Below are 57,603 nucleotides of genomic sequence, written 5' to 3' on the forward strand. Positions count from 1 at the left end.
CTCTCTCTCTCTCTCTCTCTCTTCTCTTCTCTCTCCTCTCTCTCTCTCTCTCTCTCTCTCTCTCTCTCTCTCTCTCTCTCTCTCTCTCTCCTCTCTCTTCTCTCTCTCTCTCTCTCTCTCTCTCTCCTCTCTCTCTCTCTCTCTCTCTCTCTCTCTCTCTCTCTCTCTCTCTTCTCTCTCTTCTCTCTCTCTCTCTCTCTCTCTCTCTCTCTCTCTCTCTCTCTCTCTCTCGCTCTATCTCTCTCTCTCTCTCTCTCTCTCTCTCTCTCTCTCTTCTCTCTCTCTCTCTCTCTCTCTCTCCTCTCTCTCTCTCTCTCTCTCTCTCTCTCTCTTCCTATCTCTCTCTCTCTCTCTCTCTCTCTCTCTCTCTCTCTCTCTCTTCTCTCTCTCTCTCTTCTCTCTCTCTCTCTCTCTCTCTCTCTCTTCTCTCTCTCTCGCCCCGTCAGCGGTGGCGGCCCGGTAGCGGTTGCGCTTTAGAATTTTTCGCTTCCGCAACTCGCAACTCCGCAACTTTTTTGGGCTCGGTAGCCGATCCGTAACTCCGCTACCAAGAGGAAAGTCCGCAAGTTGCGGAGTTGCGGAGTTGCGGACTTAAGTTGCGCAATGCCCAGCTCTGGAAATAACTCTAGTCTCTATTCATTTGTCATGGGTAGAAATAACTGGAGGACAAATGTCAAAACTTTGCCCCTCGTAGCAGACATGTGCATGGATCCGAGTGATGGATCTATGATCTCAGTGGATCTCGAAGCAAAGTACAGGTTCGGATCTATGATCCCACCGGATCCGGCGTGAAAAAATACATCTTGGATCTATGATCTCATATGATCTGACGATAAATTAAGAACATGGATCTATGATCTGAGTGGATCCCACCATGCACCACATTTGAGACCAAGTTTTAAAGGGTTTCTATGCCATTTAGCGACACAAAACTATGGATTATGACGTGCGATCACATAAAATCACTAAAACAGAACGTTTGTGAGTTGAAACAAGTGCTTTTTTGGGATATATGTGTTGACAAAAAATAAGTGAGGATCTATGATCTCACTGGATCTCAAGCAAAAAATGAGACTCGGATCTGTGATCCCTACGGATCTCTCGATAAATTAGAGAGCTGGATCTATGATCCCGTCGGATCCGAGATCAGGATCCGTGGGATCAGATCCCAGATCCATTTTATCGGATCCATGCACATGTCTGCCTCGTAGTTTCATTCAAAATTAATAAAACGTTAATTTCATTAGAAAATGGTAACTTTTACTTCTGTTTACAAAGTTGTATAACATGTAGTATTTGGGCTAAAAACGAATTCTGACATTATAGCGCCATTCTTGGGGGTGTTGAGCGGTTCCAAGAGCAATTTTATCTAATTCCGTAAAGCCGTGATGACTTTATAGACATAAATTTTCAGAATGGCAATATGGGGTAATTTGGCCGGGACTAGCGGGGCAACTTGGCCGGTGCGCTCATGGTCACTATGCTGGGACGGCCGAGTTTTCATGGTCAATTGTACCATAAATGACATGATTCATGACCAACTTTGACTACTTTGATGCCTTACTTCCGATTGGTCAACTGTAAGAGCATGTGACGTCATCAAATGTTACCAAACGTTTTTTTTGCTAATAAATCCTTACATAAAAATGGTACAGCCGCACAAGTGGTCTCATTCTGTTCAGCTCGCCAAGGCGCATCGAATGATATGCATGATGACCTTGAAATCACGTGACCTTGAGGTTAAAGGTAGTGTGCCACCTTTGAAAGATTTCCCATTTTATTTTTCCTAGGATAAGAAGCTTCTGTTTTTACCTAATATCGCAAAAAAAAAATCAAAAATGGGCCTGGAATAGTGCCTTTTTCGCCTAAAAGTTTTTCGGTTTTTAGATATGTATAACAACTGTAGTGGGCTCACCTGCAAACAGGCGTCGGGCAACAATCGCGAATGCGGCGCACTTGTGACAATAAGCAAAGGTCATTATAGTGTTACGACCATACGACGTACGGGAATGAGTTATCAGCTGTCTAATCGTAGACAACACAATGTCGAGCCTTAAACTGTAAGCCCGTATTGGTATTGTTTCTTTTATTTGGCTGTCGGACATTATTTATGGTTTGAAATATGATTTTATGTAAAATAATTGATATGAAAAAGCCGTCTTATAAGTTATGACCCCATTTCACCACACGCAAGTGGCAGAAATGACAATGATCAGCTGACGCATTTTTCTTGGCCGAAGTCAGAGCGCGCGGCCCGACGCACCACGCGTATTTGGAAATTCCGACCCCGACGAGCATCAGAAGCCACCTAACAGGCGTGTTCGAAACCGCAGGAGATGATGATGAACGGGTTTTTCGAAACTTGATTGGATGAGCATATCGGTAATAGCGATTTCAGTGTGTGCATTTATTGTTCATAGTGGTGTGAAATGTGGTTGGGGTACGACCGACAACCCGTCGGGGCGAATTTCGCACTGGGGTACTCAAAATTTGAAGAATTTAAGACGTTTCCATGAGTTTTGAAGGTATGGATAAGTTCTAAAAATCCGGTTCTCCTTATCTGGGCCATTAACTCCATACGGTCCAAGAAAGTTGGCACACTACCTTTAAGCGACCTGATGCAACGTGACCTGAGGTCAACCTTTGACCTTGACTTCTCAAGGTCAACACATATATGTTTCGATGCGGACTGACGAGAGAATTACGATGGTACTCAAAGTTTTGGCCCAGCTTGATTACTTCAAAAGTTATTCGTAAAAAACTGTGATCGCATCTAGAGCCGCTAATTTGGCTATTTTGACCCCTGTGACCCCTGAGCCAACCTCCAAAATGCGGCAAATGCGTCATAGGACACACGTCATTGCTGAATCTGAAGCTGACTCGCAATATAACAGAAAATCCCGACCGCAAACTAACACCGGCCAAATTGCCCCACGGCCCACACCCCCGGCCAAATAACCCTGCTAGTGGGGCAATTTGGCCGCCTTGCAGACCTTTGTAATACGTCACAATTTCAATATAAGTAATTACTCTATCATTTCAAGTTCACTGTCCAGTAAAGTAAAATGAATGCGACAGCTGCCAGCGTTGAGAAAATGCAGAAATGTGTCGTCAATTTTAAGTTATATCGTTTTCTAAAAAAAGCGGCCAAGTTACCCCACTCTCCCCTAAACATTTGCAAATTATGCTTGTTATTAGTTATCAGCTATGAATGAATAACATTCCCTGGCTGTGATTCTTCATAAATTTTTGAAATGAAAAATAAATTGGTTTATTATCATGCATAATAGGCTTTAAATCAAATATTCATTATACTTGTTAACCCTCGCCCTGGTGGGTGGGGGGGGGGGGGGGTCGATGCGACCCCGCCTAAGGTTTTTCGAAAATAGCGTAAAAACGGTGGCGCCCAATTCGGCACAGCCTATGGGGCAACCTTTTTACATATGACCTGAAAATTTCAGGTCCGGGTGACCTTGGGTCAGGTCACCAGGTCAGAAAAAACCGGTACAAGGTCATGGTCAAATTTCAATTTTCTTTTTGCACCTGTCCAACTCACAGTTTTGAACCGATTTCCTTCAAACTTTCAGGATGTGCTAAGTTCATCGAGTTGTATAACATATAGTTCGGGTTTTTTATGTCACTGACCTGAGGTCAGTTAGAGGTCATTACGTCGTAATGTTAACCCTCGCCCGTATTGGGGTTTTTCCAGCGGCGAACGTATAAGGGGGGTCCGTTGGACACCCCGCCTTGCCGTTTCGCCCCTGATCGAGCTAGAGCTTTGCGGAAAGAACGAGCGTGCTGCCCGTGACGAGAGGAAGCCGATGATACCCAATTTTAAGGTCCTAGGTCATTGGTTGACCTTCCAGGTCAGGTCAATGACCCAGAAGTCGGGAAAATCGGGACCTGTTAGAACGTCGTAAAGCGTGGCTGCTATGGGGTTTTCGGGGTGCTGATCACGAATATCATGTTAGTTTTGATCACAGATGATGTCTTCATGCATTTAGCTCAGGTCGGGTCAGGTCAGGTCAGGTCGGTCAACCAGTAGAGCCTGCCGGGTATTCGTAGTAGGTGTCAACCGCCTCTGACAGCTTCGTAACATGTTACGAAGGCACCAAAACTACTTCGTTACTGTTCGTTTGGTTGCTAAATTCGAATTCAGCTCCAAAAACTGGCCTAGAAACATGTAAAACTCGAAAAAGTGAACCGAGGTCATCAAAGGTCAGTGACCTGACCTGACCTTCAGCCTTCAGGTGACCTTGAACCCACGAAAAGACTGCAAACGCGCGGCTAATGCGAGCCGACTTACGCCGAATCGCGATTCCGGCCAAACATGGTCTCGAAAAGTAGGTCACAGGTCAAAGGTCATCTGGGTCAGGGTCATGAAATTTTCAGGTTAGGTGTAAAATTGAGTAATGCGAGGGTGCTGAAAGTTTCGTCGCGATCGGCCGCTTTTTACGCGAGTTATTCGCGAAAAACCGAGGGGGTCCTTTTGACCCGCCCCCCCCCCCCTATACGGGCGAGGGTTAAGCCTATGGGAAAATACTATATTCGGAAAATACTGGAGATATCCTCTATCATTCGACGTGCCTTGACGTGGATTTCACTGGTGCTTTTTTTTTGCTCTATCTTAATTAGATCAAAAGTTATAAGCGAAAAACTTTTGACCTGTTTTAGCGAAATTTTTACATTTATATATACCCCCAAACCCGCCCCTAAATATTGACCTAGAGCAACCAAATTTGCACAGAAGGGAGAACTCCAGGAGCCAGGAGGCCCACCTACCTACCAAATTTGGTGTTTCTAGGTGCCATAGGAGCCAATCGCGAGAGGGTCGCATCGACCCCCCCCCCCCCCCCCTGCCAGGCCGTATAATGAAAAATGCCCTGCCAGGGCGAGGGTTAAAATTTGCCTAATATTTGATAATATCTAGAATCCAGAATCAACAAACTGATGGGATCAGACTCAGAGAGTATATGTCAAAACAATATCATGTTGATAATTTATGTTAAGATTAGTGGTGTCAATCGGAACTTGAATCTTCGGAATTCCGATTTTGTCCAATGTCCGATTCGGAATTCGGTTGGACAATGACAGCAGGCTTTGGACAACTTTGGACAATCGCTTGCTACACCTTAACATTTTTATAAAGTAATCGTATATAACATTGATTGACTATAAGAAAGCTCAGCATTCGATGATTACCCATTTTGAGCTGGTAAAGATACATTAAAAGCAAATTAAATAACGGTGTTGAATGTAAACTATTGCGTAGATGTCGGACATCCTTGGATAAATGGCTGGCTTGGACATTTTTGGACGGACAGTCGACGAAAGTATTGGACATTGGACGGACATTGGACATACAGGGTGTCCCAAAAGTAAGGTCATCATTTGTTTTGGCCACACCGCCAAAAATACGCGATGGATAGAAATAAATAGGACATCATATGAAAGAGCATTTTATAAAATTTTATTCTGATATACATATGAGTCAATACATTGGCTCGTAGCCCCACATTTGCTGCCTTTCTGCATGGCTACCATTTCGGGCCGCGGGCACGAATAGACTGCGTTTTACTTCCTCCACTATTCTGGAGCGATTCTCTGGTGAGATGCCGCTTATGTTTGCTCGGAGGGATCATCCTTTAGTTCTTCCCGGCTCGTTGGGTTGTCCTAAAAGACAACCTTTCCGTTGTGTACCCAGAGAATAAAAATATGAAGGTGTAACGTCAGGTGACCGCGGAGGCCATTCAATGGCGTTGCCCTGACTGAAAATTACGCGATCTCACATCCACTCTCGGAGACAATGCATGATCTTCAGGACGGTGCAAGCATAGTCTCCATCCTGCTGAAACCACTACTGGTTGATGGTGTCGGCACAGCTGCGTTGCGACGAGCGGAAGAACCACTGGGAGGACTCTCGGCCACCTCTCTTGATTTATTTTCACCCGATTCCCGCTGTCGTCCTCAGGACCTCGAAGCACAGGTGGCTAAGTATACATGCCCTGTGCGTACATTATACCTTTTTTTCTGACGTTTTACCGGTTGAGGCGAAACTATGCATAAGTTCAGAGATAGGGCGAGCTGATAGGGTCTGCTTAGGGCCGAAAACTGGGCGGTATTTACCCTTTGTTTTAATGACGGACCCTCTCTAAGAGTTGAATTTCGACCTTCTCAGTTTTATGCCTACTGCTCGGTGTAGTTATGATCAAAAATGGTTTAAGCATGCAAGAAAATAATTTTATGGATGTACCTTGCACGTGTTAAAATTGGAAGTGATTCGGACTCTTACTTCTCGAGATATTTAAGTTTTAAATCATGACCTTACTTTTGGGACACCCTGTATGTTTCTGAAATTGACATTACTAGTTAAGATGTGACTATGAAAGGCAAAATGGTAAAATGTCATTTTTGCCTCGGTAGATGGCCTCATGACAGACTCCTCTGACAGGACAATTATATCATGAATTGCAGTTTAGACGCCTACTCACTGACACAACTGGAGCTTTTCTGTAAGGCCAAGAGCTGGCCTCTGCCCACAGGCTGCAGGCCTCTTCACCTTCAGTTTTCATGAGTGCTCTCTTTTCCTCTTAATGTTGTGTTCAGGGGAGAAACTACATATTGTGTGCAGGTTTATCCTTCCACTGAGCATCTGCTGTATGTAATGTGTTCATGAATCCATCCATGCAGTGTCTTTGTAAAGGCCCAGGCAGTAAACTTTAAGCTAAATGTATTCATTAACCCCCGCCGGCCGAGGGGGGGGGGGAGGGTGCCGCCCCCCATAGTTTTTTTTTCGCGATAGCTCCGAACACGCTGGCGATAGAGAGCTGAAACTTGGCATACCTGACCTTTGATCCAAGCCGGATCTTTTGACACCAGCCGCATTTTTGGGTCAGGTCAGGTCACTGACCTATGACGTCATAAGTGAACCTCTGCACGGTCTTCAGATGTCGCAACTTCGCAACGCCCTCACTGCCAGAGGAGATGTCACAGGGAAATGAAACTTGCAGGATCTAGTATCCATTATGAGTCTCACAACTTGTATATCTCGGATTTTTCCTAAAGGTCATATGAGGTCAGGTCATTTTCGTGACCTCACCAGTCACCATTATAAGTCAATGGGGAAAAATGAAAACTGCTATTCTGGCGCCGGGAACGATCTCCAACTATCTCAAGCACACAGAATCGTGATTTGATGCACTCCTTGCAAGGTTAGATGCGTCACTTTTGCAATGTTGACCTTGCGTGACGTCATTTATGACGTCACCAAAATCATATTAGTTTTTCGTCAATAACTCTTGATCAAATTGAGCTAGCGACTCGGGAAAGCCACCAATGGACTCAGGAAGACCTGCCGAATCGAATTATATGCGACATGACCTCTTTCGACCAACTTCGTGACCTGGGGGTGCTGACCTGACCTTGACCTGAGGTCAACACCCCAAGTTGACCTGACCCGAACAAAAAGTATATCATTCGACGCGCCTGAGCGAGGCGAACACGATGCTGCCAAAATCGCGGCTCTGCGGCCGTTTTTTGCGAAGTTATTTACCAAAAACTGAGCCGTACCTTGGGGCACTTGACCTGACCTCAGAGGTCACCGGTTGACCTAGGACCTTAAAATCGGGTACCAATCTCTGCGTCTCGTAACGGCGCACACGCTCGTTTTTTCCGCGACGCGCTAGCCCCACCAGGAGCGAAACGGCGAGGGGGGGTCGTACCCCCCTCGGCCGGCGCGTATGTAGAAAACCAATAGGTCCGGCGAGGGTTAAGACTTAAGTGTTACAGTTACCCAAAAGGGCAAGACTGAATGCCCTGGCCAAGCTTCTTGGCCTTTTTCTACACTCGATATTATCTTTATTGGATAGACCTAAACAGTTACTTTGTTACCATACCCCAGGTGGCATGCAAATGAAGTTTTGAGCTAAATGAGATGTGGTCAACGAGGGAACTGTTTTGCTTCAGTCATACTTCTAAAATACCTAACTTACTCTCAAGTGCTAATACTGGTTGGCTGTTCAACTTATGGTAGCTTTTTTATCTGCTCTAGAGGGGCCGTAAAAATTGTCCCTCGAAAAACGGCAGAGAGTGGGGGGGGGGGGGCTTGTAGACCCTCTCCCCTCTTAAGGAGAGAGGGCTCCCTGTTTTGGTTGGGGCTTACTTTGAAACAGATAGGGCCGACGAGGGTTAATGTGCAGGTGCATTTCGTCAATACTTTTAGCATTGATGGATATATTTTTGGCAGAACGTATTTGAGTGGTACAGTGGTATATCAATGCTAATAGTCATCAAGCTATTATTACTGCTGTCGGCTGGGTGTGATGTTAACGGCGACTGTCCCCCCCCCCCCTTCCTTCCAGGAGTGGTGAGTGCGCGGCCGCACCATGGCCGCCGCGCTGGAAACGCTGCGCGACTGCTGCCGCACGGTGGCCGGGGATCGCCTGCGCGACCGGCGCGAGAGTGCTGACCAGTTACGTCAGCTCATCGCCGACAACGCGGCGCTCTGCGCCGAACTGGACGACGCCGGCCGGGACCGTGACCGACTCAACTGGACCTACGTCTGGGAGCATGTCGTCATCCACTTCCAGAAGGAGATGGACAAAGCCGAGGAGGACGCCCGCCGTGGGAAGAACGTGACACAGCGCGAGCTGGTACCGCGGCAGGCAGTGTCGCTGCTGCGGGCTGTGGCACACCGCGCCAACCGCGGGCGGGCTCGTCTGGAGGCGACTCAGCTGGCCGGCACGCTGCTGGCCGCCCTGCGCCACCCGTTCCGGCGCACAGCCGCCGGCCCAGAGCTGTGTGCAATGCTGAGCGCCGCGCTGCTGGAGCCGGCGCTGGTGCGCGCTGAACTGTCGCTGGTCGGCTGGCGTGACCTGCTCTCCGGCGTCATCTCGCTACTGGCCGAGCCGCCGCACCGGCTGCAGACACACACGCTGCGCTCGCTGCTGTCGCTGACTGCCGAGCTGGGCTGTCAGCAGACGGCGCTGCTGGCGCGGGTGCGCGGTCTACTGCCGCTGCTGGACGCTGACGGACTGCTGCGCGATTCGCCGCCGATCACACTGCGGCTGGTGAACGTGGTGCTGCGGCTGACGGCGGCCTCCGGACGGCGAGCCGTCTGCCGTGTCGGCGAGCGCCTGTTCACCTCCGTCTGCCAGCTGGCTGACGCGCGCCATCAGTGCCAGGAGCAGGTGCTGGCCTTCCTGCGGCTGCAGGTGTGCGCCCGCGCGCCGCTCTGCCTGCGAATGGCGCCCGCAGAGGAGACGTGGGCCCGCCAGCTCAGAAAGATGTACCAGGTGGTGGTGGACGAGGTGGAGTCCCGCTGCCTCCGGAGCCGGATGGTCGGCCGCGCCGCTCCGCTGACCACCCCGCTGTCCGACGACTGGGTGCGGCTCTTCGCCGACGTGGCGTATCTGTTGTTTGAAAGGGACGAGGACACGGTGCTGGATGTCACCCTGCTGCCCAGTCTGTCCACCGACGGCCGGCCGGCCAAAAGGCGGCGACTGGAAGTGGGCGTGCGGGCCGTGTGTGAGCGAATCTACGAGACGCGCGCCTCGACCGAGTGCGTGCCGTGGCTGCAGCTGCTGACGGCGCTGATTGGCGCCCACCCGGACGCGCTGAGTGCGGCGCAGCTGCCGCCCTGTCTCAGCCTGCTGGTCAGCCTGCTGGCCGCCGGTAGCCGCCTGCCTGAGGTGGTGTGTCACCAGCTGCGGCTGGCCGCGGCGCTGCTCGACTGTGCGGCGGCGCAGCGCGTGCCGGACCGACAGGCGGACGATGTGACGGCCGCCTGGGCCAGGATCTGGGAGCTGGCCGTGCAGGCCTCCTCTCTGGTGCAGCGCCAGGACGCCAGTCACGCGCTGCTGCAGGCCCTGCTGCGTCGGCGCGCGGCGCGGCCGGGCCGCTCCTTCCTGGCGCTGTACCTGCAGCGGGAGGCGGTGCCGGCGGCTGTGACGCCCCCGCTGGTCGTCACACTCCTGGAGTACCTGCGCCGGTTCGCTGTGCCGCAGCCGCCCGGCCCGGCCGCCGACCCCACGGAGACCCGCTGCCGACTGGCCCAGTGGCTGCTGGAGAGCGGCTGCGAGCCGCGAGCCTCCGCAGAGGCGCTCATCCGACTCGCGCTCCGAGACAACGCGGCCGACCTCGGCAGTTTGGTGGAGTGGTGCAGCAATGAAACTGCTGCTGGCACCGATTGGTACACAGACCTGGGCGAGCTCTATGTGTGCAGTGAGCTGGAGGAGCCTCTACGTGTCGCTGATTCGCCACCGACGCCGCCGGCAGCGCCGCCAACAGACGTGGGCGAGGCGAGTGTGGCGCCGCTGAAGACTAAGATTTTGTCAGAGCTGACTGCGCTGGTGACGGCTGCGGAGAGGCGAAACGACGACCCCTCGGCCGGCGATGCCGCGGTACCTCGCTGGTGTCGTGCCGCGTGCGACACGGCGGTGCTGGCGGCCAGTACTCTGCGATTCGCCGGCGACTGTGGCCTGCTGTCGGCTGACGAGCTGCGCCACTCGCCGCTGGTGGCTAGTCTGCGTTCGCTGTTGACTACCCTGCTCCGGACGGCAGCAGGGGAGCTGTCTGCGCCTCCCACTGCCGACTTAAATGCCCATCTGACTCTGCTGTCCCTGCTGACCGGACTACGCGCGCTGTTTGAAACGGCTGAGGCGCCGCCGGTCGGGTCCCCTCACCAAGCCGCCGCCGGGCGCCGCGCGCTGGGCAGTCTTCTGAGGTCTGCCACGCCGCGAGTGTTCACTCAAGAGGCGCTGCGGCTGCTCAGAGACGAGGCCTCCCGATTGCTGCCGCAGTCGAGGCGCGCCAGCCACTCAGATCCTCTTTCCGACTCGTCGGGGGAGAGTCCACTGGATTCGGAGTTTTCTGAAGCCGAGTGCAGCAGCGCACAGGAGCCGGGCCGTGACAGTGTGCTGGATATTGCACTACATGAGCTAGAGGAAGTGCGCCTTGAAGCTTGTCGCCTGCTGGTCTCGTTCGCAAATGTCGACGCCGGAGAAGACGTTATCGCCGGATCGGAGACATCAGAAGAGCTTCTGTCTGACGTCTTCATGGCGTTGTTGGAGAATCGGTTGGATGTGCGTTACCCGGGTGATATGCGCATAGCGCTGGAGCTCTTGCGTAAGCTGCCGTCGTCCTCCGCGCTGTGCACAACTCACGTGGTCTCCCTCAGCGAGCTGCTGCAGGCGGTTTGCCGCGCCTGGCCCCGCGATGTGGCTGTGAATCTAGCCGTGCTGGACGCGATGGCCGGCGGGTACGTGCAGGCAGTGGCGCGGCGCGGCTGTGACAAGGACCGCGCCGACGCCATGAAGTTCGTCACGGTGATGGTGAGGAAGGCGGAGACAGCGCGGTTCGGCGAGCGATGCCTGCTGTCGCTGCTGCGGCTGCTGGCCGCGCTGGCTGAACAGGACCCGTGCGGCCGCTGGGCGGTGGTGGACGGACGCTGGGCGGCGCGGCCACTGCTCACTCACCTCAGCGCGCCTGCAGAGCCCAACGAGCGCGGCGCCGGCGCCTGGAGCACCCACCGCTCGCGGCTGCTGGCCACCCGGCTCCTGGAGTCGGTGTTTGCCGCCCGCGAGCGACAGCCCGCTGTCGAGGGCGCTGCGCCGTCTGTTCAGGAGATGTTTGAGCTCATCTATCCGTCTGTCATCGAGAGCATGGCGCAGACTACCGAGCAGGCGGCCGAGTGGACAAGACCGGACGACGCGCCGAACCGTGCCGCCACCCTGTGCCTGGCGCTGTGTCGTGTGGCGCTGGGCAGCAGCCAGTGCCGACCACAGGCGCTGTTGGCACTCTGTCAAGCCTCCCGGCTACGTGACGTGTCACCGGAGCTGGTACTGCGCGCGCTGCGCCACCTGGCGACCGCGCTCGGTCTGGCCAGTCCACGACGTCTACTGGAGGCTCATCTGGACTTCATCGTGTCCCAGTGGCTGGCCGAGCGACTCACTGTTCTCGAGTTCCCGCACCAGCTCCTCGAGTTCGCCTCAGCCAAGGAGTTTGTTCGTGAAGAGCTGGGCTGTGTGGTGCCCCATCTGCTAGGGCGTCACCAGGACCAGTTGGCTGCCGTCGCTCAGTTGCTGGAGCAGCAGCCAGCCGAGCTGGTGCTCTCCTGCGTCCCGCAGATCGTGGCCCAGGTGGTGCCCGGTTTGGCAGGCAGTGACGGCGCGGCGCTGGCCACCGCTCAGCGACTGTACAGCCGGGCGCGCCAGCTGGTCGGCGGCTCGGAGACGTTCGACCGCGCGCTGGCCGCCCAGACAGTGGAGGTGCTAGCGGCGCTGTTCCGCGCCCACGGGGCGAAACCCGAGTGTATCGTGCCGGCTCTGCAGTTCGCTGCTGACAAGATGTACGGCAGTAGTCTGGTGGTGAGCCTCCGTAGGCCGGCAGAGGACGGCCTTCAGCGCCTGCTGCTGCTGCTGGCTACAGATGTGTCCGCTGCTGCCGGCAGCGCCGACCGCTTGGCGGCCACGCGGCGCTACTGCGCACTGCTGGACCTGCTGGCCGACGACTTCACCCATCTGGAGGAGCTGCGGCCGTTTGTGATGCTGGACGTGCCGTCGTTTGTGTCACACCAGCTGGCCGCGCTGTGTCTGCCGGCTGAGGCGGCCGCCGCCGAACGGTGGGCGGCCGCGCTGGGTCGGCTGGGACGCGTCTGTGCCGAGCAGGCGCCGGACGCCCTGGCGCCGGCACTGGAGCTGCTCTGTTCCGCACTAGTCGGTCTTCACGAGGCCTGCACGGGCGACGAGTGTGCTCCGGCTCGTGACTCGGCCGCCGGCACACTGCGGCTTCTGCTCGGGCCGCTGTCGGACGGGTACCGCGCGGCGGCCGAGGCGCTGACCTGCCTACCGGTGGACGGGCCGCTGGGAGGTTTGACGCTGGCGCCCGCCGGCGGCGTACTGAGGACACTCTCTGTCGGCGGCGCGCTGAACGTTCACGCGCTGCGCGCGGCGCTGGAGCAGGTGGAGACGCCCGGCAGCGCGGCCGCCGCCGACTGTTCGGACGCCCTGCTGGCCCGCCTGCTGCGACTGGCGGCCGGAGAGGGCGGGGAGCTGCGCCGCGCCGCCGCCCGCCTGCTCGGCGCCGTCGGGCCGCGCCGACTGGAGGGCGCCACGCTGCGTGTGTCGCCGCCGGCGTGGCAGCGCACCGACGCTGTCGGCGAGGAGGAGCTGCGGGACGTCCACCTGCTGGAGAGACTGCACCAGCTGCTGACAGACCGGGACGTGAGCGTGGTGAGCGCTGCCGGCACCGCGCTCCGGGCCGTGCTGGCCTCGCCCGCAGCCACCCGCTGGCAGGAACTGCTGGCTGTCGAGCGGCCCAGCTTCGCCAGCGAGCTGCTCCCGTTCTACATGACGCGCCAGCCGCTGACGCCCGAGAGACTGCTGACCGCGAGCGAGGCACTGCGCCGACTGGACTCTGCGACTCTCTGGGTGCCCGAGCACGGCCAGTACGAACTCTGGCTGACGGACGTGACCCTGGCACTTCTGGAGGCGGGCGCTCGCTCCACCCCCTCTCTGGCCGCCCTCGCACCACTCTGCTCGGTGAAGGGCGCCGAGTTTTGTCGCGATGTGCTGCCCTACGCGACCTACGCGGCTTTGCTGTCGGACACCCACGTGCGGGGCGTGCTGAGCCGCTGGTTCAACCGGCTGCTGCAGGAGCACCGGAGCATGCAGCGGCGGGAGAGCAGCGCTGTGGCGTCCACACCGACGCCGAGCGCCGCGCCCGGCCGGGCGCCTCTGGCCGCTCAGCCCCTCTGTCTGCAGGCGCTGCTGGATGTAGTGATGTACCTACGCCGGCAACCGCTGCCGGCCGGCGGCCGGGGCGACTCGCCCTGGGAGCGTAACTTCTGGCTGCAGCTGCAGCTGCCGGCGGCGGCGGGCGCAGCGCTCCGTTGCGGCCGCTACTGCGAGGCTCTCCTGCTGGCCGAGGTTTGCTGCTACGCACAGCACCAGGATGACGCGCCGCTGCTCGCCCGGTCCGCCGACGGTGACGAGCTGCGCTCGCTGCTCTGCGAGGCGCACGTGCAGCTGGGAGACACGGACGGCGTGGCTGCGCTGCGCACCGGCGGAGGCGACTCGCTCACTCAGGCCGTCTATCTGGAGCAGGAAGGTGAGTGGCTGCGCGCGCTCACCGCCTACGACGCGCTGGCGACCGAGCGAACGACGGTGGCGCGGCGTGGCCTGTTGCGCTGTCTGGCCGAGCTGCAGCTGCTGGGCAGCTCTCAGACGCTGCTGCGCGGCCTGACTGCCGAGCTTGGAGCGACGGACGCGGTGCCCTCCTACCTACTCGAGGCCAGTTGCGAAGCGGCCTGGCGGCTGGCGGACTGGTCGGCGCCCTGCCCGCCGCCGACCGCTGCCGCCACTCCGGGCCTCCAACAGGCGCTCTTCTCCTGCCTGTCTGCCTACCGTGACGGTGACGTGGCGGCGGCCGCGGAGGCTGTGGAGCGGGGCCGCACCGCGGCTCTCTCGGTGCTCGCCGGGTCGGCGACACCCAGCACACACGTGGCCGGCCTGTGTCTGAGCCGGCTGCGGCTGCTCTGGCGCGCCGACCAGCTGTGTCAGGCGGCCGGCGGCTCTCCGGCCGAACTGAGCGCACTCTGCGACCGCTGGCGACACGCGCCGGCGCCGCGCCTGCCCTTCCGACTGGAGGAGCCGCAGCTGTCGTTCTCGGCGTCTCTGCTGGCGGTGCTGGCCGAGCGGCAGCCGACGCTGCAGGACGCCGTACTGCTGCGCCAGGAGACACTGCTGCGTCTCAGCGAGGGGGCGCGTGCCGCCGGCCGGCTGGCGGCTGCCGAGCGGGCCGCCGCCGCGCTGCCGGCCGACAGCGTGCCGTCCATCCGCTGCCGCGCAGAGAACAGCTGGGCACGCAGCGACGCCGAGTCGGCGCTGTGGCTGTGCCGCGGCCTGCTGGACGAGGGGACCAGGGAGCAGCAGCCGGCCGGCCGCCGCCTCCAGCTGGCCCAGCTGAAGGTGCTGTATGCCGGCTGGCTGTCGGAGGTGCACCGCGAGGGACCGCAGGAGATCCTGGAGCAGCACCTTGAGCCGGCCATCGTCCAACTGGAGCAGATGACAGACGGTGAGTAACGGCTGCTGTGTGCCGTTCACATTACTGCCAGCTGATCGCATATACCTGAGACATCACGCTCTATCGCTACTTTCGCTTACTCTTATGTCCGTCTTCTGCAAACTTAGCGATTTATTTCACTTTTTACTGCAACATACATTTTGCTGCATGTCCTATGGTAACAATTGACTTGATGTGTTGGATGGATTAGATTCCCGCACCAAAACTGAGCTAGTCGCCTCTGTTGTGTGATGCTGTGAGCTAACAGCGTGCTCTGCTCGGACAGGCCCGGACTCGGAGCGTGCCCTGCTCGAGGCCCACTACCTGGCCGGCCAGTACGCCGACGCACAATTCCAGCGAATCGACGAATGGGTCACTTCTGCCGACTTCGCCGCTAAGCGCGCCGAGGCGATTCGCATGCGACAGGAGGCCGACCAGTTCCGAAAGCGGGCGGCCGCCGCCAAAACCGACACGGACACCAAGGACTTCCACCGGCAGCACTTTAACCTGACGCGCTCGGCGGAGCTGGACGAGGCGGAGCTGCGCCAGGCGGAGGACGACCGGACCGCCTTCCAGCGCCGCGCCGTGGCCAGCTATCTGCGCTGCCTGCAGCTGGGCCGGCACCGCGACCTGCTCGTGTACCGGCTGGTGGCGCTGTGGCTGGCGGACACGTCTGGCCAGGTGTGCGAGCTGCTGCGGCCGGCCGCGCCGCGGCTGCCCGCCTTCAAGCTGGTGCCGCTGCTGTATCAGCTGGCGGCGCGCCTGGGCCGGCCCGGCTGGCTGCCGGAGTCCGCCCAACTGCTGGAGGAGCTGCTGGAACGCTGCGCAGCTGAGCACCCCCACCACACGCTCCCCGTGCTGCTGGCGCTCAAGAACGCGCACGCGGACGCGGCCGGTGGCGCTGCCCCGGCGACTGATGCAGGCGGGGAGGCGCGGACGGCGGCCGCTACCCGTCTGGTAAAGCGGCTAGCCAGCAAACCAGCGCTGGCCGAGCCTGTGCGGCAGCTGGAGGCGGCCAGCGCGGCGCTGGTCGAGCTGGCCTACCACACCCACGTCGGCACGGCTAGCTCAGGCCGCGTGCCGTCCGGGTGTCGGCTGCTAAAGCTGGGTGAGCTGTCGGCCGTGGCTGTGCAGACGGTCCCCCTGCCGGTGCGCGCCGACGCAGACTACACGGCCGTGCCCACCGTTATCAAATGGGACAACAAGTATGATATGGTTGGCGGCGTCAACGCTCCCAAGAAGCTGCGCTGCCTGGGAAGTGACGGCCGGTGGCGGCCGCAGCTGCTCAAGGGTCGTGACGACCTGCGGCAGGATGCCGTGATGCAGCAGGTGTTCTCCGTGCTGAACTTGCTTCTGGCGGAGAGCGCCGCGCCAGACCAACCGCCGCTCACAATCCGCACCTACAAGGTGGTGCCACTGTCGCAGCGCTCGGGCCTCATCGAGTGGTGCGTGGACACTCAGCCACTGGCGGACTACCTGGCCGACAAGCGCGGCGGCGCCCACGTGCGCTACCGACCCGACGACATGACACCCGCCGAGGCCCGACGCGCCATGCAGACTGTCGCCAAGAAGTCGGCCGACCAGAAACGGCGCGCGTTTGCCGAGGTGTGCCGTCGTCTAAAGCCGGTGATGCGGCACTTCTTCTTTGAGCGGTTCCCAGAACCGTGCGCGTGGTACGAGCGACGTGTCGCCTACACCAACAGTGTGGCCGCCTCCTCGATCTCCGGCTACGTCCTCGGCCTGGGGGATCGCCACGTGAGCAACATTCTCATCGACAAGGCTTCGGCAGAGGTGGTCCACATCGACCTCGGCGTGGCGTTCGAGACGGGTCGCCTCCTGCCGACCCCCGAGACGGTACCGTTCCGTCTGACGCGCGATATCGTCGACGGTATGGGCGTGGCCGGCGTGGAGGGTCGCTTCCGACGCTCCTGCGAGCGCACGCTCTCCGTGCTTCGCGAGAGCGTGCAGGTGGTGCTGACGATCGTGCGCGTGCTGCTCGATGACCCGCTGTACGCGTGGACGCTGACGCCGGACAAGGTGAACCGTCTGCAGCAGCGGGACGCCCACAGGTCAGCCGTGGCCGCTGGGGACAACCGTCAGGCGGAGAGGGCGCTGGCCCGGCTCGCCGAGAAGCTGCGGGGACAGGAGGCGGGTCAGGTGATGACCTGTGCCGCTCAGGTGAGCCACCTGATACAGCAGGCGCGCGACCCGGAGAACTTGTGCCGGCTGTTCAACGGCTGGCAGGCGTATCTGTGAGGATGTGAGAGCGAGCCGGGCCGAAACAGCCAAGGCTGTTTCAGCTGCTGCGATACAGTTACGTTGCTTTTTGTAGCGAGCTAGCCGAAACGACGAAGGCTCTTTCAGGTGCTGTGATACAGATCGGTTACTTTTGTACTTGTGCAATGTAGTGGCATTCCAGAATAGACGTCATTGACTATATTTGTACCCCTATCTCTTTTACATGCGTCCACTGGACGGAGCACCAGGGAAGTGAGAAGTCTGACGGATATTTGCCGTACTGTTTTCGTGTAAGATACGAATCTCAATCCCTGTCATTTCCAACTCAATATTGCTCGATACAAGCTGAGGTGCGGTAACTGTCACTTGGATCAATTTGGGTATGACAAGGTCATGTAACTCGGTGAAGTAAAAATCACCTTTAAATGACAGCATTGTAGGGCGAAGTTTAAAGCTCAGTTGGACATAATATCTATGTGGTCACATATTCGCAGCAATTCAGAGTATCAGTAAAAACATTATCAAGGGCTGATGTGAAATAGTATTGACAATGATGCGCTGTCCGTTTCGGTCTGAGGCCGTCGGTATATCCACCGATAATATGCAACGAAGGGTGAGCTCATCGCTGAGTCCGAACAAAGCTTTAGTTAGGGTTGATGCGGCCTTGGGTTGAAGTGCTGGAAAGTTTCTACTTTCTAGCTCAGCCGGACCTCAGTCACCGCGTGCCCTCTGAGCCCCGGTGCGCTATCGGGGCGGTCCGAGCGGCGGTCACCTGACGGCTGATACGGTGCGGCGATCAGTGGGTGTCAGTTCGCCCGCCGCCGCCGCCCCGCCATGTCGCTCCGTCCGCTGCTGCTCTGCGCCGCCCTGGCGGTGGCCGGCGCCGCCAACCCGCGGCAGCTGGACGCCGTCAGACACTTCCTGGAGGAACGCCACCTGTCGGCCGGCGCCGCGCCGTCGCCCCGAGTTGTGCGCGTCTTCACCGAGCCGAAACAGCCGGAGCAGCCGGCCCCGCAGGCGCCGACACCGACGCCGTCGCCTTGGTTCGACTGCCCGACCACCTTCGGCCTGTACCCAGACCCGTACGACTGTAACAAGTACTTCCAGTGCAGCTACGGAGTGGCCTTCGAGGAACAGTGCCAGCCGGGACTCGAGTTCAACCCGAGGTCCAACTCTTGCGACTTCCCGAGTAACATCGTCCCGCCGTGCCAGGCGATCCCGTACCCGACGGACGAGGCTCCGGCGGCGCGGCCGGAGGAGGCCGCCCACTCCGCCGCCCAGCGGCCCAGCGTGCACGTGCAGGCCGCGCCAGAGGTGCACATCAACGTGCCGAAGGTGCCGCAGGTCCACGTCCAGAAGCCGGCCCTGCAGCAGCCGCACGCTGAGCTGCCACAAGTCCATGTCGAAAAGCCGAAGGTTCCGCAGGTGCACGTCCAGAAGTCGGTGCTGCCGCGTCTGCTTCACTAGGCGTCGGCTGCAGCTTCGTCGGACACTGTTCGATTAGATCGGCCGCAACTCCAGGCCTGGGAGTAACAAGGCTGCTGTGACACGGTACTGCCGTGCAAGATGTGTGAGTGGTAATGGAAAATAAAGTAATGAGGTGCTTCTGAGCTGAGCCTCGCGTTTCTAGCTGCTGGTCAAATTACCGATGGGCGGTGCGGCACCCTAACTTGACAGGGCCACCGCTGCTGCCAATCCAATAGTTTGAATAGTTCCGATAGTTTCCAATAGTGTAGTTCCCAAATCGAGACAATGCGCTATGCTAGTGACGTTTGGTCATGTCAACAATCAAGGGCGATCCTGGGCGATAAACACTCTTCCAGGTATCGTAAAGCAAAACATTTTGTCCAACAAACCACTTTATTGAAGTCGTACATGTTTTTTCCATAATCATGGGAATGTAAGCTGGACTTTTGGCACCAACTCCAATGGTCGAACACAAGGAAAAACCAAATTTGTCCCTCATGCTGGTGTATTAGCCCATAATTTATCAGACCCACACTGTGCCATCACAACAGCCTAACAGATAAAGTCGGGCGTTCGTAACACCTCGACAGCCCGCGACAGCAGATCCAAGGTCGTGGGAGGATGGAGATCTGGGGTGCAGTCAATCCAACCCGGGGTGTTGGAACAGCGACAAGGGTGCAGCACTTACAGAGAGGCCGGGGTGCAACGACAGCGGGCCCGGGTGCAGTTACAATGACGGACGGCACTGCGGCAGCAGCCAGGCGAGCCGCGACTCTCACAAACAGTACAAACGGTGCCGAGAAGAGACCCTGAAAGCCCCGGGTGTTCGCAACACGAGGAAACGTCAGCTAAACTGTACCCGTGGTTATCTTCGCCTCGCTGGGCCAGCAATGGGCTGAGACAAGTGAACACAGCACATACACTGTACAGTGTATGTAGATACACGACCTCCACTGTGACGCACAGTGACATATTCGAGGGGAACGCCGTCACGCAGGGCGTGTTGCAGCCCTTGGACGGAATACAATTCAGGTCTGGACGGATATTGGACATATATCACAGCGAAAAAGACATGACTAGTCATGATGAAATCCATAATTACGGCAGTGTGATAAAAACCGACTTGTTAAATAAGCTGGCGCCTGGCGCTATCTGTCCAAGACAAGCAGGCACGAAACAAAGAATGCTTCGAGAGGTAAGCCAACAGAAAAAAAAAAACACTATCGTGTGACGCTGTTACGTGACATATCGGGCTCTTGTGAGTCGTGACGTCATCGCGAGACCGAAGTGAAGTGGCTCTGTCTGAGACACACTGTAAGCTGCGAGTGTCTCGCATGAGAGTCAAGGCCATGCTTCTATCGCCACCCGGCAGGATTACCAAGAAGGAGCTGCCAGAAATGTCAAATATCATGCCTCCCATGCATCTTACCAATGTTGACGTCACACCAAAACGCACCGCCCTGACTAGAAAATGAGATCATACGAGAAACAGATCGCCTGATATCGCCATCGTCTGGGCTGAGTGATCAATCAAGAATTAGCAGCACGAAAACACCCCATTCCGATGCATAGGCACGCCACCTGACACCCCTCCGATCGCCAGACACGGTCAACTCACGCAGCCGACCGCTCACTTTGCTTTGACGTCCTTCAGCTGCTGCGTGAGCCACGCGATGCCGTCGCTGAGACCCTCGCCAGTGATGGCGTTGCTGGCGCAGATGTGGAACTGCTTGTTTTCCATCTTCTCCAAGCCGAGCATCATGGTCACCTTGACGGAGCTCATGGCCTCCTTAAGGTCCATCTTGTTGGCGAAGAAGAGTAGGGGGATGCGCCGCGGTCGGATGTCCGGATGCTGCAGCAGGGCGTCCAGCTCGTCCTTGGCCACCACCATGCGCAGCTTGTCGCTGCTGTCCACCACGTAGATGATAGCGTCACAGTCGCGGTAGTAGTGCTCCCAGAGATTGCGGTAGCGGCCCTGGCCGGACATGTCGAACGCCGTGAACGCCAAACTCTGAGCTGCGGGCACAAAGCAGGCGGTCAAACGGTCGGTCAGGCAAGGGGCCGGTGTCGGGCAGAGAGTAGTAGGCAGGGAACAATCAGCCAAGAGACGGTCAAACAACTCCGATACAAGAACTACCTAGGCAGGCAGAGCCAAAACGGTCAGACGTGGGGAGATGTGGTGTGAGACGTTTGGCACCAGACGAGCAGAGAGGAACATTTTTGGTGGGTGCATCATTGGACTAGGCAGACGGTCACCTAATGGTACCAGGACGATCCCATTGAGCGACCAAAAGCGCGTAAACAGGAGCGAATGGAGAAGGATCGAACGGCGGGTGGGAAAAAGGAAACAGCGAGACTTTTATCGTTTAGGGGCAGCCAGATTAAAGAAATAATGCTAGGGAATGAGAAGTTAAGTGACAATTCATAAAAAACGTGTTGATGATTTGGTACCACTATTAAGCTCAAGCACAATGTTCTGCTTACACAGCGAAACAGCAAACAATGGCATCAAATAAACACGATATTCAAGATTTTCAGTGTCAAAATTCGACATTATTAGGTACGTGACGCAGCCGTAACAAGCCTATGAGGATACTCTGCCACCACCAACGCCCACCATTCAGTGGCTTCATCCAGAAGCGCACCTTTGAACCGCTCCACGTTGAAGCCGACGGTGGGCACGATGTCGGCAGCACGCTCCAGGTCCGGCTTCAGGTGGTTCAGGATCGTCGACTTGCCGCTGTTATCCAGTCCCACCACAATGACATTGACCTCTCGCTTTCGCAGGCCGAGCGCCGTGGCCAGCGTATTAAACAGCCCCATGATGCCACCAGGCCGGGCTGGTGTTGGAGCAGTTCCAGAGCTGTGCACCAGCGGCCAATAAAGGCTGGTGTCGCTGCAGTCAAGAGCAGCACCAGCAGTGACCAGTGTGTCTTCAATCGATAGTGATCAAGCAGAGCGATCTGAAATGGACAAAAGGAATACTAAAACAATAATGCATCAATCTATATGTGATGTGAACAATTGACAAACTGAGAAGAAGAAAAAAGTTCAACAGAGAGAGCTGTGCCCTACTGCATATATAATGCTGTCCTGTATTTGTTCAAGAGCCTTGGTATGTAAAAAAGGTGGCTGATCCCAGGTAGGGTCAAATGACTCCTGTGGAGCTGAACATTTATTTGGTGATGCAGCACCTGGTCTTCTCAGACATTGCATTCAGTGACATCTTAGTGGTAATGCTAATGGGCAAATATAAGTGGGGCCCTTCAGCCAAAGGGGACCACAAATCAGAGCCTAAGCAGTGAGCAGGACTCTGACCAAGGTAGGCATGGGCTGAAAAAATCCATTACACAGCAGGAACCTGGGACAATAAGACACGACACATGCAAGATCTGGTATGAACTATTCTGGACAGCTTGAGAGCAGCCCTTGCAGCTGCCTTGGACTCTACAGAAGCTGGACCTCGGCAGCATTTGAGGCACAGACTGTAAAGCATGGCAATTTTGACTAAATCCCCTTGGTGTATTGGCACTCAGGCAGAATGCCATGCAGAATCAGTGAAAAGTGATGTGGGCCCCTACTCAGCATTGTGCCTTTGTGCTGGCATAACAATGTCCTAGGAAATGATGCATGATACTAAACAGGCTGGTCAACAAGCAATGTTTTTTAATTGCAGGTTATATAATCAGAAAAAAAGATTTATCAGTTATATGGTGAAATTCAAGGGACTATTTTCAGTGTAGAATGCCCGCAACAGGGTGGCACAGATTTTCAGCATGATTGGTGTAGGCTGATGCCTGGTGCAGACTTGTCTGCATTAGTAGAGTAGACGTCACACGAAGGTTTTCAAACTGAGGAGAGGCGCTGTAGGTTTGTACATTGTAGGGTAGGTTTGTACTTTGTAGGTTTGTAGGTTGAAGGTTTTTAGGTTGTAGGTTGTAGGTTAGGTTAGGTCAGGTCAGGTTAGGTTTGTTTAGGTTTTGTTAGAAAGAAGCACCTCCGTGTATAGCGCCTCTCCTTGTTGGAAAACCTTCGTGTGACGTCTGCTCTACTAAGACAGACTTGTCACTATGGTCTTCAGCATCAAACAATATTTTTTTTTAGAATGCATTTTCTTTTAACACGAAAATATAGGTAATATTGTTTTTACGAAGGGGTTTTTTTCCTTTGCTGATCATTTTGAACATAACAGATCATAAATGGGTATGTAGGTTAGGTTAGGTTAGGTTAGGTTAGGGTAGGTTTGTAGGTTGTAGGTTGGTAGGTTATAGGTAAGTAGGTAAGGTTAGGTCAGGTTTGATTATGTTTTTTTCTTTTATTTGCGAGACATATGAGTATCATTTTTGGATTCAGGATGTCAAATAATGTAAAAATATGAAAAAAATTTTCAATGAAATCTTCTTAGGACTTAAACTTGACATTTACTCATAAATGTAGGTGACACAAAAAAACTAATTTCAGGAAAACGAACAATTCCCTTTGAATGCAATACTAGCATAAAAAACATACAAATTGCATTACACCCAGCTTTCTGATATACAGGGTGTAAAATCTACATAAAATAGGCAAATATTTCAATCATTAAAATCTTTTAAAAGTACATAAAATTTTAAAGTACATAATACTGAAGAAATGATGCCTAAACTGCTGCGTCGGTTCTGCCGCATTTGTCTCTCCTTAGAACTTGTTTATCAAAAGTTATGCATCCAACCTTTCTATGACGTCACAAGCTAAAGACTTTTTGGCTATGCACTGTTCATCCAGAGGCCTGTTTCACTAAAAACTTGTATTTACAAGTGTTTGTAGTTTACAATTCATAAGTATTTTTACCAACTACGTAAAAACCGATTTCACTAAGCTTCATCGCCAGTGGCACCTTCGATAAAAAATGTTTGCAAATAAACTTGTAAACAGTAAAAATGTTTTTAATCAAGAACTATAGCATGTTAAAGATATTGCTTCTTTGTATCAAATATTGTCTAGTATTCATGTCAAAAACTGTCTAATTAAATTATAAATAATGATGCTGTTGGAATAAAATATAAATGATAGTTAACATTGTTCTATTATTGAAAGAAAATAATACGCAAAACATTTGACAGCAGAAGACTGTTGAATGCAATTATGGCGCGCGAATGACAAAACATGACGATATTTTAAAGGGACCCTCCCACCTTAACATTAGTTTTGAGTTGAGATAGCCAAGTTTGCGGCCAGGCTCAGAAACCACCATTTATCCTGGTCGCAACCCCCGCAGCTTTATGGTGTTCAAGAAATTTCTTCCCTTTTACTGTATGCCTGGCCTATTCAAATACATTAGCCAGAGGGGTGTGGTAATATATAATACTGAACGAGGCCGGTGTAAATAAATTTTCAAGACCGAGGTCCTTACTGGATTTTTGAACGAGGCCGAAGGCCGAGTTCAAAAATCAGTAAGGACTGAGGTCTTGAAAATTTATCACCGGCCGAGTTTGGTATGTATTTTACTGTATGCCAACGATAAATTTATTTTCTGGACCGAAGCTCTTAGCCGACTTAGGAACGAGACCATCCCAAAATGTTGGCTGAAGTGCATTCTGGTAATGCATTTTTGACCGTGGTCAACTTGCTTACACCAGTTATTACCACACCCCTCTGGCTAATGTATTTGAATAGGCCAGGCATACAGTAATAACTGGTGTAAACAAATTGACCACGGTCAAAAATGCATTACCAGAATGCACTTAAGCCAACATTTTGGGATGGTCTCGTTCCTAAGCCGGCTAAGAGCTTCGGTCCAGAAAATAAATTTATCGTTGGCATACAGTAAAATACATACCAAACTCGGCCGGTGATAAATTTTCAAGACCTCAGTCCTTACTGATTTTTGAACTCGGCCTTCGGCCTCGTTCAAAAATCCAGTAAGGACCTCGGTCTTGAAAATTTATTTACACCGGCCTCGTTCAGTATTATATATTCTTGCAGGGTGGGACCAGCGTGGTCCCTATCTCTTAACCATTACGGGAATCTGATGACGTCATCAGGCTTTCGAACGTCCGTTAAATGTTTGACTAAAACGTTTTGTGGCACGCGGTGGTATATGCTGCTTTGCGCGCAACAAATGCCGCACTTTCAAATAAAGTCGCTAGGAACAGGGGAGATCCCAAAAAGTAAACAAAAGTAAAAGTCTAATATCTTGAAAACCGGTGAATATTTTTCGATGAAATTTGGTAGATATTCGTTTTTGCTCTTTCTGAACCGAGCGACATCACTTTCATGCCAATTCATTAACTTTTTTGAAGGTGGGAGGGTCCCTTTAATACCGATTATTTTGCTTCTTAGGGTGTGTGCTAAGTAAAAATTGAGCATGAAACGACTCAACAAAGCATAGTTGTTCTAAATATATGACTGTTTTGCATTATTGCACAAAAAGTATCAAAATTCCGAACGTCAGGACCACTGGAATTTCAGGTTTGTAATTACGATGTTTTCTTTCAAGTTTCTGGTCTTCGTGAAACAGAAAGTTTGCGATTCCCATGTTTTCTAGCAAACTTTTTCTTGTAAAAAAGTTTGCAAATTTTAAACTCAAAATTCATGTTCAAAGGTTTTGTAAAATCCAAATATCAAATGTTGGTAATTATTTCTTGTAAACTCAAGCTTTTTCTTTGTAAATACAAGTTTTATTTGTTAGTGAAACAGGCCTCAGCTGTTCATCAACGCATTGAAGAAATCTACTCCTAATCGATCGAAAGAAAGTGTAAGTGCGGCAACGGCCGGCATTCTTTCACTTAGGTACCGGCAAGTTCCAGGTGACGCTCAGAAAGACGCCCAACTTTCTCGAGTTATGCCCAAGGTTAATTGGACAGGCGGGCATATAACAGCGCCTTTGAGCTACTCTTGCGTTATTTTCCTTCAGTCGAGATGAGAAAAAGTTAATTTCATTCGCGCTCAATTTTAGACATGTTTACTCCTATCGGTGGCACTCGCAACTTGCAAGCTAAGTAAAAAGATACACAAAAAAATGAAGGTTTATTTCACAGACATACAACAAAATCCAACAAAAGCCAAGGCCTCGTCTAACATGTTAACTGGGGGGGCCAAACCCCCGCAGTCATCGACCTGGCCCCCCCAGTCAGGGCAAAAAGTCCCTACTGGGGGGGCCGGCAATAGTCAAAAGGCAAACGAATTTTTATGTCGCGGCGTCAGTGCACATAAAAACAAATGCGTAAACGAAACGATGCAATGTGACCACATTGAAATACCCCATTACCTAGGGCTGTTATGTGTTTATTTTGTTTACCTGAACCTTTTTTCGCTCAGCAATACGTTACATTTCGTCTTTTCAGGCGACCAACTCCGTGTCCCGGATATTCTTTTTTCATTAATTTTGTCCGAACCTTTTGAATGGAAGGATTCACAAGTACAGAGCCCCCGCCAAGCAGAGCTTTGCGTTGGCCCTGCCCTCTACCCTCCGATCGCGCAATTCGTGATCTATGACAGAATTTAGGGCCCAAAGTTTAACGTATGCACATAGCCGCGCACGGCCGGTCCCCTCACTGACTTCGAATGGCTACGGCCTGCCACCAACCGTAACCATACTCGCCAGGAGGCTCATAAAGATCGTGCGATGTCGCGCTTCGAACCTGGACTGTTATAACCGGGACGCGTGCCCTCACCACGCGGAGTCCAAGGCTCTACCGGCAAAAATTTCTCCTTTAGGTATCAATCTGTTGTTTCTGTCCTCGCCCCTCGGGGCGTCAATCTCTTGTTTTTGCCTATCGTCGTCCTCGCTAGCGGCGTCCAACTTCTGGCTGGACGGTCACCGGTGTGCTGCTAGAGTAAGTAGCTCCTAATCGTAATGAAGCAGGCTCCCGTTCTGAGTGGTCAAACGTAGGCGCAGATGCCAGATTGGTGGTCTGTCTGTGGGGACGGGAACTCTGACAGCTGGATTATCTTAAGAAGTCGGCATGGAGTCCTGGAGGGCAAATGCCAGCCACTTCGTGTCCCAACTCCCAACTGGCCTCAAAGCACTACTATCTTCATTTTTGTTTAGTTTATAGCCTCTGACGAGTGACGACCTTAAGGTTGTGTCGAAGATCCACGGCGATTACGGAGAATCCACCTGAGAAGACATCAGTCTCCATGTTGATACACAGGCATTACACTGGTCTGAGGGGGCCCTAGTGGGAAAATACGGTCTCCACTCAGATTGACCCTTAAAGCCTGGTATGAATCATATAAAACCAGTGTGGGCTACCATACAGGCCGAAGTAGGTCCAGAAGCTGACATTAGCCCTCAGAGATCGGCATCGAGCGCTCAGAGGGACCCATCAGAAACCGATGTGGTTCTAAAAAAAAAATGCGTATGGGCCCTCGACATAAGGCTCGGCATGCAAATTCCTTAGACACGGCTAACGGCACTGCCACTCAAACACACGCTCAACAACGAGAAGTGTGATTATTATTGTCTGATGAGGCAATGTGAGGAGGCTATAAACTAATATACAAGCATGGGTCGGATGGCCTACTATTTTTTTTTTGTTTTCAAAAAAAAAAATATTCATGGTGTCAGGGCTGTGATGAAAAATAAGTGGTCTAAATCCGGTGAGAAAACAGGATTTGGGGGTACCCTAGGTTTGGCTCCTTCAGTCTCTGGCCCCCCCAGTGAAAATTCCTTAGACGAGGCCCTGACAAAAGCGATACAAAATCAGTTCAGTCAAGCTTCCCTCTCGCCAATAAGTGCAGCGCTTCTCTGCGCCAGTTTACCACCATAACAGCCAACATCAGCCATATTTTCCTTGATAAAACTCAAGGCCGGTATACATTTTTACTTCAACATTTTGATCAGCTCGCCGATCATTTTGCCGACGCCGTCGAAGACGCGATGGAACTCCTTGGTGTCGTACATAAAGGCCGGCGTGGTGACCAGTCGGTTCTTCTCGTCCACACACACCTCGTCCACCTGGCACTGCTGGACGTCGGCGCCCCAGCCGGCCGCCGCCTCCTGGGAGCCGGCGTACGGCCACTGCGGCCCGCTGGCGCCCAGCGTCACACGGGCGCCCGGCACCAGGCGGGCCGCCAGCACCGGCGCGATGCAGCACAGCGCTACCGGCCGGCCGGCCGCGTGGAACTCCTTCAGCACCCGCTCCGCCTCCGGCTGCACTGACATGGCGGCGCCCTCAGTGCCGAATGTCGAGCTAAACGACACATAGCGTCATGAAAGGTCAAAACTGGGCAAACGCTAGCTATCTCTCACATACAGATCCACCAACATATGAGCAGAGGTCAACTTCCAAAATAGTTTAAAAGGACCAGGGGCTGTATTCACGTAGACTATTTTCTAAGAATTTTCTTACACATGGCCTACTTCTAAAGATTTTTTTTAATCACGTCAACTCTGTCGTTAAAACTGAACAAGTGTCGTTAAAACTGAACAAGTGTCGACGTGAATGCCAAATTATACTTACGAGAGAAAATCGACTTACCAAGTCGACGTGAATATGGCCCCTGTTCCGTGAGATAAAATATTATTGTTTCAGTCGGGTAGAGAAAACCACACTTGTCCCTTATTTTACACCTCACAACATTTTGAACGTTAAGGATGCATCTTCTACGACCAAGGAAACACAGTGCTGTATCACCAGCACTGAGCACACCCATTCGTAACGTACAGGTTCTTGGCGGCGCCGAAACCGCCAGGGAAGACCACGGCATCCGCCTGGCTGAGGTCCAGGGTGCTGAGGTCGCGTACATCTCCACGGGCGATCCTCGCAGACTCCTGCAGCACACCGCGCGGCTCGCCCTCGACCGGCTGGCCCTGGCGACCGAAGAGGAATGTCAGACGAATCGACCACGGTACAGTTATACAGACCAGACGGATCAACCACAGTACAGTTATACAGACCAGACCACACGGATCGACCACGGCACACTGATATCCATTACACACCAGACGTATCCGACCGAGCACGGTACAGCTGTTTTGGCGCACTTATGGAGTCGTTATGAGCTATATTATATTTACGAATCGTCTGTATGTGTCGCCATCGTACCATATCCTGCAATCGCATTACGCAAGGCGTACCCGGTACCTTAATGTGGTCGACGACGTGCATTTGCTTGATGTCCGGGGCATAGCACTGGACGTCGGCGCCAGCCCTGCTGAGATGCACTAGGCAGGCGGATGCCTCGTGCACCTCAGTGCCGTCATATACGCCACAGCCAGACAGCACCTGGGCAAAAGTAAAGGGGAACAGATGAATCAACACGATAAAGGATTGTTAAGCTTAAACATATTGCTGATTGCATTAAACACAGGAGTGCCTTGTTATATGATAACCTTATTGTAATTGCCAATTGCAATGCTTTGGTTTGTTGAATCTGCAGACCACATCTACAGGCTACAGGTTTCACCTGTTCAGCCAGCCAGCAATTGCATCCTAAAAAAGTTGCCAGTCACTGCTGTAATAAAAGATTGCCAATCATGCATATATTTACAGATGCAGTGACTGAAACCTAACATTATTAATAAGTTCCCTCTTCCCAGAACACCTAGGTACATTATTATACTCTGTTTTAATTGTACTATTTTCCCACTTCTTAAATTGATCCATTTTATTACAAGCTGTTAGTCAAGAAACTGGCATACAGCTGGCCCTTACCACTGCAACCTTTGGGGAAGCCATCGCTGCAGAGCTACTGAGCAGTCGCAGCCCAGCAAGTGGTGGCTGGCGTCGAAGGACGAAGGAGGCCAGTTGCAGTGCCATGGGTGATTGATCAGCCTGCAAACACTTATGTGCATAATTAAGATTCACTGACTGGTGACTAGCCATAACCTCCCAATCATCTCAATTCGTGGCCTTATTTTAACTCAATGTGGAAGTTTTACAAAAAGCATAATTGTAATGTGAAAGGATGTTCCGACTTCCGTTGAAGATTTCAAAATAATAGGTCGGTGAGAGTCTCAAGCGATTTTAAAAAAGACTGTAACGATTGATCCGAGTGTTGCAACCAAGGCAGTATATGTTGCAACGATGTAGCGATTTGTGAATTTTGAACGACTACGATTTTTTGTATTAGCTTTGTAATGTCTTGTATCATTAATGGTATTTTCTTTTGATCAATAATCCCTATTGCAGTACCTGCAGGTTCAAATGTCAAAATAAACACAGGAAACAATTGAATTTCAATAAGGTAGTCAAATTCTTGAAAAAAAAACAAAATATTTCGGTATTATCGACCGACCTCCTCGGCAACTATCGCCTTGCTCGGCAACAAACAAAACAGTGAAAACGCCAACTTCAAAGCTTGACTTTTTAAGTGACTCGATTACCAACCTTGACAAACTATGACGTCATGAGCTCCATTTCATGGCACCGGGCACTGGGTATTGAGCTGTATACCGTATAAAAATTATGCATGTTTTGTTAACTGATAAAGTCTGCAGCTTACATAAATAGCAGGTCTGCATCAAATAAAATTATGTCCAAGTTTTGCATTGTGGAAAATCTCTCCAAATCCTCGATCTGGATCTATACTCGGGAGTAAGGACGTACAAATCCTCAATGCCTACCTCATAATTTATATCCTTTGTGTCGGGCTGTACCTATCATAATTCATAGGTATGGGTTGACAGTCACCACTCACCACCATCCGACTCGAGTCGCTCCCAAAAGAACATGCTCCTCTGCGTTGGAGTGACCATTCGCGCGCCTGGGTGCCGGGTGGTCTGTTCCTCGGGATGGGCTCAGACGGTAGCAGCTCAAGCCATTGCCCCCCCCCCCCCCCCCCCGCCAAAAAAAAACTTATATATAGCATCCTTCCGACAAATACAGAATCCTTCGGTATCCACCCAACAAAACAAAGAAAGATCTCAACCCATATGTCTCCATTATCTCTCCGAGGAAACAGGACGCACAAATCCTTCTCACAACCCCGAGCTTAGCCCTGCATCCCACTGATTCGGCTGGACAATCACCATCATCTGACTTATGTGGCTCATCAGGAGTAGCCTCGCATACAGTGTGGTGACTGGTCTGATATGCAGCTGGGTGAGCCAGCTAGGGTGAGCCCACCGCACGTGGGGTCACCCTCGTGAAACTACCCTGCGTTCGGAGTCTCTCGGACGACGAGGATTCTACGTCGTCCGCCCAATCCCGTTCCATAACCGCAGCCAAGCCCCCACTGATCTTGAACGGGATTGGCCGGACGACGCAGAATCTTCGTCGTCCGAGAGACTCCGAACGCGGGGCACTTGAGCTTGGTCACTTGAGCTTGGCCATCGTTTGGGTTCTGTAAGGTTCAAGTTTAAGCCATCTTTTGGGCTCTGTAAGTTGCAATTTCAACACTCTGTTTGGACAAGCCTCTGATGATGATGTCCTCAGCAGTTACCAAAGTGTGGAAAATCCTGTTCACTCCAACTTATGTGACAAAATCTACAAGATGCACTTATCTAATGAATCACTGAATATTGTTTTTCCTATTGCATATTTAAGAAAGTAGCCCAAATCTATTGCATTGCAGCCTAGGTATATCATGCCATACTACACCTGGACTCAGTTTTCATTATAAATATTCTATGGTACCTCAAGATGGCATGAGCATTGAACATGGTGAAGAGATGATTAACTGGGTAGATATCCTTGGTAAAATAAAGCAGGTGCTCTAATAAAGACATCTATTGATCACAAGCACGATGCAGCAGTACTCTCAGTTGCACATGACAGCCACCAGAGTCATGATTGGTACTTCACTGGTACTTCCCAAACCAAACTTTGTCATACTTTGAGCACCACTTATGGCACCCCATCATGTTATTTTGAATCAGATACTTGTATGTGTACTGATTGGTGTTGTTTTCATCTGCCCATTGTTCCAGTTCTTTTTTCTTCAGCAGGGTTTCATGACTAACAACTTCTGCCTTGAAGGGGAGCTTGCCTGCTACTTCCTGTAGTGCAGGCTTGACCTCCTCAAACTCACATGCACCAGCCAGCTCCACAATCACTCTACCTGCTTTCACAGGACTCACATAATGATCTATGGAGCCTTTCCCACCTCCCATTCTTTTGCCTTGGCCACGCTTTGTGATGGGCTTCCATACTGCATCCACCCTCCAAATTGCAAACATTCTGCTTGTATCCATCCGTCTTCCAAGGGTCATGCGAATCATCTCCATGTGCCCATGCCTCAGCTTCCCCCCAGTCACAGCAACAATGCCATACTGTTTGTGCAAAAGCTGATTATGGACAGTCTCTGGACCCCTCATGTCAATCAGCCTCTTCTGAGACTTGGGGATCCTCATACCTGGAGGAAATTGAGGAACTTTGGCAAGCATCCATAGCTTTGGCTTCTCTGGGATCTGCATTCCAGTATAATCTGTAGGGGGCTTGAAATATTTGAACCCTGCAGCAGGAACATTCTGTAATAGCTTGCTGGACAAGAAGCTTTTAACGTTCACCAGACGAGTAAAATTCATGGCTCAACAGATTGAGATCCTCAACGAACTGTTTCTTGATAGCATTGACTGAAGAAGCCCGCAAATGTGATATTTCTGAGCAGGTTAGAACACATTTACTAGAACTAGGTTGCATCAAAATGTGCTTGGCATGAAGCCAGCGCACAGGCACATTCAAGATTGATAAGGCCTCTCTCAATATCTTGATACTGATACGCAGGAAAAAAACAGTATCAAAGCACACACAGTCCGGTCTTCTACAGCAGCAATCAGCAGCTGGTATGGATTTATATCACATAAGCTCCAATAACATCTAATAATCGGCTTCCACAGGCCAAGGCCGCCACTTCCATCCTATCATACACACACTGCGCGCGCGGCCCCAGAGCACAACAAATTTGTCTACAATTCTGGCCCACGAAATACAGAAACAGATTTTTGATATACAAGCTGCGACCACTAAAATAAACGTTGTTGTTGGCAATGCTTAAATGTGACGTCCGTTCCGAGATTTTTGCCTAAGAACAAACACTCTAATGCCTACCACTCGGAACGTTTTATATATTCTTTTGTGGGGCAAAAAATAATCAGTGGATCGGCACATGCTTTAAAAAAAGTTGGAAGTAAAACCACCAGATTCAGACCGTTCTGTCGTTTTCATCCTCAGGAGTCAGAAACCCTTGGGGCTCGTGTAGTCAAAAAATCCTTCTCCACGCAAAAAAAAAAACTGATCTGATCCGGGCTGGACGGGCAACTTTATCCCATGCGGAACGCTCTCATGCTCATAGGTGTACATACGCCCGTAGCCGGGTGCAGAGACTATCAGTGTGATGGGCTCATCAGCCCAGATGACTCTCCAGGCCCCACGGTGCCCACCCAGACTAATGTCTTCCTGGAATTCCTATTATCTCTCCGGCTCTGAAATGGCCTCATGAGACCAAAAGGGTATAACAAAAAAAGCACCAGATGCTGGTTAGTGGTTGGTTGTTTATTCCTATCGATATGGAAGTCCGACCTATACGCGTTATAGGCCGTGATCCGTAGATATATATAAGCGCCGTACCTACACTGAAAAAAAAATTTACTCACTTTTCTGAGTAATGACTGAGTTGCCATTTTGTCCAATGGTAAAACTCACTCTAAATCCGCGTACCTACTCAGGTAAAACTCAGGGCGGAACGCAGGTAAAACTCGGGCAAAACTCATTGCAAGTGAGTAGCATGTGAGTAACAAAGTGAGTTGCCATTTTGTCCGATGGTAAAACTCAGATAAAACTCAGTAAGTACTCATGCGTAACTCATGTCCTACTCAGACAACTCAGGCCAAACTCAGGTATTAGTAAGTCATTACTCATGAAAAACTAGGAAGTAACTCACATGTAACTCAGCTGGTACTAATGTATAACTCAGGTGGTAGTACGGCCATAACTCAGTTGGAACTCATCGGTTATTCAGTGAAAACTAGGGCTGTACTCAGGACGTACTCACGTCGATAACTTATACGATACTCGGGTGTTACTCAGGCGCCGCCTGAAACGGCTGATCTGATTCGTTTTATATTGGCTCAAGCCAATGTATAGGCTCGCCGCCCATGATAACAGCTGCCGCATCAGCATTATGCAATATGCATGCATGATGCTGATACAACAGCCACTACCAGGCAGCTAGTCTATATATTGGGATTGGCCAATATATAACGAATCATTGCCCAAAACCAGCATACATATCTGTATTATACCATGCCCGACCAACGTCTAGTCTTGCACTATTCGCCCCAGCCCTTACAAGAAATACATGTTTGTAGAAACGGTCGCATTGCGCTGTATTTCAATTGTGACCGACACGCCAAACTGCGTCGGGGGGGGGGGGGGATCGACTCCACGTCAGCTCAGCTTCACTCTTTTGCCAGCTTCTCGACCTCAGTCTTCGCGGCTACAGGTGGCTGGCGCTCAGCATTGAATGGTGTGTGGAGCACATGGATACACACAAACCACAGCGTGTTTCGCACTTTGTGCGCCGTTTGTTGACTGAGCACAAAGTGCGCCGTCGCCCACAGCAAAAGACTCCCTTCCAAACCATGGATCCCCACAAGACTTCCGTTCGCTCCACGATGAGGCGGCACCGTTCGTTTTCTTCGGACTTGTTATGATAGGGGTGATCCAAATTTTCGTCACCCGTGTACGCCACCACTGACGCCTTCTCCGCCAAGATGCAGAGGAGGCTCAATGGGCCGTTCCCTGAAAACACAATAAAAAAGTCAGATTTTCTTTTGCCAGTAAGAGAAACGGAAGTTATAGGGCATGCAAGGTGATTGAAATATCAAAAGTTATCAAGTTACTTCAGCTCAAAATTAATGTTAAACCGCGCCGTGCTGGTGCTCTGAGTTTACCGTGATGTACTGGGGGGAGGGGGTCGTCTTCACGTCCGCTCTTCTAACTCGGCTGTTGGGGTTGGGCCACGTAGCGACACGCCGTAAGCGGCTTTCGAAAAAGCATTAAAGATATTTAAGGAAATACTTGGGTAATTTTAAGGTCAAGTCAAGTGCCAGGTCACCAGAGGTCAGGAAAGGCCAAATTTTGCTTATTTCAATATTTTCGAAAAACTGGGGCTTAACTCGGAACCAAAAGAGCTGCCCGCGGAAAAATGCAGTCAAAAGCCCTTTCGACTTTTTTTTGCTGGCGTTTGATCTCAGATTTGACCTCAGGTCAACAATTAAGCCTCCAGAGAGCAAAAACTCTAAAAAAGCCGTTTTTACCAAAATGTTTTCTGTAATACTTTCCACTCAAGAGTCACGACATTTATTTTGCCGTTAGCATGTGTTCCTCTCGTCGGGACGAATGAACTATAATTAGACCTTGAAAGGCCATATTTAAAACTTGACCTTAGGTTGACCTGACCAGGTCATGTTGCATATCAGTCGATCCAAACCGTCAAGCTGAACACATATGAGGTGTTTTATTGCACTAGCAAATATATTTTGTACATGCCGTAAGGTTGATACTTGAGACATGGTGATGGGACAGTATCAAAAACGCTATACAATGAAATCCGTTCGATATTTTTTTGACATTTTACCTCAAACTGGTGTGAAATCGAGCGGTGAATTCCCTGAGCGAAAATGACAAAAATATCGAACGGTTTCCATGGCACGTTGCGAACGGTGCGATCGTCAGCGACCATTGAAATTTTTCCGATGTTAAGTCATTTGACGTGACCTGACCTTGAACGACCTGGGTCTAAAATTTCTTCATATGCAGAAACAAATGTATGAGCAGGTGTGCCGAAAATGGTGGCGCGGCGCGCCGCCGTTCTTAGATATTCGCGAAAAACCTGAGGGGGCGGGGTGGGGGGCGTAAAACGCCACCCAGCACAGCGCGGGTCAAGGTCGGATGGTCACCTTAACAGTCGGGTTTTAGTCTCGCAAAACACTTCCATGGGCGTCCAATATTAAAATCAGCTTGAAACAATCACATAAAATGTGTTATACTTAACAGTAATGGAAATAAGTATGTCACGTCCAAACGCGTCTCGCCGCGGTATCTAATAATCTAATATGTAAGGAAGGTTGAAAATGCTCGCTGAAATCGAATAGTGTACGAAAATATGTGTGTAGGCATTAAAAAAAAACAGTCGGAAAAAATAATAACAGTGGAAAAATAATAAGCACAAACGAGACAAAAGAATCTTAAACGGTTCAGCGAGTGGAGACCATGGGCTCCACCACCGGGGGGGGGGGGGGGAAGGTACGGGGGACGTGTCCCCCAATATTTTACATTTTTAACATTGTGCCTATGGAATCATGGATGCTGCATGGAAAGAATCGACTTCAAACAACCTTCGCCCCCCCCCCCCCAAAAAAAAAACATCGGGTCGTGACGGAGTTCTTGTTTAAAGAAGTAAAAAGGGTCAAATGAACGTTCTTTTAGGATAAGGACAACATTATCCCACAAACATGTTTTTTTTTTAACCCTCGCATGTGTAGGGGGGGGTCGGATTGACCCCCTTTCCCCATGGTTTTTCGCGAATAACTCGCGTAAAAAGCGGCTGATCGCGACGAAACTTTCAGTATACTGAGAGCTGTTTTGATTCCTTTTAAGCATATTAGGGGAATTGGTCTAAAACAACACCCTGATCATTTCTCCGAATATACCCCAAATACACTTTCTTTGAATATCACTCTGAAATTCTTCTAATATACCCTACACTGAGAACCTTTTTGATTCCTTTTGAGCATATTAGGGGTTTTGGTCTAAAACAACACCCTGATCATTTCTTCGAATATACCCAAACTATACCCTTGTTCTTTAAATAGCTCCCTTGAATTCTTCTAATATACCCTAGTAAGTACCGAAGAGGAAAGGAATATGATTCCTGTTCTATTCCCTGCGATACCCACAGTACACTCCTTTTAACCTACCAAAATACCCTTACATCGAAACCTCTAGTATTCCTTCTAAGCGTATATAAGGGGAATATTTTGCAAACTATACTCGCATTATACCACGTAACACTCCCGTATTATTCTGTGATTTCCATCACTGATCTCATTGTATTCTTGCATTAGACCCCACATAAACCCAGAAGGGAAAATAATAATGCCCTAGGTATATTCGTCGTAGAACTTGCTCAGAAACTGTCTCATTACTCTCAGCTCCCTCGTCCGATTTCCCTTTATATATCGTAGCACATCCAAAACGAGGGTTAAGGTTCTATCCCCAGCAGGGCGCGTATGGCTGAATAGCCCAGCGGGGCGCGGGTTAGTGGTCAGCAACACGTCCAGGGAGCGACTGCCCGTCCTCCTCGCCCGCCCGGCCGGCCAGTCCCGGCCCGCCGACCGGTCACCGCCGGAGGCGCCGAGCGGCACAGGTACGGTATCTGACAGTGGCGGCAGAGACTGTACACTAGGGTATATTAGAAGAATTCAAGGGAGATATTTAAAGAATGAGGGTATAGTTTGGGTATGTTCGAAGAAAACGATCAGGGTGTTGTTTTAGACCAAAACCCCTGATATGCTTAAAAGGAATCATTTGAGGAATCATTTGAGTATCTTAAGGGCATTCCGCCAGGAAAACGGCAGAGTTATAGGAGCATGACACACCATGATCAAAGGGAATAGAGAATCGTTTTGGTTGTCAGTGTACCATCGCATTGATCAATTTTACACCTACCCTGAAACTTTCATGACCCTGACCCAAATGACCTTTGACCTGTGACCTCTTTTCCGAGACCATATTTGGCCGGAATCGCGATTCGGCGTACGTCGGCTCGCATTAGCCGCGCGTTTGCAAGCTTTTCGTGGTTTCAAACGTTCAAACATGTGATTTGATGCTGCTCCCATGCATTAGGGTGGGTGTCAAGGTCACCTGAAGGTCAGGTCAGGTCATTGACCTTTGGTGACCTCTGGTGACCTCGGTTCACTTTTTCGAGTTTTACATGTTTCTAGGCTAGTTTTTGGAGCTGAATTCGAATTTAACAACCATTTGAACATTTACGAAGTAGTTTTGGTGCCTTCGTAACATGTTACGAAGCTGTCAGAGGCGGTTGACACGTACTACGAATACCCGTCACGACGCCTACTGATTGACCTGACCTGACCTGACCCGACCTGGTCTAAATGCTTAAAGACATCATCTGTGATCAAAACTAACACGATATTCGTGATCAGTACCCCGAAAAACCCCTTAGCAGCCACACTTTACGACTTTCTAATAGGTCCCGATTTTCCCGACTTTGGGTCATTGACCTGACCTGGAAGGTCAACCAATGACCTAGGACCTTAAAATTGGGTATCATCGGCTTCCTCTCGTCACGGGCAACACGCTCGTTTTTTCCGCGAAGCTCTAGCTCGATCAGGGGCCAAACGGCAAGGGGGGGTCCAACCGACCCCCCCCCCCCTACACTTTAGAAGCTGGAAAACGCCGCACACATGCAAGGGTTAAATTTAAATATAACATAACTCACCTCTTCTTTTTCGAACTATGCCGGGTAGGTATCCCTCAGTTTCTCGATCGATCTGCTCCGCCGTTCACGGTTGGCACCGACCTCCTGACCCCGGCGGGGAATGTCTGCTGGTCCATCAGTTCACCTCCCTGTTCTCCGCGGCGCATGCGATTGATAAAAGCTTCATCGACAATCACCGAGCTCTTCACAGATAACTTGCCCGTCCCATCCTTCGCTGCACGCCTTCCCCGCTCCTGCACTCTCCCGCACAATTTCACAATAGCCTCAACAATTCAACGTGAACTACGCGAGTCACCGCGCCACAACGGACTGAAGCGCGCGCCGCGGTTTTCGAACGCAACGGCTATAATACTCATCACGCGAACTCACGCATCACGCAGGAAACTCACCCTGCCGCGCATGCGCGCATCTTCAAGCCGGGGGTACCTCACGCACAACTGCACGTGAATTCGCGAGAACTCATGCATTGCGCAGGAAACTAGATTTGCCCAAGCAAAACTCATTTCCGACTCAGTTCGAATTCACGAAACTAAGCACTCAGAACTCACGCATAACGAAGTCACCCTGGTGATGTGAGTTAGATCAGCCAATAAGTGAGCACCACTATCGTATTCACTGAGTTTCTTCATGAGTTATTACTGAGTAATGCCTGGCCTGAGTAAAAAAATTTTTCAGTGTAGATAGGCGTACCTTTACCTGGGTATGTACCGTACCTACCTACTGTATTTTTTCTATTCATAGCTTTCGGTAAACCTAACATTTAAGTTCATATAAATGCTGATAAATGGCTACAATTTTGATCGACAATAGGCTCTTAGGGGAAAGTGGGTAAGACGTTCAGGGTAGGTAAGATGGGCATGGGCACCCCCTCTGCAGACCAAACCAATACCTAGCGCATACGGGCGAGAAAAATTAGGACCAGAGTTGCATTTCCCACCACACACCACCATTGAAGCCTGGTGAATGTATGTTCAGTAAATAATCTTCTATTTCGATTTCTTTAAAAGCACCCATTTCATTGAAAACACCTGTCGCCACGCCGTCCTCTGGTCTGTAGTTGCGTACAGCGACACTTGATTTGACTGACTGGCTGTGGTGCAGGGTGAGGAGAAAGTGGATTTTGGTAGAGGATGGGAAGGAATGCGGTAGCCGCCGAGTGACCACAGCCCCTCGATGGCGAGGCTGCTGTGGTCAGACGGATCTGAGATGCTCCGGGATCTCGATGGCGAGATTGACCGAAACCGACTGGCCGCCCCAGGAACGAGGAGGCCACGAGTGTTGTATCCCGATGGCGAGACACGTCACTCGCGGTCAGCTTCGATGACTCGATGGCGAGACACCGCAGCCGCCTCCCTCCACACCCTCAATGAGAAAAGGAGAGAGAAAGTAGTGGGCCCCAGGACATAAGGACAGGTATCAGGAGCAGCCACGATTAGCACTGCTCGCACCGTCTTCCGCCACTTATGTCACCGCCCACCACACAAAGATGCACTTAGTAGGACGCTGTATTTGTTCTTTACCGTCCTCACCGCACGAGTCACAGACAGAGAGTGGGTCGGCGCAGCGAGCACCGGCCCCAGGTCACCTCGTTCCTCCCTCGCGGCACACGCCGGCGGCGGCCAATCACGACAGCGGGCCCTCACGTGACCCGAGCCGGGCCTCGCCTCGAGCGGGACCACCGGACGCACGTGGCCACCACATGGCTCGGCCGTAACCGGGCGGAGAGCGGCCGTCGGCCACTACATACTCCCCCACCGTGTTGCGCCTCACAGCAACACTACACAATGCTCAGCCGACGCGCCAATGCTACATATAGACATTATACATTCTCACGTTCGCGGCCTTTAGAACATAAATGTGTCTTCACTCTTCACAGTTACCAAAGTCGTTGTTACAAACATACAAGACATATAAACACCGCTGCCAGCTAACCTTTTTAGCGATGACTCAAACATTCACCTCACAATATCAAACACTGTACGATTGCTCACCGCACAGCGCGCCTCGCGAATGATCCTCAGCCACCAGGCAGCCCAGCTCCCGCGATTAACAGCACTCTTCCTCCAGGAAGCAGATCTTTGCTGCTGGTCTGGTGTACGTCTTTCCGCAGGAGGTCCGTAGCGCAGCTGACCGGACTCTTCCGTCCTTACTCGGGAAGACCTGAACGATCCTGGCCAGAGGTCATGCTCCTCTGGGCAGATCGGACTCAGCCATGAGGACCAGGTCCCCTATACTTGAAGGCTTCTTCTTTCCTGGCGCCACTTGCTCCGCTGTGTCAAAGTCGGTATGTATTCTCGAGTCCACCTTTTCCAAACGTGTTCAGCCACAGCTTGCGACTGTCTCCACCTCCGACGGCTGCACATGTCGTTGTCTCTTGTCAGGACTGGTGCCAGGTGTGGGGAAGCACGACCAAGCAGGAAGTGGTTAGGAGACAATGCTTCGGGATCAGATGGATCGGAGCTCACATAGGTAAGTGGGCGGCTGTTTATCATGTGTTCGACCTCCGCGAACACAGTCAGGAGAACTTCATCGGTCAGCAGCTGAGATCCGACGACTGCCTGCAGGCACGTCTTGACCGACTTCACCATCCTTTCCCAAACACCACCCATGTGGCTGGCCGTTGGTGGATTGAACCTCCAGTCAATCTCGAAGGCGCTCAGGCGCTCAGGCATCTGCGCTAGCAGCACCTTCAGCTCTTCGCGTAGTTCACGGTTGCTGCCGATAAAGCTGGTACCGCGGTCCGAGAAGATAACTGCTGGCTGGGATCTGCGAGAGAAGAAGCGTCTGAGGGCCATGATGCAGCTGTCCACTTCCAGCGAATGTGTCACCTCCAGATGAACACCACGGGTCGCCAAGCACGTTATCAGCAGTCCGTATCGCTTCTCAGTTCTTCGGAACCGCTTCACTCGCAGTGGTCCAAAGTAGTCCACACCCACGTTCTTGAACGGATGATCGGCTTCGAGTCTCTGAGCGGGAAGGTCAGCCATCCTTGGTGGCGCCGGAGCAGCTCTGCGTCGATGACAATAGAGGCAACTGCGGAGCTGCTTCTTCACCTCTGCGCGTCCTTGGGGAATCCAGAACTTCTGCCGTACTTCATTTAGCGTATGTTCTGTCCCCGCATGACCATGACGGACATGCTCTTGCATGATGATGAGCCTGGCGAGCTCGCTTTTCCTCGGCAGGATGATCGGATGTCGGGACTCCTCGGGAATAGATGCTTTCCCGATGCGTCCTCCAACACGGACCAGGCCATTGCTGTCACAGATCGGTGTCAGCGAAAGCAGAGGACTGGAAGTCTGGATCGGCCGTCGCTGTTCCAGACATCGGAGTTCTTCCCCGTACGTCGTGAGCTGCTCTTGTCTGATGATCCATACTTCGGCCTCCACCATCTCAGAGCGTGATAGTGGACCTGATAATGGAGGTTGTCGGCCAGGCAAGAACGCCTTCAGGTTGTGCACAAAACGCTTGATCCAGCCGACAACTCGCTTGTACTTGATCCACGATGAATACTTCGCTGGGTCCGGTTCTTCTGGTCGTGTTGATGCTGCGATGACATTCACTGACGTCGCCTGTTTTTGTTCTTCTTCGTTGTCTGCCAGTTCTGGATGCTTTTCCAGTTTCCTTTCTGTTGATGTTAGCCGGTAGTACGCCTGTCTTGAGTTGTCGGGGAACGTCGGATTTTCCTCACTCCACAGCAAGCAGGTTTCGTATCTCTCCCCGACCTTTTTGGTCTCTCGATCCAGAAGAGCCAATGCACGGAGATCTTCTTGAGATCTTGCGTCCTTGACGTTGATCTTCGTGCCAAAGGCTTCAGTGGTCCACCACTCTTGAACCAGCTCACTCAGGTTCTCTTCATCTGTTGACTGTTGGCGTACAAACATGACGTGCCGCGTACTACGGGGTACCAGTGCCGACACAGATCCAGTCAGGGTCCAACCGAAATCTGTCCTCACTGCGACCGGTTGGCCGGTACCTCCCACTCTGATCTCCCGTTGCAGGACAGCTTCCAGTATGTTGGCCCCGAGCAGCAGCTCGACACGTGCACCACTGTACTGAGGAAAGTCGAGACCCTGCAGATGCTTCCAGCTGGAGGTCTGTCGTCGGCTGATGCTGGGTGGAGTAACATTCAATCCTGGCACAGACCAAACTTCCGGGATTACGATGTGGCCCTCTTTGGCATCGGCAGAAATAGGGCTGACTGTCAACGGAACACGGATGGATGACTGTCTCTGTCCGCTTCCTTCGACGCTCTGAAGTCTGAGCTCTTCACGCTCCCCCTTCACACCGATTTCTTGCAGCACCTTCTCACAGCAGAGTGACGTTTGCGCCCCCGGATCCAGAAGAGCGACAACATCCTTGTCACCGCTCGGGCCGTGAACTCTGACAGGAACCAGTTGTAGAAGCGTGTCTGTGTCTTCCGTCATGGCTGCACCAATAGGGTGGTCCTTATTTCCATACAAAATTTTAATTTGTATTTTTTTTTTCGCGCTTGCGCCCCCTCAAATGATGCCATTCGTCTAGAAACGTGTAAAAAGAGCAAAAAGAGCGAAATCGGCGGATGCTTTTTGGTGGCTCAATGCATATTAACCCTCGTATGTGTAGGGGGTCGGATAGACCCCCATGGGTTTTCGCGAAAAACTCACGGAAAAAGCGGCCGATCGCGACGAAACTTCCAGTACTCTCGAGTTGCTCAATTTTGTACCTACTCTGAAAATTTCATGACCCTGACCCAAATGGCCTTTGACCTGTGACCTATTTCTCGAGACCATGTTTGGCCGGAGTCGCGATTCAGCGTATGTCAGCTCTCATTATCCGCGCGTTTCTAGTCTTTTTGCGATTATAAACGTCCAAACATGTGAAATTCAAGGTCACCTGAAGGTCAGGTCAGGTCATTGACCTATGATGACCTCGTGTCACTTTTCCGTGTTATATATGTTTCTAGAGCAGTTTTTCGGGCTGATTTCGAATTTAGCATCCACTTGAACATTTACGAAGTAGTTTTAGTGCCGTTGTAACGTGTTACGACGCCATCAGTGGTAGTTGAGACCTACTATGGGTAGCCGGCAGGACGCCTAATGGTTGACCTGACCTGACCTGACCCGACCTGGTCTAAATGCATGAAGGCATCATACCTATGTGATCAAAACTAGCATGAAATTCGTGATCAGCATCCCCCCAAAACATAGCAGCTTCACTGTACGAAGCTCTTGCAGGTCCCGATTTTCCTGACCATTGGGTCATTGACCTGACCTGGAAAGTCAACCAATGACCTAGGACATTAAAGTGGATATCATCGGCTTCCTCTCGTCACGGGCAACACGCTCGTTTCTTTTTTCGCAAAGCTCTAGCGCGATCTGGAGCCAAACGGCAGATGGATCCAAGCGACCCCCCCCCCGCCTCCCCACACGTTAGACGTTAGACGTTAAACGTTAGCGGAAAGTTGCGGCGTGATGACCGTGGCTCGACCACGCTTTCGGGATGACAGAGTGGCTGTACCCATGCTGGGGCCAGGTCTCACGGTTCCGCGAAGTGGGGACGATTCGGAGCTACTCGAGGTTATGCTTTCCAGCTCCACTTGGTCGGCTGCCGCCCGCGCCTCCTCCGACGCCTTGCTCCTTCTCCTCTCTTCGGCGTCATCCCTCCTCCTCTTCCTCTTTTCTTGGGAATGGAGCGCCATGCCTGCCTCTGTCATTCTATCCCGTCTCCTTGGCTCCCGTTGGGCGAGAAAGGAAGGCGCGATCTTCCGGGATGGTTATCAAGGACATTGCGTCACCGTGGGCGATATCAAAGATGTTTTCTCACTTTTCCAGACGTTTCTTGAATGCGTCCTCGTTGCCTGTTTGGGTGGCGGAAGTCCCGTTCTTGTTCTTTTTTTTTAGGCGTTTTCACTCGTCGAAAAGAGTTTCCACCTTCTTGAACGCTCTCCCCTAGTGTGCTGGGTGGGAATCCTAGCCCTGACCCAGAACTCCTCTACCTTCTCTAACGTCCGGTTGGCCGCTTCCCGGACCGTTTCCTAGAGGATTTGGTGGCGGTGGAGGTAGTGGGCGAGAGATTGGCCGCGGGATGGAAGCTTGCATAGGCGGTGGAACGGGGGGGGGGCACCGGAGCACCGTACCCCCTTAATTTTGCCATTTTAACATTAGCCCTATGGGCGCTGCATGGAAAGAATGGGACCAAAAGTCGGCAGTGCCCCCCCCCCCCTAATTGAAGGTTTTCCGCCGCTGGGAACTTGGAGCCAAGGAGTTCATCACTGGGGGACACCATGTACCCAGAAGTTCGCGGTCGTAGACAATTGTTACACCTGAGGAAGAGGGAACGAACATTGATCGACGAAACGGACATTGAGCGAACATTGACGAACGAACGAGCGTTGAGCTACCAGTAAATAATGAAGTAGGGATCTGCAATTTTGACAGACATGTTTTTTCGTTAAACGGCACCGATTGAAGGGGCGCAAGGTATCCAAATACGATTTTCGAAAATAAGGACCACCCTACTGCACCAACGATCGGATCTTCTCTGTTCAGGCGATTCTCTGTTCTGCCGCTGCTCTCCCCGCCCCTTGAATCACCTCTGGGCGTATGTAGAAGCTTGTGATGTGTCGCCCTGCATCCATCTGTGCCACAGCGCTTGGCAGATCTACACGATCTGACGAAGTGCCCCTTCCTGAGACACGCCCAGCACAGTCGCTCCCGTCTCACAGTCACGAGCTTTTCCTCCAGCGCCTGGGCTTGAAAATCAGGACAGTTTTCCAGTTTGTGCTCCCCCTCGCAGAGGACGCAAGGCCTGAGCCCATAGCTTTCCTCACGCGGTAAGGATGCGGAAGTGGCCAATGTCGTCCGCCTCGTCATGGTCTCTTTCGGAGTCACCACAGTCTTCCTCTTTTCGGTGTCACGGCTCGGGCGAGTGGTGTAGCTCAGCACGTTCACCTGGATCTTCAGCCACTCGCTAAACATCTCCAGATTGGGCTGGTTTGGTCGCATCCTGTAGACTTCTTGGCCCCACTGATAAGTCAGCTCGTCAGGGAGCTTGGCAATCACTCTGCGGAGGGTGTCGCTTGCCCCCAGATCATGATAGTAGCCCAGGGCTCGCAGAGTCATGACCGTGCTGCTGATGGCGGAGCTGAACCTCTCCATTGACGCCAAGCTATTCACACTTGGTGCTGGGGTAGAAAACATCTGATTGAGACTTGCCTGGCTGATTTCGTCTTTCCGACCGAAACGTTCATATAGCGTCTTCAGTGCTTGCTCGTACAGCGATCCATCAAACAAAAGCCCTTCAATGGCTTGGTGGGCAGGGCCCTCAACTGCTTGCTGCAGATGAGTCATCCGCTCTGCATTCGTCAGCGATGTCTGATTGTGGACCAGCACTTTAAAGAGGCTGATCCAACGAGGCCAGTCAGCGGGATCCCCTCGATAGGTGTGGAGGCTGAGGCTCGGTACACTCTTGGAGAACGCTGTTGACTGACTCGAGCGTGCTTGCTCTTGAGAAACATCTGGAATCATCCAGGTACTGGGATCTAGGGTTGTGGTTGCACTTCCAGCTGAGGCTTCAAGTGGTGCCCCAGTCGCAGCTTGATCGGCTGTCGTCGGCTGCACGGCGTCGTTCACAGCGCAGTCTTCGTTTGCCAAATGGTGTGTGGCAGCGGTGTGACCTTCCTGCCGCTCGTCCCTCTGTTGATCACGCTGAGAGTGCATGCCGCAGTTACCCATGGAGGTCGCAGTGCCCTCACAGACACCTTCACGTGTTGGCTTTGCTTCTTCTCCCATCCCAGCGACAGCTTCGTCAAAGTCATGACGACGATCCCAATTCAGGTACGTGCGTGAAGTTAGCGTCGTATTCCGCGACGGATTCAGCGTCGAGTCCGAATTACAACTAAACCCAACCTATCCGATGCAGTTTGGGACACTGATTCCGAATATCGTATTCATTTCAAATTTCAAGGTCATCTTCAAGGTCAAATCACGGATTGAAATTGAGTCCCCGATTTTTCCTACACTGATCGTCCGATCCGATTTCTGAAGGTCGCATTCGAAAGCTAGGGTCAGAATCTCCAATTCCCTAATATATACCTTATTAAAAATATTTGACCTTAAAGGTCAAATCACGGATTGAAATTTTGAGTCCCCCTATTTTTTCTACACCAATCGTCCGATCCGATTTCTGATGGTCGCATTCGATAGCGAGGGTCAAAATCTCGAGTTCCCTAATATATACCTTATTAAAAATATTTGACCTTAAAGGTCAAATCACGGATTGAAATTTTGAGTCCCCCTATTTTTTCTACACCGATCGTCCGATCCAATTTCTGATGGTCGCATTCGATAGGTAGGGTCAAAATCTCGCGTTCCCTAATATGTACCTTATTAAAAATATTTGACCTTAAAGGTCAAATCACGGATTGAAATTTTGAGTCCCCCTATTTTTTCTACACCGATCGTCCGATCCAATTTCTGATGGTCGCATTCGATAGCTAGGGACAGAATCTCGAGTTCCCTAATATATACCTTTTTAAAAATATTTGACCTTAAAGGCCAAATCACGGATTGAAATTTTGAGTCTCCCTATTTTTTCTACACCGATCGTCCGATCCAATTTCTGATGGTCGCATTCGATAGCTAGGGTCAGAATCTCGAGTTTGCTTATATATACCTTATTAAAAATATTTGACCTTAAAGGTCAAATCACGGATTGAAATTTTGAGTCCCCCTATTTTTTCTACACCGATCGTCCGATCCAATTTCTGATGGTCGCATTCGATAGCTAGGGTCAAAATCTCGAGTTCCCTAATATATACCTGATTAAAAATATTTGACCTTAAAGGTCAAATCACGGATTGAAATTTTGAGTCCGCCTATTTTTTCTACACCGATCGTCCGATCCAATTTCTGATGGTCGCATTCGATAGCTAGGGTCAGAATCTCGAGTTCCTTAATATATACCTTATTAAAAATATTTGACCTTAAAGGTCAAATCACGGATTGAAATTTTGAGTCCCCCAATTTTTTTCTACACCGATCGTCCGATCCGATTTCTGATGGTCGCATTCGATAGCTAGGGTCAAAATCTCGAGTTCCCTAATATATACCTTATAAAAATATTTGACCTTAAAGGTCAAATCATGGATATTCGACCTTAAAGGTCACATCACGGATTAAAATTTTGAGTCCCCCGATTTTTTCTACACCGATCGTCCGATCCGATTTCTGAAGGTTGCATTCGATAGCTAGGGTCAGAATCTCGAATTCCCTAATATATACCTTATTAAAAATATTTGACCTTAAAGGTCAAATCACGGATTAAAATTTTGAGTCACCCTATTTTTTCTACAACGCCATTTCTGATGGTCGCATTCGATAGCTAGGGTCAGAATCTCGAGTTCCCTAATATGTACCTTATTAAAAATATTTGACCTTAAAGGTCAAATCACGGATTGAAATTTTGAGTCCCCCTATTTTTTCTACACCGATCGTCCGATCCGATTTCTGATGGTCGCATTCGATAGCTAGGGTCAAAATCTCGAGTTCCCTTATATATACCTTATTAAAAATATTTGACCTTAAAGGTCAAATCACGGATATTCGACCTTAAAGGTCACATCACGGATTGAAATTTTGAGTCCCCCCGATTTTTTCTACACCGATCGTCCGATCCAATTTCTGATGGTCGCATTCGATAGCTAGGGTCAGAATCTCGAATTCCCTAATATATACCTTATTAAAAATATTTGACCTTAAAGGTCAAATCACGGATTGAAATTTTGAGTCCCCCTATTTTTTCTACACCGATCGTCCGATCCGATTTCTGATGGTCGCATTCGATAGCTAGGGTCAGTATCTCGAGTTTGCTACTATATACCTTATTAAAAATATTTGACCTTAAAGGTCAAATCACGGATTGAAATTTTGAGTCCCCCTATTTTTTCTACACCGATCGTCCGATCCAATTTCTGATGGTCGCGTTCGATAGCTAGGGTCAAAATCTCGAGTTCCCTAATATATACCTTATTAAAAATATTTGACCTTAAAGGTCAAATCACGGATTAAAATTTTGAGTCCCCCTATTTTTTCTACACCGATCGTCCGATCCGATTTCTGATGGTCGCATTCGATAGCTAGGGTCAGAATCTCGAGTTCCCTTACGTGTACCTTATTAAAAATATTTGACCTTAAAGGTCAAATCACGGATTGAAATATTGAGTCCCCCGATTTTTTCTACACCGATCGTCTGATCCGATTTCTGAAGTTCGCATTCGATAGCTAGGGTCAGAATCTCGAATTCCCTAATATATACCTTATTAAAAATATTTGACCTTTAAGGTCAAATCACGGATTGAAATTTTGAGTCCCCCTATTTTTTCTACACCGATCGTCCGATCCAATTTCTGATGGTCGCATTCGATAGCTAGGGTCAGAATCTCGAGTTCCCTAATATATACCTTATTAAAAATATTTGACCTTAAAGGTCAAATAATGGATTGAAATTTTGAAATTTTGAGTGAGAAAAAAATTGAGGGACTCAAAATTTCAATCCGTGATTTGACCTTTAAGGTCAAATATTTTTAATAAGGTATATATTAGGGAACTCGAGATTCTGACCCTAGCTATCGAATGCGACCATCAGAAATTCGATCGGACGATCGGTGTAGAAAAAATAGGGGGACTCAAAATTTCAATCCGTGATTTGACCTTTAAGGTCAAATATTTTTAATAAGGTATATATTATGGAACTCGAGATTCTGACCCTAGCTATCGAATGCGACCTTCAGAAATCGGATCGGACGATCGGTGTAGAAAAAAATCGGGGGACTCAAAATTTCAATCCGTGATGTGACCTTTAAGGTCGAATATCCGTGATTTGACCTTTAAGGTCAAATATTTTTAATAAGGTATATATTAGGGAACTCGAGATTCTCACCCTAGCTATCGAATGCGACCATCAGAAATTTGATCGGACGATCGGTGTAGAAAAAATAGGGGGACTCAAAATTTCAATCCGTGATTTGACCTTTAAGGTCAAATATTTTTAATAAGTTATATATCAGGGAACACGAGATTCTTACATTAGCTATCGAATGCGACCATCAGAAATTGGATTGGGCGATCGGTGTAGAAAAAATAGGGGACTCAAAATTTCAATCCGTGATTTGACCTTTAAGGTCAAATATTTTTAATAAGGTATATATTAGGGAACTCGAGATTCTGACACTAGCTATCGAATGCGACCATCAGAAATTGGATCGGACGATCGGTGTAGAAAAAATAGGGGGACTCAAAATTTCAATCCGTGATTTGACCTTTAAGGTCAAATATTTTTAATAAGGTATATATTAGGGAACTCGAGATTCTGACACTAGCTATGGAATGCGACCATCAGAAATTGGATTGGGCGATCATTGTAGAAAAAATAGGGGACTCAAAATTTCAATCCGTGATTTGACCTTTAAGGTCAAATATTTTTAATAAGGTATATATTAGGGAACTCGAGATTCTGACCCTAGCTATCGAATGCGACCATCAGAAATTGGATTGGGCGATCGGTGCAGAAAAAAAGGGAACTTAATATTTCAATCCGTGATTTGACCTTTAAGGTCAAATATTTTTAATAAGGTATATAATAGGGAACTCGAGATTCTGACCCTAGCTATCGAATGCGACCATCAGAAATTGGATTGGGCGATCGGTGTAGAAAAAATAGGGGGACTCAAAATTTCAATCCGTGATTTGACCTTTAAGGTCAAATATTTTTAATAAGGTATATATTAGGGAACTCGAGATTCTGACCCTAGCTATCGAATGCGACCATCAGAAATTCGATCGGACGATCGTTGTAGAAAAAATAGGGGGACTCAAAATTTCAATCCGTGATTTGACCTTTCAGGTCAAATATTTTTAATAAGGTATATATTAGGGAACTTGAGATTCTTACCCTAGCTATTGAATGCGACCATCAGAAATTGGATCGGACGATCGGTGTAGAAAAAATAGGGGGACTCAAAATTTCAATCCGTGATTTGACCTTTAAGGTCAAATATTTTTAATAAGGTATATATAAGGGAACTCGAGATTCTGACCCTAGCAATCGAATGCGACCATCAGAAATTGGATCGGAAGATCGGTGTAGAAAAAATAGGGGACTCAAAATTTCAATCCGTGATTTGACCTTTAAGGTCAAATATTTTTAATAAGGTATATATTAGGGAACTCGAGATTCTGACCCTAACTATCGAATGCGACCATCAGAAATTGGATCGGACGATCGGGGTAGAAAAAATAGGGGGACTCAAAATTTCAATCCGTGATTTGACCTTTAAGGTCAAATATTTTTAATAAGGAATATATTAGGGAACTCGAGATTCTGACCCTAGCTATCGAATGCGACCATCAGAAATTGGATCGGACGATCGGTGTAGAAAAAATAGGGGGACTCAAAATTTCAATCCGTGATTTGACCTTTAAGGTCAAATATTTTTAATAAGGTATATATTAGGGAACTCGAGATTCTGACCCTAGCAATCGAATGCGACCATCAGAAATCGGATTGGACGATCGGTGTAGAAAAAATAGGGGGACTCAAAATTTCAATCCGTGATTTGACCTTTAAGGTCAAATATTTTTAATAAGGTATATATTAGGGAACTCGAGATTCTGACCCTAGCTATCGAATGCGACCATCAGAAATTGGATTGGGCGATCGGTGTAGAAAAAATAGGGGGACTCAATATTTCAATCCGTGATTTGACCTTTAAGGTCAAATATTTTTAATAAGGTATATATTAGGGAACTCGAGATTCTCACCCTAGCTATCGAATGCGACCATCAGAAATTGGATCGGAAGATCGGTGTAGAAAAAATAGGGGACTCAAAATTTCAATCCGTGATTTGACCTTTAAGGTCAAATATTTTTAATAAGGTATATATTAGGGAACTCGAGATTCTGACCCTAACTATCGAATGCGACCATCAGAAATTGGATCGGACGATCAGGGTAGAAAAAATAGGGGACTCAAAATTTCAATCCGTGATTTGACCTTTAAGGTCAAATATTTTTAATAAGGAATATATTAGGGAACTCGAGATTGTGACCCTAGCTATCGAATGCGACCATCAGAAATTGGATCGGACGATCGGTGTAGAAAAAATAGGGGGACTCAAAATTTCAATCCGTGATTTGACCTTGAAGGTCAAATATTTTTAATAAGGTACATATTAAGGAATTCGAGATTCTGATCCTAGCTATGGAATGCGACCTTCAGAAATCGGATCGGACGATCGGTGTAGAAAAAAAATCGGGGGACTCAAAATTTCAATCCGTGATGTGACCTTTAAGGTCGAATATCCGTGATTTGACCTTTAAGGTCAAATATTTTTAATAAGGTATATATTAGGGAACTCGAGATTTTGACCCTAGCTATCGAATGCGACCACCAGAAATTGGATCGGACGATCGGTGTAGAAAAAATAGGGGGCTTAAAGTTTCAATCCGTGATTTGACCTTTAAGGTCAAATATTTTTAATAAGGTATATATTAGGGAACTCGAGATTCTTACCCTAGCTATCGAATGCGACCATCAGAAATTGGATTGGACGATCGGTGTAGAAAAAATAGGGGACTCAAAATTTCAATCCGTGATTTGACCTTTAAGGTCAAATATTTTTAATAAGGTATATACTAGGGAACTCGAGATTCTGACCCTCGCTATCGAATAAGACCATCAGAAATTGGATTGGACGATCGGTGTAGAAAAAATAGGGGGACTCAAAATTTCAATCCGTGATTTGACCTTGAAGGTCAAATATTTTTAATAAGGTACATATTAAGGAATTCGAGATTCTGACCCTAGCTATCGAATGCGACCTTCAGAAATCGGATCGGACGATCGGTGTAGAAAAAAATCGGGGGACTCAAAATTTCAATCCGTGATGTGACCTTTAAGGTCGAATATCCGTGATTTGACCTTTAAGGTCAAATATTTTTAATAACGTATATATTAGGGAACTCGAGATTTTGACCCTAGCTATCGAATGCGACCATCAGAAATTGGATCGGACGATCGGTGTAGAAAAAATAGGGGGACTTAAAATTTCAATCCGTGATTTGACCTTTAAGGTCAAATATTTTTAATAAGGTATATTGTAGGGAACTCGAGATTCTTACCCTAGCTATCGAATGCGACCATCAGAAATTGGATTGGACGATCGGTGTAGGAAAAAATCGGGGGACTCAAAATTTCAATCCGTGATGTGACCTTTAAGGTCGAATATCCGTGATTTGACCTTTAAGGTCAAATATTTTTAATAAGGTATATATGAGGGAACTAGAGATTTTGACCCTAGCTATCGAATGCGACCATCAGAAATTGGATCGGACGATCGGTGTAGAAAAAATAGGGGGACTTAAAATTTCAATCCGTGATTTGACCTTTAAGGTCAAATATTTCTAATAAGGTATATATTAGGGAACTCGAGATTCTTACCCTAGCTATCGAATGCGTCCATCAGAAATTGGATTGGACGATCGGTGTAGAAAAAATAGGGGGACTCAATATTTCAATCCGTGATTTGACCTTTAAGGTCAAATATTTTTAATAAGGTATATATTAGGGAACTCGAGATTCTGACCCTCGCTATCGAATACGACCATCAGAAATTGGATTGGACGATCGGTGTAGAAAAAATAGGGATGGGGGACTCAAAATTTCAATCCGTGATTTGACCTTTAAGGTCAAATATTTTTAATAAGGTATATATTAGGGAACTCGAGATTCTGACCCTAACTATCGAATGCGACCATCAGAAATCGGATCGGACGATCGGTGTAGAAAAAATAGGGGGACTCAAATTTTCAATCCGTGATTTGACCTTTAAGGTCAAATATTTTTAATAAGGTATATATTAGGGAACTCGAGATTCTGACCCTAGCTATCGAATGCGACCATCAGAAATTGGATCGGACGATCGGTGTAGAAAAAATAGGGGGACTCAAAATTTCAATCCGTGATTTGACCTTGAAGGTCAAATATTTTTAATAAGGTATATATTAGGGAATTCGAGATTCTGACCCTAGCTTTCGAATGCGACCTTCAGAAATCGGATCGGACGATCGGTGTAGGAAAAATCGGGGTCTCAATTTCAATCCGTGATTTGACCTTGAAGATGACCTTGAAATTTGAAATAAATACGATATTCGGAATCAGCGTCCCAAACTGCATCGGATAGGTTGGGTTTAGTTGAAATTCGGACTCGACGCTGAATCCGTCGCGGAATACGACGCTAACTTCACGGACGTAATTCAGGTCATCTTCAGCAGCGCGATAGAGACGGACCTTTCTTGCTGCTCGATTTCGAGTCTCTTCAGCTATCTTCAGCTGAAGTGCACTGTCGCGCTCTTGAAGCTCCCACTCTTCTTGTTGTCGGAGATTCTCCATTTCGAGCTGAGCTTCACGTTGGCGTTTCTCCGCCCTTTGCCTCTCCATCATGTTACGGCGACTTTCTTCTACCTGGGCCCTGACGTCTTGTAGCTTGCGATCCGCATCCTCCAATTCTACGGCGACCACTCTTGATCGGACTGAAGCGGCCGTCCCTGCTGACGTATGTGACTTGGCGTGACTCGGCCCACGGTGGGAAGTGGTAGCTGATGAACGAACTTCGTCCAGCTCTTGGAGATATTGTTGAATCTTGCCCTGGATGGCTAGCTCTTCTTCTTCGAAATGATCGGCATATGCTTGAGCTTCTTCAATCTCTTCGTCTCCCAGCTTGCTTTCATATGTCTGATGAGTCTTTCGCAAATCGGCAAATGCTTCTTCTAGTCTTGCGCTGACCTGATGGATGCGGTCACGATTAGCATGTCTTGTTATCTCTACTTCTACTGCTTTGCTGGCCCTTGTCGTAGCAGCCCTCTTGCATCCACGCAGTCGGCGCAGGTCAGCAAGCTCCTGATCCTTGGCGGCACGCTGAGCTTCAGCCATTGTAGGATCGACTGCTTGAGTTTCACAAATGTATTCTGCATCCATTCAGCAGTTGCGATGGGATCTCCGGTTGAGATCCGGCCCGGAGGACCAGAAAATGTCGCCACGCCGTCCTCTGGTCTGTAGTTGCGTACAGCGACACTTGATTTGACTGACTGGCTGTGGTGCAGGGTGAGGAGAAAGTGGATTTTGGTAGAGGATGGGAAGGAATGCGGTAGCCGCCGAGTGACCACAGCCCCTCGATGGCGAGGCTGCTGTGGTCAGACGGATCTGAGATGCTCCGGGATCTCGATGGCGAGATTGACCGAAACCGACTGGCCGCCCCAGGAACGAGGAGGCCACGAGTGTTGTATCCCGATGGCGAGACACGTCACTCGCGGTCAGCTTCGATGACTCGATGGCGAGACACCGCAGCCGCCTCCCTCCACACCCTCAATGAGAAAAGGAGAGAGAAAGTAGTGGGCCCCAGGACATAAGGACAGGTATCAGGAGCAGCCACGATTAGCACTGCTCGCACCGTCTTCCGCCACTTATGTCACCGCCCACCACACAAAGATGCACTTAGTAGGACGCTGTATTTGTTCTTTACCGTCCTCACCGCACGAGTCACAGACAGAGAGTGGGTCGGCGCAGCGAGCACCGGCCCCAGGTCACCTCGTTCCTCCCTCGCGGCACACGCCGGCGGCGGCCAATCACGACAGCGGGCCCTCACGTGACCCGAGCCGGGCCTCGCCTCGAGCGGGACCACCGGACGCACGTGGCCACCACATGGCTCGGCCGTAACCGGGCGGAGAGCGGCCGTCGGCCACTACAACACCCATAGTGTATTGTACAAGCTTTTGTGTGCAGCGTTATGGAGTTAACCCCATTCCGGGCGGGCTCTGAAAGGCTCGATTCTGGGCGGGGGCCTTTTCGCCCCCCCCCCCCTTCATATATCAAAAACCACACATCGGAGCGACAAACGGCAAACGGCGTTTGATAGGCCGCTTAAAGATCTACAACTTTTACAAAAAAGAATCGGGTCAGGTCAATATTGAGGTCACAAGAGTCCAGCTCCAGAGGTTATCAACGATAAAATGTTTTGGAATTAGTTACTTATATAACTTTGAACTAAGCAACATAGAGACTTAAAAATTTAAAATAAATACATTTTTTGTTGCTCTCGTCGAGGCGATTCGAATTAAGTATGCGATGACCTTCACAGGTCAATTTGAAATTTAACCTGAGGTCAAGGTCAGGTCATTCACCAATGAGGTTGCTGGGTATGGTCATGCTGCATACCAAACGACGCGCCTTGACCAGGCAAGCACTTTGGTACCACTTACAATTCTTTAGCACCATCACGTCGTGATTTATTGACAAAAACGATTTATGACGTCGCATGACCTCCGATAACCTTTCCCGGTGCCCCTGTCAATAAGCGGCACCAGGATCTTCACAGATTAGATAATCTTCCATAAAACTGAAAGAATTGGGTGGTTTTGACTCGTTTAGGTACACAAAGCAGGAGGCATTCCAATATTTTCCCATGGGTTTGCAATGTAAAGGTCACAAGTCTGGCCTGACCTCAGGTCACAGATATAAAAATTCTGAGATATATAAATTACACATACTGGTACCCTGTAACTAAAACCTGAAGAGAAGAAATTGATCAGTCAAAAACTCTGCTCTGGCTTGATTGCAAACTTTTCAGAGGTGGGGTTAACAAACCGCCTCTGGTGACCTGACCTGACCTGACCCGGCAACTTTTTTTTTGTCAAAATGTGCGCAATGAATGTTTAGAAAAATACACCGAGTATGAGCTTTCAGTCTCGCGGCGTTTGGCAATGGCACAAGAAAATCCTGGGGGGGGGGGGCTTAACCCGCGCCCTGGTGGGGTCTGTTTATAACGCGACCTGGTGGGGGGGGGGCTATTTTTTGCCCCCCTCGTATCTCCGAAACTACTGGACGGATCCGCAAAATTCAAACGGCGTTCGAAAGGCCTGTCAAATTTGTCGAAGGAAACCAAATTTCATTGACCTCGGGGTCACCGATGACGTCACAGGTCAGGTCAAAGATGAAATGTTTCACCGTTCACGGGTCTTCTAGGGAATGCGCTATAACACCGAGGAAAACGCATTTGGTCGAGAATCAGCGATAGAGCGTCAGTTGCCTAGTAGATATGTTGATATTAGAGATCACTGAGAATACCAGGTCACGTCACAGGTCAGGTCACCAAGGGTCACAGGTCAGGTCACATGAGCCCAACTTTACTAAGGTTGTGTGATGCATGTTTTATGGCCAATTTTTCATTTCCAGCTCAATGGTGTTGGTTGTAAGACTATCAGGTACGGCTTAGGTCACTTTCTGGTGAAGTTCAGGTCAAGGTCAGGTCAAGGTCAGGCCAAAAAAGGTCAAATTTTAAAGTTGATAGTTTTGCATAAAATGGGTATTGATTCGATGCAGCTCGTCACGGGGAGTCTAATGGTGGTCTTTGTTTTGCGCTACGGGGTCTAGAATTGCTAAAAATTGAGTTTGAAAATTTGACGTAATCAATTTTGAACAGTTTTTTCGCTATAACTTCGCCAAAAAAAGAGGTATCAATCTCAAACTTGGTATGTGGATGGAAGGTGGTAAGGACTATCACATATATTCCGGTTTTTGCGAAAATCAAAAAACTTTTTGGATTTTTCGATCATTATATCCAAAAAAATATTTTTTGATTTTTGGGGGTCAAATTCCAAAAATTTCAAAAATCCGAGATAGCAGTTTTGTAGCCCTGTCAATTCTACAGCTTTTATGTTCTTATCATTTTTCTGTATTTGCAAAGCTATAGGCCTGACAGCTCTTCCCGCGAAACCCTTTTTTGGGTCGAAAACGGCAGAACATGACGTCACTCTGACGTCATTTCCGGCCAACCTATCATAGCCTTTGGAAAAAGTTTTGGTCACCATATGTAAAATTGATGTCCGGGAGGGTACTGAAAGTTTGGTGACGATCGGCGCAGCGGTTCTGGAGATATATCAAAAAGTCTGGAGGGGGGGGGGGGGCAAAAAATAGCCCCCCCCCACCAGGTCGCGGGTTAAAAGCCACCAAAATAGGGTTAAAAACTCGTAATCACTTGTAGTACATTCATATGCCACCAGTGTTCATGTACCGCGGATTTGCTTTGCCTGCATCAAATTGTTCACAGAGAAAAATCGTGCTAACTTCCGACATTGAGTTTGGGGTAAGACGGGCAAGTATGGATCCAATGGGCCTGTAACTGATATTTTTTTCTTTGCTCTAGGAAAAAAGAAACATTTCTGGTAAAAATATGGTCGATTTCAATACTCATCGGACCTGTTAGCAACAATACCTATTCCTTCTGTACAGTTTATCTCAAATAATGAGTATGAAAGACGGCTTTACAAGGCTTCTGAACTGGCCTACACTGAAAACAATTCAACCCGCGTACAGCGAGTAAAACCCGCTGCTGGCGGGTACACCTACCCACCACC

General features: G+C 50.0%; 5 protein-coding genes across 9 annotated transcripts; 2 read left to right on the top strand and 3 right to left on the bottom strand.

Annotated features, from left to right (window-relative positions):
- Positions 1–8,384: 8,384 nt before the first annotated feature.
- Positions 8,385–17,499, top strand: LOC122394377 (serine-protein kinase ATM-like). The gene is made up of 3 exons (XM_043391228.1): positions 8,385–9,692; positions 9,747–15,072; positions 15,347–17,499. Exons 1-3 carry the CDS (start codon positions 8,385–8,387, stop codon positions 17,314–17,316), a joined length of 8,604 nt encoding a protein of 2,867 aa, XP_043247163.1. The 3' UTR covers positions 17,317–17,499.
- A 633-nt stretch (positions 17,500–18,132) lies between these two features.
- On the top strand, positions 18,133–18,765 carry LOC122394369. Its single transcript, XM_043391212.1, has one exon. The coding sequence runs from the start codon at positions 18,133–18,135 to the stop codon at positions 18,763–18,765; it is 633 nt and encodes a 210-aa protein (XP_043247147.1).
- Positions 18,766–19,252: 487 nt separating this feature from the next.
- On the bottom strand, positions 19,253–21,725 carry LOC122394388 (ADP-ribosylation factor-like protein 6). The gene is made up of 2 exons (XM_043391258.1): positions 21,411–21,725; positions 19,253–20,781 (listed from the first exon to the last, which is right to left on the bottom strand). The coding sequence occupies exons 1-2, from the start codon at positions 21,586–21,588 to the stop codon at positions 20,396–20,398; spliced, it is 564 nt and encodes a 187-aa protein (XP_043247193.1). The 5' UTR covers positions 21,589–21,725; the 3' UTR covers positions 19,253–20,395.
- A 4,036-nt stretch (positions 21,726–25,761) lies between these two features.
- LOC122394386 (glutamine amidotransferase-like class 1 domain-containing protein 3A, mitochondrial) lies at positions 25,762–30,051 on the bottom strand. Of its 5 annotated transcripts, none has more exons than XR_006258850.1 (6): positions 29,989–30,051; positions 29,406–29,525; positions 28,836–28,976; positions 28,416–28,561; positions 27,443–27,941; positions 25,762–25,809 (listed from the first exon to the last, which is right to left on the bottom strand). XR_006258850.1 is itself a non-coding variant. In XM_043391255.1 (6 exons), exons 3-6 carry the CDS (start codon positions 29,508–29,510, stop codon positions 27,572–27,574), a joined length of 762 nt encoding a protein of 253 aa, XP_043247190.1. In that variant the 5' UTR covers positions 29,511–29,525; positions 29,886–29,930; positions 30,020–30,037; the 3' UTR covers positions 27,515–27,571. The 5 variants fall into 5 exon arrangements, 3 of the variants coding, with proteins under 3 accessions (XP_043247190.1, XP_043247191.1, XP_043247189.1); XR_006258851.1 differs by having other exon boundaries at positions 29,886–30,014; XM_043391255.1 differs by lacking the exon at positions 25,762–25,809 and adding an exon at positions 29,886–29,930 and having other exon boundaries at positions 27,515–27,941; positions 30,020–30,037.
- Positions 30,052–31,406: 1,355 nt separating this feature from the next.
- LOC122394387 (39S ribosomal protein L16, mitochondrial-like) lies at positions 31,407–32,521 on the bottom strand. The gene has a single exon (XM_043391257.1). The coding sequence runs from the start codon at positions 32,216–32,218 to the stop codon at positions 31,493–31,495; it is 726 nt and encodes a 241-aa protein (XP_043247192.1). The 5' UTR covers positions 32,219–32,521; the 3' UTR covers positions 31,407–31,492.
- Between the last annotated feature and the right edge of the window lie 25,082 nt (positions 32,522–57,603).

This window comes from Amphibalanus amphitrite, unplaced genomic scaffold (genome assembly GCF_019059575.1).
Source record: "Amphibalanus amphitrite isolate SeventyFive unplaced genomic scaffold, NRLGWU_Aamphi_draft 000588F_arrow, whole genome shotgun sequence".
In the NCBI taxonomy this organism is placed as follows: domain Eukaryota; kingdom Metazoa; phylum Arthropoda; class Thecostraca; order Balanomorpha; family Balanidae; genus Amphibalanus; species Amphibalanus amphitrite.

What these genes read in the sequence shown, in the direction of transcription:
- LOC122394377 (XM_043391228.1), top strand. Translation starts at nt 8,385, where the DNA reads ATGGCCGCCGCGCTGGAAACGCTGCGCGACTGCTGCCGCACGGTGGCC. An exon ending in GTAGCCGCCTGCCTGAGGTG is followed by an intron (nt 9,693 to 9,746) that starts GTGTGTCACCAG and finishes GCGGCGGCGCAG; the next exon opens with CGCGTGCCGGACCGACAGGC. An exon ending in ACTGGAGCAGATGACAGACG is followed by an intron (nt 15,073 to 15,346) that starts GTGAGTAACGGC and finishes CTGCTCGGACAG; the next exon opens with GCCCGGACTCGGAGCGTGCC.
- LOC122394369 (XM_043391212.1), top strand. Translation starts at nt 18,133, where the DNA reads ATGTCGCTCCGTCCGCTGCTGCTCTGCGCCGCCCTGGCGGTGGCCGGC.
- LOC122394386 (XM_043391254.1), bottom strand. Translation starts at nt 29,576, where the DNA reads ATGGCTAGTCACCAGTCAGTGAATCTTAATTATGCACATAAGTGTTTG. An exon ending in CTTCCCCAAAGGTTGCAGTG is followed by an intron (nt 28,977 to 29,405) that starts GTAAGGGCCAGC and finishes ACTTTTGCCCAG; the next exon opens with GTGCTGTCTGGCTGTGGCGT. An exon ending in ACGTCGTCGACCACATTAAG is followed by an intron (nt 28,562 to 28,835) that starts GTACCGGGTACG and finishes TTCGGTCGCCAG; the next exon opens with GGCCAGCCGGTCGAGGGCGA.
- LOC122394387 (XM_043391257.1), bottom strand. Translation starts at nt 32,218, where the DNA reads ATGAATTTTACTCGTCTGGTGAACGTTAAAAGCTTCTTGTCCAGCAAG.
- LOC122394388 (XM_043391258.1), bottom strand. Translation starts at nt 21,588, where the DNA reads ATGGGGCTGTTTAATACGCTGGCCACGGCGCTCGGCCTGCGAAAGCGA. An exon ending in CAACGTGGAGCGGTTCAAAG is followed by an intron (nt 20,782 to 21,410) that starts GTGCGCTTCTGG and finishes TTGTGCCCGCAG; the next exon opens with CTCAGAGTTTGGCGTTCACG.